Raw genomic sequence first — 72,089 nt, forward strand, 5'->3', positions numbered from 1 at the left:
TCCCTGGCTAAAGACTGCCCTAAGTGGAGGAAGTGCATCTGAGAGGGCGTTGAGCGCCTCGCATCTCGTCGCCGAGAGCATGAAGAGGTCAGGCACAGGCAGCGGAAGGAGCGTGCAGCAAACCAGTCCCACCCACCCCTTCCCTCGGCGACTGTCTGCACCACCTATGACAGAGTCTGTGGCTCTCGTATTGGACTATTCAGCCACCAAAGAACTCACTTCAGGAGTGGAAGCAGGTCTTCCTCGATTCCGAGGGACTGCCTATGATGATGATGGTGACACATCCATCACTCAGACAGCCTCCACACCTCCTTACCCATCATAATGTTTTGGTGTCAATATCTGGGTGTCAAATAAACTCACTTATAGATGGAAACCTCTACAAAATCTTACAGCACAAGGAGGCCATTGCTGGCTGATTGGTGAAGTGGTCCAATAAGTCCCAGTTCTCCTACACTTTCTCATAGCCCTGCAAATTTTTCCTATTCAAGTATATATACAATTCCCTATTGCAATCAGTTCCTCCACCCTTTCAGGCAGTGTATTCCATATCATAACAACTCACTGCATAAAACAATTCTCATCTCCCTTCTGGTTCTTTTGGCAATTATCTTAAATCTGTCTGCCCCGGATACCGACCCTCCTGCCACTAGAAACAGTTTCTCCTATTTACTCTATTGAAACCCTTCATAATTTTGAACACCTCTATTAGGTCTCCCCTTAACCATCTCTGCTCTAAGGAGAACATCCCCAGCTTCTCCAGTCTCCCATGTAACTGAAGTCCCTTATTCCTGGTCCCGTTCAAGTAAGTCTCGTCTGCACCCTCTCTAAGGCCTTGACATCCTTGCTAAAGTGTGTTGCCCAGAATTGAACACAATACTCCAGCTGAGGCCTAATTGATGTTTTATAACTCTAGCTCCTTCTTCACTCCAAACCATTCTGTCAACTCGTACGGTCTTCAGAGACTCTTGATTTAAAGGGACGATGTACTGTACATCTCGTTTTATGCACGCATGTGAGGGGGTGTGTATGGAACCACAACCTGAATGGCTTCCATTTCTTTACCTGCTCCATCACAGCACATTACCAACACAAGGACCAGCACAGAGGCACCCATTCAGGAGGAAGGAGCTGGTGAGTTAGAAGGGCTGCAACTGGACTAAACACAAGGGAGAATGCAGACCTGTTCCTTCATAGAAGGGGGAGCCATGAGTGCCTGGGCTCAAGAGCCTCCAAATCAAATCTTAAGGACCAGTCTTCAAAAGAGCTCTGATTTTAATTTTTTTCTCTGGATGGGGGCATCATTGGCAAGACCACCTTCATGGTCTATCCCTAATTGCACTAAGGGCATTAAGATTCAACTATGTAGCATGGTTAGCCAGACTAGGTAAGGACAGCAGGTTCCCTTCCTTAGAGAACATTGGTGAATTTTGCTAACAATCCAACACATTCATGGTCACTGTACCGCATGCCAGCCCACAAATTTAATAAATTCATTATCCCAATTTACCATGGTGGGATTTGAACCCGCAACCACTGAATTGCTAATCCAGCACCGTAACCATTAGGCTTAATCACCCATTGGGACCACTGACCACATGTGGAAGCAATATGGACAGTTACTATTGCTAAGGTTGATATGATGGAGAAGTAGGAGGAGTCCATATCTGCAGGAGACTGACATCCCAGGAGATCTCTGTGGCATCAAGACTCCAGGAACAGCTTCTAAGGATACTAGTGGCTCCTGGAGTGGCACTTACCTGTGCTTCAATAGCGGCCATGAGGGTGAGCCTGAACATCACACTTTCACTGGGCTTGCAAGACCTGGTTAGATTTATCTAGTCAGTACTGTGCCTAGCTCCAGGGCGCTGCAGGTGTGGGTGCAGATGTCACTGTCTCCCCAGAGACTGGCAGCGAACCATGTTCCATTAGGGTCTGTCCAATCCCTCCACATGAGGGAGATTCAGAACCCCGTGTTAATGCAAGCGATGGGCTGTAGGAGCTGATCCCTGAGATAGCTGCTTCCTTGAGATGGAAGTCAACTCAGCTAAGGCTCCAGGTGACCTCAGCCAGGTACAACTCAACCTCAGCCCATTCCGAGAGCATCTCATAGGAGTCTGATTCTGAGTCTGTCTGTCTGAATGACACAGGGATGTTAGATTCTGGGTCAATCTGATTCTGGGAATGTCTGCCCCCAGGACTGTCTGAGTGACTCTGGGTCTGTCTGGCTCCAGGTCTACCTGAGTGACTCCGGGATTCCTGCTTCCCATGGCTGAGGTAAGTTCGACACATGGAACCAACAAAACTGCATTTCAGTCTAAGGTGGGGGGCTGGGTTCAGTCTCCATTTAAAAACTGCATCATGATCCCAGCAGGACGGGGCTTCCAGGAACTGAAACATAAACCCAATTTCTATCTCAGTATCTCAGGGGCAGCATTAAGTGCTGCCAAGTTTCTTTGAACGTGTTGAGAAACGTGTTGGTAATTTGGACAACAAATCAACGGGGCCCCCAAGGGAGGCAGTGCCAAGATTTGCATGTGAGCTCTGATGGAGCAAGCCCAAGCTGCAGTCCAGTATTGAGCAAATGCACTATGTCCTCCCTTAGGCATACTCTGACTGTCACATCTGATCGGGTCGGTTTGAAACACAATGTTCTGTGAAGCGTATGTAGGGCAGCTCCAGGCCTGCGGCCTGTACTTATATAAAAGCAAACCTTTCAGAAAGCCTGTAATCAACTCTTATATAACTCGCATTTTAGTATCGTTGGCAGTTGTCCAGACAGCTGCTCACAAGCTCTTGTAAATATTAGGCCCTGAGAACCAGTCAAATTAAATAGCTGAACACAACGCTGACTATGAGGGTGTGTGTCACGGCAGAATTTACAACATTCCTGATCCCAGAATCAATGTTCCGATTTGTGATGCTCATTCTTCAATGTAACTTTGTGACAATCCTGGCACCAAAAAGTCTGATTTTCTGTTTATTTTTATACCTCAGACTTGGATGGCCTGGAATGGGCGACAGAGCGAGTCAGGTGAAGAGGTTTGTTAGGTGACAATGAACTGCCTGAATTACCTCTTTTTGTTCCAATATTCAAGTCACCAGCCAACTTCAATTCAGCACTAAAGGCATTTTTATTCAGGTGTGAGAGAACCACGATGAAGAGCCCATTTGCCTCACCAGGTACTGATGGTGGTAGGGAGCAAATGGCCTTTGCTTCACAACTCAAGAGCAAATATTGTCCTCCTCTTTGTCCATAATCCCCATCCGCCAGTAGGGTAGCCAGTGCGGTGGTAAACCCTATCCACCAGTAGGGGGCACCAGTGTGGTGGTAACCCCCAATCTGACAGTAGGGGGCGCCAGTATGTTGGTAACCCCCCCTCCACCAGTAGGGGCACTAGTGTGTTGGTAACCCCTCATCTGCCAGTAGGGGGCACTAGTGTGTTGGTAACACCCCCAATCTGCCAGTAAGGGGCACCAGTGTGTTGGTTAACCCACCCCCCCCCCCCAACTTGCCAGCAGGGGGCACCAGTGTATTGGTAACCACACCCCTGCTCACTAGTGCTACCCACTGGCAGAGGTCCAACACTACAGCAGCCACAACCTGTGCTTAAGTTTCCAGTCATGGACACTGTCTCTGTTACACCAGCTCCTCACAGCGTCACTATTAACCATATACATAATATACATATTGCTTTGTTGGTGGATGTGTTACAGGCTCTTAGTGTAAACTGCCTGCAGGCCTTTCCCAAGTGTGAGGCAAACGAGCACAAATTGCAAACTGTGACATAAACAGGCACTACAATTCATGGGGTCATTTAACAGGATATTTTATTCTGACCGTTTTAACCAGTTCAATCTGTCTGATAACTAGTATTGCCAACTCTGGTTGGAAGTATTCCTGGAGGCTTCAGTATATGACCTTCCACCTCCAACCACCCCACCCGACCAAACAGCCTGTTTCCCCCATCTCCAATATTTTTATAACTAATAATCAAAAATGTTCAGAGAAAATGAAAAGGCACTTTTTTTAATGCCCCTGTGATTTTTCTCCTGGAGTTGCTCACGGCAGTGCCCTGCAGATTAACCCTTAATTCCTGGAGACTCCAGGACAATCCTGGAGGGTTGGCAACCCCGCTGATAACATCTTAATCTTTAAATTCTGAACCATTCCTAAATATTGCAAAATGTGCAAAGCCAGGATACGGCACTTAGAGGGGCATCCAAACTACAAACCCCTGATCCCAGCAGTCCGGCCCCTGATCCCAGCAGTCCGGCCCCTGATCCCAGCAGTCTGGCCCCTGATCCCAGCAGTCCGGCCCCTGATCCCAGCAGTCCGGCCCCTGATCCCAGCAGTCCGGTCCCTGATCCCAGCAGTCTGGCCCCTGATCCCAGCAGTCCGGCCTCTGATCCCAGCAGTCTGGCCCCTGATCCCAGCAGTCCGGCCCCTGATCCCAGCAGTCCGGCCCCTGATCCCAACAGTCCGGCCCCTGATCCCAGCAGTCTGGTCCCTGATCCCAGCAGTCCGGTGGGGTACACAGGTGCACAGGCCTTCATGTTTCGATTGATGGGGTACACAGATCAGCAGGGCCTCATGTTATGATTGATGCTCAGCAGTTCCTGAGTGTGCAATGATCACAATTGCTGTCAATAAAGATCTTCCATGTGTAAAATTGCTGCTTAATCAGTGACACCTTGTACTGGTTCTCTCCCAGTGGGAATAGTGATACATGAACAGATCATAACAAAGATTCTCACTGTCCCATTGAGCCCATTCACGAAGGAGTGGGAGCAGCATCTGTATCATTCGTTCATTTTACCAACTACTCCTCTTAGCATGGCTTGTCTATTCAGATGAAATGCAGAGGGAACCACTTTATGTGCTGGGAGTCGTGTGCCCATCTGTCCATTAGCCACTGTTCCGCAGTTTGTTCCTCTCCTTCAGTGCCCCTGTTCCAAGGGTTGCTGTGGTTTCAGCTGGTTGATGGAGAGTCTCCTTTCTCAGTCATCCTCCTGGTGCTGTAGGAGGACAGACCAATACCCACTACAGCAAGGAGCAGTGCAGAGAGGTTAATGAGTCGGTCAGTACCGTGGACCACGGCCTCACCCGCAAACTGCATCTGTACAAATCAGAAAACCATCAATAAATGAGACTGCCTGTAATTCCCCGTTAATCCTTCGCGCCTTTCATTCCCCACTCCCCAATCCTTTGGCAACAATTCCCATTTCCAATGATGTTATGGTTGGTGCCTCTCCATCTCTCCCCTGCCCCAAACCTCCCTCAGTATTCTGAACTGCTGACCATTTCAACTTTCAGTTCCATCAACTTCTTTTTTTTTTAAACAGTTTCTTTTTGAATATTTCCCTCCAGTCGTGTTTCTCTCGCCCCCCTCCTCAGGTGCTCCGACTGTCCCATCATCTACCGCTGTAATACTGAAGAGAGATTCTTAAGCCTCTGTCATTATTTTCCTCTATAGTATAGAGAGGCTCCTTTATCCTTCTTTGACTGTCCTGTTTATTTCCCTTTCTGTTGATTACCAGATTTTCATATTCCCTAACCTCCCTATCTCCCAATTTATTTCCTTCTCTATTTTCTTCAGTATTATTTCCCCTTTTGACCATATGCCTCTTGTTTAAGACTCTTTGTTCTATTTATCCATGAATCCCAGCTTTTGGCAAAGCTTCGATGCCCATAGGAATATATTTATCCTGTAACATCTCTGTCCCATATTTAAATATCTCCTATCTTTTGTCCACTGTTTGACTTACCATCTTTTCCTGGCCTGGATCCCCTGTCCTCCCACTAAATGATCTCATTACCTCAGTCAGCAGGATATTGGTGTTGCTATTGATGACACCTTCCATCATTTCGCTGATGGTTGAGTGGAGGCTGAAAGGGTGGTAATTTGCCAGGTGAGATTTATCCTGGGCAATCTCCACATTGTCAGGTAGATGCCCGTGTCAGAACCGTACAGGAACAGCTTGGCTCGGGGAGTGACTAGCTCAGGTACAGCACAACCAACAAGCCTTTTTCCTGTCCAGCCGCAGAGTGCTGTGAATTGGCTGTGATACGTCCTTACTACACAGTATAAATGCACACGAGGCCTATGCTTGAGAGGTCAGTCTGTGACCTGTCCTTTATTCCTCAGCACTCAAGTGATGAAGGTGGGTGGAGTTTCCCCTTTTATACCTGAAGGTCCAGGTTAGGAGTGTCTCCCACCTAGTGGTCAGTGTTCTCACAGTGTACAACTTAGGTCAGATTATACATGGGTTACAATGCTGGTTGAATACATGACATCACCTCCCCCCCAAAGTCTAATTGGGATCACAGGTTGAGTTTCTCTGGTGGTTTACGCTCTCTTGTAGAGCGCCTGAGTTGGGGCTCTGGTTGATGGGCGCTGGCCTGAGTGTCTGCTGTTTGCGGTGCCTCAGGCCTGTCCGGACTGCCCACAGTGACTGGGCTCTCCTCCCTTTGGTTCCGGTGTTCGGTCACCTGTGGTGGAGTGAACTCTACATCATGTTCTTCCTCTGCTTCTTCTATGGGGTTGCTGAACCTCCTTTTTGTTTGATCCACGTGTTTTCGGCAGATTTGTCTATTGGTAAGTTTAACCACCAGAATCCTATTTCCCTCTTTGGCAATCACAGTGCCTGCAAGCCATTTGGGCCCTGCAGCGTAGTTGAGGACAAAAACAGGATCATTTATATCAATACATTGCGCCCTCGCATTCCTGTCATGGTAGTCATATTGTGGCTGGCGCCTGCTCTCGACAATTTCCTTCATGGTGGGGTATATAAGGGATAGCCAGGTTTTGAGCGTCCTTTTCATTAGCAGCTCTGCGGGTGGAACCCCTGTGAGCGAGTGTGGTCGGGATCTATAGACCAACAGGAGGCGTGATAAGCGCCTTTGTAGGGAATCCCCTTGGATTCTGAGCGTCCCCTGTTTGATTATCTGCACTGCTCGTTCTGCCTGGCCGTTTGAGGCCGGCTTGAACGGTGCCGTTCTGACATGGTTAATTCCATTGACTGACATGAAGTCCTGGAATTTAGTGCTTGTGAAACACGGGCCATTGTCGCTGACCAAAACGTCCGTTAGACCGTGGGCAGCGAACATTGCCCGTAGACTTTCTACCGTGGCAGAGGATGTGCTTGAATTTAAAATGTCACACTCGATCTACTACAACCAAAAACATTTTTCCCATGAAAGGACCTGCGTAGTCCACATGGATGCGTGACCAAGGCTTGGCGGGCCATGGCCAGGGGCTAAGGGGGGCTTCCCTGGGCGCATTGTCCAGCTGGGCACACGTGTTGCACCTGCGAACACTAAGTTCCAGATCTGCATCTATCCCTGGCCACCAAATGTGTGACCTGGCAATTGCCTTCATCGTGACAATGCCCGGGTGCCCATTGTGGAGTTCTCTGATGAGCACCTCTCTGCCCATCTGGGGCATGACTACGCGGTTTCCCCACAGTAGGCAATCGGCCTGAATCGAGAGTTCATCCCTGCGCCTGTGAAATGGTTTAAATTCCTCAGGGCATGCCCTTTACGTGGCTGCCCAGTCCCCATTCAGGACACATTTCTTGACTAGAGACAATAGCGGGTCTCTATTTGTCCAGACTTTAATCTGACGGGCTGTCACGGGTGAGCCTTCACTTCTGAAAGCTTCAACAGCCATGACCATCTCAGCAGCATGCTCGGTAGCCCCTTCAGTGGTGGCTAGTGGGAGCCTGCTGAGTGCATCGGCGCAGTTTTCGGTGCCCGGTCTGTGCCGAATTGTATAGTCACAGGCGGCTAACGTGAGTGCCCACCTCTGTATGCAGGCCGATGCGTTTGCATTTATGGCCTTGTTGTCGGCCAAAAGGGACGTTAGGGGTTTGTGATCTGTCTCCAGCTCAAATTTCCTGCCAAACAGGTACTGGTGCATTTTCGTTACAACATATACACATGCGAGCGCCTCCTTTTCTACCATCCCGTAACCCCTTTCTGCCTGGGACAGACTCCTGGAGGCATAAGCTACCGGCTGTAACTGACCCTTGATATTGACATGCTGCAACACACACCTGACACCATAGGACGACGCATCGCACGTTAACACAAGTTTCTTACATGGGTCGTATAGTGTTAACAGAATGTTGGAACATAACAAAATGCGTGCTCTATTAAAAGCCCTTTCTTGGCTATCCCCCCAGACCCATTCGCGACCTTTGCGTAGGAGCACGTGTAGCGGCTCTAGCAGTGTGCTCAATTTGGGAAGAAAGTTACCAAAATAGTTCAGGAGCCCCAGGAACGAACGCAGCTCCGTCGTGTTACGGGGTCTGGGTGCTCTCTGGATCGCTTCCGTTTTGGACACAGTAGGGCTGATCCCGTCTGCTGCTACCCTCATCCCCAGGAATTCTACCTCTGGAGCTAGGAAGACGCACTTCGCCTTTTTCAGTCGCAGACCTACCCGGTCCAGTCTGAGTAGCACCTCCTCCAGGTTGTGGAGGTGTTCTTCAGTATCGTAACCCGTGATGAGGATGTCGTCCTGAAAAACCACCGTCCCTGGAATCAACTTGAGGAGGCTTTCCATATTTCGCTGGAAGATCGCAGCGGCGGAGCGAATCTCGAGTGGACATCTGTTGTACTCAAACAACCCCTTGTGTGTCGTGATGGTGGTCAGCTTCTTCGACTCACTCACCAGCTCCTGGGTCATGTAAGCTGAGATCAGGTCCAATTTTGAAAGAAGTTTGCCACCGGATAGCGTCGCAAAGAGGTCCTCCGCTCTCGGTAGCGGGTACTGGTCTTGGAGTGACACCCGATTGATGGTGGCCTTGTAATCGCTACATATCCTGACCAACCCATCCGCCTTGAGCACCGGCACGATCGGGCTCGCCCAGTCACTGAATTCGACTGGCGAGATGATGCCTTCCCTCAGCAGGCGGTCCAATTCGCCTTCTATCTTTTCCCGCATCATGTACGTCACCGCTCTGGCCTTGTGGTGTACTGGCCTGGTGTCCGGGTTTATGTGAATCACTACCTTGGCCCCCATGAAAGTGCCGATGCCGGGTTGAAATAATGAGTCAAATTTGTCCAGGATCTGTGAGCATGATACTCGCTCCACAGAGGAAATTGCATTGACATCGCCCCATTTCCAGTTCATGACAGCAAGCCAACTCCTCCCAGTTGTGCGGGACCGTCCCATGGGACAATCCAGAGTGGTAACCTGTTCTCCGAATCTTTGTGGGTCACGACTACCGTGGCGCTGCCTAGCACCGGAATGATCTGCTTTATGTAAGTCCGTAGCTGTGCATCAATCGCCGATAATTCTGGCCTCCTGGCCTTGGACGCCCACAACTTTTCGAACTGTTTGATACCCATCAGGGACTGGCTGGCCCCCGTGTCTAGCTCCATTGATACTGGGATGCCATTGAGGAGCACTTTCATCATTATCGGTGGCGTCCTGGTGTATGAACTGTATACATGCTCCATATGAACTCACTGAACTTCAGCTTCCAGCAATTTCACCCAGTGTTCATTTCTGCAATTTCTGCAGGTATTTTGCTCATCTCTGCAAACTCCGGCTGAGTGTGTGCCTCCACGCCTCCAACATGAGCTGTTGTTGGAAACAAAAGGTCCTTTGCCAGTCGATCGTCCCTGACTGCCCCTGTGACTGTCCTTGAATGCGCCATTAACAGGTGTTGATGGCCCCATTACTGGCCGCATTGTCCCTTGCAATGGCGTGAATCGCCGTTCAGCTTGCCATTGTCTCTGTCGAACTTCCCCTCTGGGTTCAACTACATGTTGGGGCATGCCTGATTGCCCTTGTCTGCCTGGAGAACTGTGTGCTGCTTTAACAATGTTGAATCTCTGTCCCAACCATTCTTTAACACAGTACCTCTGGTCTGTTCTGCTAGTGGCCATGCTCGCGTGGTTTAAATCCCAGTTTCTCGTCGCCATTGATACGTCCTTACTATACAGTATAAATGCACACGAGGCCTATGCTTGAGAGAAGGTCAGTCTGTGACCTGTCCTTTATTCCTTAGCATTCAAGTGATGAAGGTGGGTGGAGCTTCCCCTTTTGTATCTGAAGGTCCAGGTTAGGAGTGTCTCCCACCTAGTGGTCATTATTCTCACAGTGTACAACTTCGGTCAGATTATACATGGGTTACAATGCTGGTTAAATACATGACAGGCTGGACACTGGTTTCTATGATGATGGGAGCCTTGGGAAGAAGCCAAGTAGAACCGTGCACTCGGCCTTGTCTTTTGCACTCACGTGCTGGGATCCACCATGGTTACTGGCGGGGATCTTCATGGCACCTCATGCTCCTGTTATTTCCCTGGTTGTTCTTCAACATTCTTGACTGTAGGATTTGGTTCTGGGGCCATTTCGATCTGCCTCTAGCCCGCTGCTCAGCTACAGATAGGTACCTGGTGCTGTTCCTGGCACAGCCTTCTACACGCCACACAACCAGGACTACATTTCAACATTTTCCTGCATACCACAGTGACTACAATAAGTATATCATTGGATGTGAGGCCCATTGGGACGTCCTGAGGTCGTGAAGGATCTTCGCCTGACTTGATAGTGATTGAGGATTGCAGGAAGGTCCGGCTCACAGGAGTCTGGAGATTTGACTCTGGGCACCACGATTTGCTTGTGTTTTTCCCAGGAGCTTTGGTGGGAATGATACCAAACACTGAGTATAGCACCATAAGGGTTAAAAGAACAAACCACATGAACCAGAAACAGTGATGCATTTGGATGTTGGTTTTAATATTTAAATCTGGCTCTTATATAACAGCCGCTGATTCTAATCCATTGTGAGTGGGGATCAGTGAAGCAAAAGGACGAAAACATCCAGCTTTTGCTTCAGGGCGGGTCAAAGAGTCTTGAAAAGAATTTCACTTCTCTCCCTCCGTCAGTGTTTCCCCCCCCCCCCCAATCAGTGCCGCTTCCCCTCCCCCTCCCTCCATCAGTGCCACCCCCCAGTCAGATTTACTAACATTCCATGGATGGTTCTTATTTCCTCTCCGTTTGTCCCTGCTCCACTGGGCCCTGGCTAGGGATAGTGCCATGGGAACCAGAAACCTGGCAGTACCTCATTTAAGGGGCCAATCTTCAAGTGAGTGCAGTGACTGTTGGCACTTTAGCCAAGCTTTTTCTGTGAACTCCCCTTGTAACCTGGAGAGGAAGGATCAGGGTGCTCCTGAGCCATTTAAGGAATGAGGAAAAGTCATGGTATGGGAATAAGTGGAGAGCTTTTCAGCAAACTGTTTCAGCCATGATGGGCTAAATGGTCTCCTTTTGCCATTCAATTCCTGGTCTGGAATTGGCAGATCGCAACTGGGGCAATAGTTAGGTTGCTAATATTAGCCTCAGCACCCCTACGTTGGGGGAGGGGAGGGGTGGGGGGGCGGTTCTGTTCAGTCAGTCCCTGATGGAAAGTGTGTGTCTTGGTATCAGGTGAGGACAGGATCAGGATCAGCTGTGATGCCCTTCCTGGTGGAATGGCTTGCTAACACTCACTGTCAATGTAGGATGAGCACTTGCATGAGGTGCTGGACAGACTGTGCTGTCATGCAACTACAGTCCAGCTTCTTCAGGAATGGCGGGAGTGGGTGGCGGGTAAAAGGAGGGAAGGAGAGAGGGAAAGAAAGTGAAGGTGTGAGGAAGGTGAGAGAGAGGAAAGAAGAAAGAAGCGAAGGAGAAAAAGAGTTCGGAGAGAGAAGGAGCGAGAGTGCGATAAGAACATATGAAATAGGAGCAGGAGTAGGCCATTTGGCCCCTCGAGCCTGTTCCGCCATTTAATACGATCATGGCTGATCCGATCATGGACTCTGGTCCACTTCCCTGCCCGCTCTCCATAATCTCTTATCCTCTTATCATTTAAGAAACTGTCTATTTCTGTCTTAAATGTATTCAATGTCCCAGCTTCCACAGCTCTCTGAGGCAGCGAATTCCACAGATCCACAACCCTCAGAGAAGAAATTTCTCCTCATCCCAGTTTTAAATGGGCGGTACCCTTATTCTAAGATTATGCCCTCTAGTTCTAGTCTCCCCACTGGAAGCATCCTCTCTGCATCCATCTGGTCAAGCCCTCTCATAATCTTATATGTTTCGATAAGATCACCTCTCATTCTTCTGAATTCCAATGAGTGGAGGCCCAACTTACTCAACCTTTCCTCAATGGGGAACAGGGAAATGGCAGAGACTTTGAACAAATATTTTGTATCCGTCTTCACGGTAGAAGACACGAAAAACATCCCAATAATGGATAATGAAACAGACTGGAAAACTGCAAATGTAACGCCCCTATTTAAAAAAGGAGGCAGACAGAAAGCAGGAAATTTAGCCCGACTAGCCTAACATGCTGGAGTTCTTTGAGGATGTAACAAGCAGGAACCAGTGGATGTGGTGCATTTGGATTTCCAGAAGGCATTCGATAAGGTACCACATAAAAGGTTACTGCACAAGATAAAAGCTCACGGGGTTGGGGGTAATATATTAGCATGGATAGAGGATTGGCTAACTAACAGAAAACAGAAGTCGGGATAAATGGGTCATTTTCCAGTTGGCAAACAGTAACTAGTGGGGTGCCACAGGGATCGGTGCTGGAGCCTCAACTATTTACAATCTATATTAATGACTTGGATGAAGGGACCGAGTGTAATGTAGCCAAGTTTGCTGATTATACAAAGATGGGTGGGAGAGCAAATTCTGAGGAGGACATAGAAAATCTGCAAAGGGATATAGACAGACTAAGTGAGTGGGCAAATATTTGGCAGATGGAGTACAATGTGGGAAAATGTGAGGTTATCCATTTTGGCAGAAAAAATAGAAAAGTAAATTATAATTTAAATGGAGAAAAATTGCAAAGTGCTGCAGTACAGACGGACCTGGGGGTCATTTTGCATGAAACACAAAAAGTTAGTATGCAGGTACAGCAAGTAATCAGGAAGGCAAATGGAATGTTGGCCTTTATTGCAAGGTGTATAGAGTATAAAAGCAGAGAAGTCCTGCTACATCTGTACAGGATATTGGTGAGGCCACACCTAGAGTATTGTGTACAGTTTTGGTCTCCGTATTTAAGGAAGGATATACTTGCTTTGGATGCTGTTCAGAGAAGGTTCACTAGGTTGATTCCGGAGATGAGGGGGTTGACTTATGAAGATAAGTTGAGTAGGTTGGGCCTATACTCACTGGAGTTCAAAAGAATGAGAGGTGATCTTATCGACAAAGTGGGTACAGAGAGGATATTTCCACTCATAGGGAAGACTAGAACTAGGGGGCATAGTCTCAGAATAAGGGGCCACCCATTTAAAACTGAGATGAGAGGAATTTCTTCTCTCAGTGGGTTGTAAATCTGTGGAATTCTCTGCCCAGAGAGCTGTGGAGGCTGGGTCATTGAATATATTTAAGGTGGAGATAGACAGATTTTTGAGCGATAAGGGAATAAAGGATTATGGGGAGCGGGCAGGGATGTGGAGCTGAGTCCATGATCAGATCAGCCATGATCTTATGAAATGGTGGAGCAGGCTCGAGGGGTCAAATGGCCTACTCCTGCTCCTATTTCTTATGTTCTTATGTATGTAGTACTCCAGGTGTAGTCTTACCAAAGCACTGTGCAGTTGGAGCAGGACTTCCCTACTTTTATACTCCATCCCCTTTGCAATAAAGGCCAGCATTCCATTTGTCTTCCTGATTACTTGCTATATCTGCATGCTAACGTTTTGCATTTCATGTACAAGGACCCCCAGGTCTCTGCAGGTACTGCAGCATTTTGTAATCGCTCCCCATTTAAATAATAATTTGCTTTTTTATTTTTCCTACCAAAGTGGATAACCTCACATTTTCCCACATTATAGTTCATCTGCCAAATTTTTGCCCACTCACTTCGCCTATCTATAATCCTTGTACATGAAATGCAAAACGTTAGCATGCAGATATAGCAAGTAATCAGGAAGACAAATGGAATGCTGGCCTTTATTGCAAAGGGGATGGAGTATAAAAGTAGGGAGTCCTGCTCCAACTGCACAGTGCTTTGGTAAGACTACACCTGGAGTACTACATACATAAGAACATAAGAAATAGGAGCAGGAGTAGGCCATTTGACCCCTCGAGCCTGCTCCACCATTTCATAAGATCATGGCTGATCTGATCATGGACTCAGCTCCACTTCCCTGCCCGCTCCCCATAATCCTTTATTCCCTTATCGCTCAAAAATCTGTCTATCTCCACCTTAAATATATTCTTTGTGTCATCCTCACAACTTGCTTTCCCGCCTATCTTTGTATCATCAGTAAATTTGGCTACGTTACAATCGGTCCCTTCATCCAATTCATTAATATAAAATGTAAATAGTTGCAGTTCCAGCACTGATCCCTGTGGCACCCCATTAGTTACAGTTTGCCAACCTGAAAATGACTCATTTATCCTGACTCTCTGTTTTCTGTTAGTTAGCCAATCCTCTGTCCACACTAATATATTACCTCCAACCCCGTGAACTTTTATCTTGTGCAGTAACTTTTGTGTGGCACCTTATCGAATGCTTTCTGGAAATCCAAATATACAACATCAACTGGTTCTCCTTTATCCACTCTGCTCATTACATCCTCAAAGAACTCCAGAAGATTTGTCAAACATGATTTCCCTTTCCTAAAACCATACTGACTTTGCTTGACTGCATTATGCTTTTCTAAATCTCCTGCTACTACTTCCTTAATGATGGACTCCAGCATTTTCCCAACTACAGATGTTAAGCTAATTGGTCTATAGCTTACTGCTTTCTGTCTCCCTCCTTTCTTAGAGGCGTTACATTTGCGGTTTTCCAGTCTGCTGGGACCTCTCCAGAATCCAGGGAATTTTGGTAGATTACAACCAATGCATCCACTATCTCTGCAGCCACTTCTTTTAAGACCCTAGGGTGCAGGCCATCAGGTCCAGGGGACTTGTCCACCTTTATCCCATTAGTTTGCCTAGTACTTTATCTCTAGTGGTCGTGATTGTTTTAAGTTCCCCCTGCCCCCGCATTAACTCCTTGATTATCAATGATTGGGATGTTTTTAGTGTCCTCTACCATGAAGAGAGATGCAAAATATTTGTTCAAAGTCTCTGCCATTTCCCTCTTTAATTCTCCAGTCCCATCCTCTAAGGACCAACGTTTACTTTAGCAACTCGTTTCCTTTTTATATACCTGTAGAAGCTCTTACTGTCTATTTTCATATTTCTTGTTAGTTTACTCTCATATGCTATCTTCTCTGTCTTTATCATTTTCTTAGGCATCCTTTGCTGGTTTCTAAAAATTTCCCAATCCTCTGGCCTTCCACTGTCCTTCGCAACATTGTATGCCTTTGTTTTCAATTTGATACCTTCCTTTACTTCCTTAGTTAGCCAGGGATGGTTCTCCCTTCTCTTGGCATCTTTATTTCTCATTGGAATAAATCTTTGTTGAGATTGAAATATCTCCTTAAATGTTTGCCACTTCGTTTCTACAGTCTTACCCTGTAATATATTTTCCCAGTCCACTTTAACCAACTCTGCCTTCATGCCTTTGCAATTACCTTTATTTAAGTTCAGGACACTAGTTTGAGACCTAGCTTTCTCAACCTCAAACTGAATTTGAAATTCTCATGTTATGATCACTCTTCCCAAGAGGATCCTTCACAAGATCATTAATTAATCCAGACTCGTTACACATTACCAGATCTAAAATAGTCTGCTCCCTGGTTGGTTCCACAACGTATTGTTCCAAGAAACCATCCCTCATACACTCTATGAACTCTTCCTCAAGGTTACCTTTGCCAATTTGATTTGTCCAATCAATATGAAGATTAAAATCGCCCATGATTATTGCTGTACCTTTATTACAAGCCTCCATATTTCTTGATTTATATTCTGTGCCACAGAGTGGCCACTGTTTGGGGGCCTGTGGACCACTCCCAGCGGTGACTTCTTTCCCTTATTATTTCTTATCTCCACCCAAACTGATTCTACATCTTGATCTTCTGAGCCAATATAATTTCTTACTACTGCACTGATCTCATCCTTTATTAACAGAGCTACCCCACTTCCTTTTCCTTTCTGCCTATCCTTACAAAATGGCAAATACCCCAGAATATTTAGTTCCCAGCCTTGGTCACCTTGCAAGGGAAGGGAAGAGAGCAGCGAGAAAGAAAGATGGAAAGAGATAGGGAGAGAGGAGCAAGATAGAGAGATCGGGCGAGGTGAAAAAGGAAGTGAAAGAGAGAGAGTGAGAGTAGGAGGAGAAAGAGGAGCAAGAGATTGACATACACACTGCCTGCTCTATCACCCTGAAATATCTGCAGGCTCCATGTTGGATAAAGAAGGTTTTATAGATACACATATTTAATAAAATGTAATGCTAGGTCACTGACTGACTAAAGTCCCAGTAAACAATCTCCTGATTGTGAGAATGGATTTGAAGATTAGTCGCAGGAATTTCCATCCAATCTCCAGTTTAAGGATTGAAATGGAGGAAAAATGGAATTCTTATCCCCGAGAAACCTCATCAGCAAATCAGTTTGTATGAATGAAACTGTTAATATCACTGCTTATTACTGACTGCGTGTTAATATCACTGCGTGTTACTGACTACATATTACATATAATTACATACAAGTTACAATACAGAAACAGGTTATTTGGCCCAACTGGTCTATGCTGGTGTTTATGTTCCACACGAGCCACCTCCCACCTTACTTCATCTCATCCTATCAGCATATCCTTCTAATCCTTTCTCCCTCAGGTGTTTATCTACCTTCGCCTTAAATGCATCAATGCTATTCCTTGTGATATCAAGTTCCATATTTGAAACACTCTCTGTGTAAGACATTTCTCCTGAATTCCTTATTGGATTTATTAGTGACTATCATATATTTATGGCCCGTAGTTTTGGTCTCCTCCACAAGTGGAAACATCTTCTCTATGTCTACCCTATCTATTAGATCACCCCTCAGCCTTCTCTTTTTCAGAGAAAAAAGCCCCAGCCTGTTCAATCTTTCTTGATAATTATAGCCTTTCAGTTCTGGTATCATCCATGTAAATAGTTTTTGCACTATTCTCCAGTGCCTCTATATCTTTTTTGTAATATAGAAACCAGAACGGTTCACAGTGCTCCAAGTATGGTCTAACTAAGGTTTTATACAAGTTTAACATAACTTCTCTGCTTTTCAATTCTATCCCTCTAGAAATGAACCCCAATGTTTCATTTGCTTTTTTTTTATGGTCGTTAGCCAGTGTTGCTATTTTTAATGATTTGTGAATCTGTACCCCTAGATCCCTTTGCTCCTCTATCCCATTTAGACTCTTAATTTCCAAGGAGTATGTGACCTCCTTATTCTTCCTACCACTTCACACTTATCACTATATTGAAATTCATGCTCATTCTGCAACTTTATTAATATCTTCCTGTATATTTTCACAGTCTTCCTCTGTATTAACTATACCCCCAAATTTAGTATCATCTGCAAAGTTTGAAATTGTACTTCCGATTCCCAGTACAAATCTTGAACGTAAATGGTGAACAACAGTGGTCCCAGCACCGATCCCCGTGGAACATCACTTCCCACCTTTTGCCACTCTGAGTAACTACCCCTAACCCCTACCCTCTGTTTTCTTTTTGTAGCCAGCTTGCTATCCATTCTGCTACCTGTCCCCTGACTCCACATGCTTTGACCTTAGTCATGAGTCTACTATGCAGTACCTTATCGAAGACTTTTTGAAAATCTGAATATGTTACATCTTCTACAGTACCCTCATCTATTCTTTGTTACTTCACTGCATGTTACGCTGTTAATGTCACTGAGTGAATGTCACCACATGTTACTGAGCGAGTGTCACAGCATGTTACTGTGTCACTGTCACTGGGTGAATGTCACTGCGTGTTACTGAGCGAATATCACTGCTTGTTAATGTGTCACTGTCACCGCGTGTTACTGTGTCACTGTCACTGCGTGTTACTGTGTCACTGTCACCGCGTGTTACTGAGCGAATATCACCGCTTGTTAATGTGTCACTGTCACCACGTTTTACTGTGTCATTGTCACTGCGTGTTACTGTGTCACTGTCACTGCATGTTACTGTGTCACTGTCACCGCGTGTTACTGGGCGACTGTCACCGCGTGTTACTATGTCACTGTCACTGCGTGTTACTGTGTCACTTCACTGCGTGTTACTGAGAGACTGTCACCGGGTGTTACTGTGACACTGTCACTGTGTGTTACTGTGTCACTGTCACCGCGTGTTACTGTGTCACTGTCACCGTGTGTTACTGTGTCACTGTCACCGCGTGTTACTGTGTCACTGTCACTGTGTGTTACTGTGTCACTGTCACTGCGTGTTACTGAGCGACTGTCACCGCGTGTTACTGTGTCACTGTCACTGCGTATTAATGTGTCACTGTCACCGCGTGTTACTGTGTCACTGTCACTGTGTGTTACTGAGCGACTGTCACCGCGTGTTACTGTGTCACTGTCATTGCGTGTTACTGTGTCACTGTCACTGCGTGTTACTGAGCGACTGTCACCGCGTGTTACTGTGTCACTGTCACTGCATGTTACTGTGTCACTGTCACCGCATGTTACTGGGCGACTGTCACCGCGTGTTACTATGTCACTGTCACTGCGTGTTACTGTGTCACTTCACTGCGTGTTACTGAGAGACTGTCACCGGGTGTTACTGTGACACTGTCACTGTGTGTTACTGTGTCACTGTCACCGCGTGTTACTGTGTCACTGTCACCGTGTGTTACTGTGTCACTGTCACCGCGTGTTACTGTGTCACTGTCACTGTGTGTTACTGTGTCACTGTCACTGCGTGTTACTGAGCGACTGTCACCGCGTGTTACTGTGTCACTGTCACTGCGTATTAATGTGTCACTGTCACCGCGTGTTACTGTGTCACTGTCACTGTGTGTTACTGAGCGACTGTCACCGCGTGTTACTGTGTCACTGTCATTGCGTGTTACTGTGTCACTGTCACTGCGTGTTACTGAGCGACTGTCACCGCGTGTTACTGTGTCACTGTCACTGTGTGTTACTGTGTCACTGTCACTGCGTGTTACTGAGCGACTGTCACCGCGTGTTACTGTGTCACTGTCACCGTGTGTTACTGTGTCACTGTCACCGTGTGTTACTGTGTCACTGTCACTGCGTGTTACTGAGCGACTGTCACCGCGTGTTACTGTGTCACTATCACTGTGTGTTACTGTGTCACTGTCACCGCGTGTTACTGTGTCACTGTCACTGCGTGTTACTGTGTCACTGTCACTGCGTGTTACTGTGTCACTGTCACTGCGTGTTACTGTGTCACTATCACTGTGTGTTACTGTGTCACTGTCACTGCGTGTTACTGAGCGACTGTCACCGCGTGTTACTGTGTCATTGTCACTGTGTGTTACTGTGTCACTGTCACTGCGTGTTACTGAGCGACTGTCACCATGTGTTACTGTGTCACTGTCACCGCGTGTTACTGTGTCACTGTCACTGCGTGTTACTGAGCGACTGTCACCGTGTGTTACTGTGTCACTGTCACCGCGTGTTACTGTGTCACTGTCACTGCGTGTTACTGAGCGACTGTCACCGCGTGTTACTGTGTCATTGTCACTGTGTGTTACTGAGCGACTGTCACCGCGTGTTACTGAGCGACTGTCACCGCGTGTTACTGTGTCACTGTCACTGTGTGTTACTGTGTCACTGTCACTGCGTGTTACTGAGCGACTGTCACCGCGTGTTACTGTGTCACTGTCACTGTGTGTTACTGAGCGACTGTCACCGCGTGTTACTGTGTCACTGTCACTGCGTGTTACTGAGCGACTGTCACCGCGTGTTACTGTGTCACTGTCACTGTGTGTTACTGTGTCACTGTCACTGCGTGTTACTGAGCGACTGTCACCGCGTGTTACTGTGTCACTGTCACTGTGTGTTACTGAGCGACTGTCACCGCGTGTTAATGTGTCACTGTCACCGCGTGTTACTGTGTCACTGTCATTGCGTGTTACTGTGTCACTGTCACTGCGTGTTACTGTGTCACTGTCACTGCGTGTTACTGAGCGACTGTCACCGCGTGTTACTGTGTCACTGTCACTGGGTGAATATCACTGCGTGTTACTGAGCGAATATCACTGCTTGTTAATGTGTCACTGTCACCGCGTGTTACTGTGTCACTGTCACTGCATGTTACTGTGTCACTGTCACTGCGTGTTACTGTGTCACTGTCACTGCGTGTTACTGAGCGAGTGTCACAGCATGTTACTGTGTCACTGTCACTGGGTGAATGTCACTGCGTGTTACTGAGCGAATATCACTGCTTGTTAATGTGTCACTGTCACCGCGTGTTACTGTGTCACTGTCACTGCGTGTTACTGTGTCACTGTCACTGCGTGTTACTGAGCGAGTGTCACAGCATGTTACTGTGTCACTGTCACTGGGTGAATGTCACTGCGTGTTACTGAGCGAATATCACCGCATGTTACTGTGTCACTGTCACCGCGTGTTACTGTGTCACTGTCACTGCGTGTTACTGTGTCACTGTCACTGCGTGTTACTGAGCGAGTGTCACAGCATGTTACTGTGTCACTGTCACTGGGTGAATGTCACTGCGTGTTACTGAGCGAATATCACTGCTTGTTAATGTGTCACTGTCACCGCGTGTTACTGTGTCACTGTCACTGCATGTTACTGTGTCACTGTCACCGCGTGTTACTGAGCGAATATCACCGCTTGTTAATGTGTCACTGTCACCGCGTGTTACTGAGCGACTGTCGCCGCGTGTTACTGTGTCACTGTCACTGGGTGAATATCACTGCGTGTTACTGAGCGAATATCACTGCTTGTTAATGTGTCACTGTCACCGCGTGTTACTGTGTCACTGTCACTGCGTGTTACTGTGTCACTGTCACCGCGTGTTACTGAGCGAATATCACTGCTTGTTAATGTGTCACTGTCACCGCGTGTTACTGTGTCATTGTCACTGCGTGTTACTGTGTCACTGTCACTGCGTGTTACTGAGCGACTGTCACCGTGTGTTACTGTGTCACTGTCACCGCGTGTTACTGTGTCACTGTCACCACGTGTTACTGAGCGACTGTCACCGCGTGTTACTGAGTGACTGTCACCGCGTGTTACTGTGTCACTGTCACCATGTGTCACGGAGTGAATGTCACTGGGTGAATGTCACCGCGTGTTACTGCGTCATTGTCAATGCATGTTACGGCGTGACTGTCACTGGGTGAATGTCACTGTGTGTCACTGAGTGACTGTCTATGTGTTACTGCGTCACTGTCACTGCATACTATCCTGCATCCTCCCCTGCACATTCCCCACTCCAGTTAAGGAAGTTCTCCTCACCTGTAATAGTCGGAAGTAATTTGGAGTTAATTTATTCAGCCGAATGATCATGTCTGAGATTGGATATGGATGGTACTTGATCCAAATGAGAGCAGCGTGCAATTCCAAATGTTTCCAGTCTGAGGAGAGACAGACTCCACGTTATTGGCAGCACAGTCCAATCCCGACGAGACGACCAGCCCAGCCTGATGAGTGGAGTCTAGCGCAGCCTCCGGTCTGACTGGATGATTATGGTGACTGGCCGTACACAGCTTTTTATACCGAGCCTCTTGCACTCAGTGATGTCACTGAGCTATTGAGGCATCTGTCAAAGCGCATTAGCGTTGTGTGTTCAGGATCAGGCAGTTGCTTCACCAAGTCCCAGACTCAGAGACGTCAGCTCACTCTGTGATCACTGCACTGACAGGGTCCCGAGGATCCTGCCCTGGGCTGAAACAAACAACACAGCTTCAACAATGTCCACAACCTTAGCATCCTCTGCCAGACAACTCAAGGCTTTTAGGTGGCTTATCTGTTTGACCCTCCCTCTCCCACACAGGAACTGATGCTGGATATACCAGCTCACACCCCTGCTCCACACTCCTCGCTCCTGTTACCATCTCTCACCCCGCCCCCACCCTTTAGCAGCTCTCAACCCAGCCCCTCGCCCCGTTACCAGCATTCACCCCTACCCCTCAATCCTGTTACCAGCACTCACCCCCACCCTGTTCCCAGCATTCACCCCCACCCTGTTCCCAGCATTCACCCCCAACCCCACCCTGTTCCCAGCATTCACCCCCACCTCTCGATCCTGTTACCAGCACTCACCCCTCACCCCTTTACCAGCACTCACCCCCACCCTCACCACTCACCTGTTACTAGCGCTCACCCCCACCCCTCGCGAGGGACGGGGGTGAGTGCTGGTAGCCTTGAGGATGAGTTCATGGAGTTTATTCGGGACGGTTTGTTGGAACAATACATTGTTGAACTAACCAGGGAACAGGCTATTTTAGATCTGGTAATGCAACAGGATTAATGAATGATCTCATAGTAAAGGATCCTCTAGGGAAGAGTGATCATAACATGTTAGAATTTCACATTCAGTTTGAGGATAAGAAACTTGGATCTGAAACTAGTGTCTTAAATTTAAATAAAGGCAATTACAAAGGTATGAAGACAGAGTTGGTTAAAGTGGACGGAAAAAAAATATTAAAAGGTAAAATGGTAGATAAGCAGTGGCAGACATTTAAGGAGCTATTTCATAACTCTCAACAAAGATATATTCCAGCAAGAAAGAAAGACTCTATGAGAAGGATGAACCATCCATGGCTAACTAAAGAAGTTAAGGATGGTATCAAATTGAAAGAAAAGGCATTCAATGTTGTGAAGATTAGTGGTAGGCCAGAAAATTGGGCAATGTTTAGAAACCAGCAAAGGATGACTAAAAAAAGAGGGAGAAAATAGATTATGAGAGTAAACTAGCAAGAAATACAAAAACAGACAGTAAGAGCTTCTACAAGTATATAAAAAGGAAGAGAGTGGCTAAAGTAAATGTTGGTTCCTTAGAGGATGAGACTGGGGAACTAATAATGGGAAACAAGGAAATGGCAGAGACTTTGAACAAATATTTTGCATCTGTCTTCACAGTAGAAGACATTAAAAGCATCCCAATAATAGTAGAAAATCAGGGGGCAAAAGGGAGGGAGGAACTTAAAACAATCACTATCATTACAGAAAAAGTACTAGGCTAGCTAATGGGACTAAAGGCTGACCAGTCCCCTGGACCTGATGGCCTGCATCCTAGGGTCTTAAAAGAAGGTGCTGCAGAGATAGTGGATGCATTGGTTGCAATCTTCCAAAATTTCCTAGATTCTGGAAAGGTCCCAGCGGATTGGAAAACCGTAAATGTAACACCCTTATTCAAGAAAGGAGGCCGACAGAAAACAGGAAACTATAGGACAGTTAGCCTAACATCTGTCATTGAGAAAATGATGGAATACATTATTAAGGAAGCAGTAGCAGAACATTTGGAAAATCATAATACAATCAAACAGAGTCAGCATGGTTTTATGAAAGGGAAATCATGTTTGACAAATTTATTAGAGTTATTTGAGGATGTAACGAACAGGATGGATCAAGTGGAACCAGTAGATGTAGTGTATTTGGATTTCCAAAAGGCATTTGATAAGTTGCTACATAAAAGCTTCCTGCACAAGATAAAAGCTCACTGTTATTAGCTTGGATAGAGGATTTGCTAACGGACAGAAAATGGAGAGATGGGACAAATGAGTAATTTTCAGGCTGCCAAACTGTAACTAGTGGAGTGTCACAGGCCTCAACTATTTACAATCTATATTAATGACTTTGATGAAGGGACTGAGTGTACTGTAGCCAAATTTGCTGACAATACAAAGATAGGTAGGAAAGCAAGTTGTGAGGAGGACACAAAGAGTCTGCAATGGGATGTAGATAGGTTAAGTGAGTGGGCAAAAATTTGGCAGATGGAGTATAATTTGGGAAAATTTGAGGTTATCCACTTTGGTAGGAAGAATAATAAAGCAGAATATTATTTAAATGAAGAGAGACTACAAAATGCTGCTGTACAGAAGGATCTGGGTGTCCTCGTATATGAAAGTTAGCATACAGGTACAGCAAGTAATTAGGAAGGCAAATTGTTGGCTTTCATTGCAAGGGGGATGGAGTATAAAAGAAAGCAGGCCTTGCTACAAATGGTGAGACCACACCGAGGGTACTTATGATGAAAGAGTTGTCTTATGAGGAAAGGTTGAGCAGGTTAGGCTTATACTCATTGGAGTTTAGAAGAATAAGAGGCGATCTTATTGAAATATGTAAGATTCTGAGGGGGCTGGACAGGGTAGATGCAGAGAGGATGTTTCCCCTCGTGGGGAAATCTAAAACTAGGGGGTATAATTTCAGAATAGGGGGTCGCCCATTTAAGATGGAGACGATGAGGAATTTCTTCTCTCAGAGGATCATGAATCTTTGGAATTCTCTACCCCAGACAGCTGAGGAGGCTGAGTCATTGAATATATTCAAGGCAGAAATAGACAGATTGTTGAAATCCAGGGGAGTAAAGGGTTATGGGGAGCAGGCAGGAAAGTGGAGTTGAGGCCAAGATCAGATCAGCCATGATCTTATTGAATGGCGGAGCAGGCTCGAGGGGCCAAATGGATTACTCCTATTTCTTATGTTCTTATGTTATCAGCACTCACCCCGCCCCTCACTCCTCAGTTACCGGCACACACCGTATAACCACAGCAGTGAGTTGATTGTATCAGTGATAGTCCAGATAGCGTCAGATTAAAGCAAATGAAATTGATCTTTGCGTTCAGCTCATTCTGTTCCACCCACTCAGTGTTCCTGAACCCTGGTGATGTCCTCAGTGAAACACATTCAGGATGTGGCGACAATGATGCGGTTAAGATGGAGAAATATCTTGTGTGGTGTGTGTCCTCGGGGTGCCGGGGGGGGGGGGGGGTATACCTCTCATCTTTGCGGACCCCCCCAGCAAGGGCGTGGCAGGCAACACCATTCCAGAAACGCTGCCAAAGCAATTCTGACCCAGCCCCTGGGAGCTGCCAGGGCATCAGTGACTGTGGGAAGCTCTGCCTCACCGGCCCCCTCAGTAACTCACCATCTTCCCACACAGGGGCGTCACTGAGACATTACAACAATTCTCCTTCAGCCCCTCCTTCTGGTCACCAGCCCACGTTTGAGAGAATGAGCTGCTCCCACTCAGGTCTCAATGACTGCAGTTTCTCCCCCTCCGGACGGGCTGCCTCTCCCTGGGGATCTGGTCCCTGGGTGCTACGCTGCCCAGGCAGTGCGTGTTGCTGGACATTCATCAATGAGACTCACCTGTGCACCTCATGATGCCCACATACACCAGCAGGAGTCACCGCAGACACTGGGCACCCTTTCAATTCACCCAGAGGTGGCTGAGGCCAAGTGTTATGCCCCAGGTTGAGGATCGCTCCCTCAGCACAAATTGGATTGGGACTTGGGCTTTCCTGCATTGTGTTGTATAACGCATTGTCACCCCATTGACTCACTGTCTGGTCCCTCAACACCTCCCCCACTGACTGCAAACACAGCACGTGGGAAACTGCAGATGTGAAGCTGTCCCTCGCACTCTTAGGAGCAGGAAGAGGCCATTCAGTTCCTCACACGTCAGGCCAAGTCATAGGGCCCTTTATAAAAACAAATGCCGGAGAATTTAGGAAATAACAAGGAGTCTCCTGGGCTACTCTGCCACTCATTTAACACCAAGCCTGTCCAGAACAAGTATTCCAGGTCCAACAACTCTCTACATAAATATATTTCTCTACCCTCTCCTTCTGTAACTTTCATGATGCTCTCAAATGGTCGCCCTCTAGTTACTGACTCACTCACCAATGGAAATAATTTTTTCCTATTTACCTCAACAAAAACATCAACATTTTGAACATTGTGATGTGGGAATGTATGCTGTGAGATCTCAGCATACATTCCCACATCACAACACTGGCTGCTCCTCAAATGCCTCATTGACTGAAACACTTTGGGCATTCTGTGAAAGGTACTATACAAAGGCACATTCCTGTTTCTTCTCAAACTTCGTTGTTCTAATGAAAAGAGCCCAAATTTATCTCGTCTCTCCTCCTGATTAAAGCCTTTCCTCATCCCTGGGATCATTTTAGTGAATCTCCTCTGCACCCTCTCCATGGCTTTGACATCCTTCCTAAAGTAAGGCTTCCAAACTGGACATGGTTTTCCAGCACCAGCCTGATCAATGATTGTTACAGATTTAAACTTGCCACTTTGGTTTTATGCTCCGTGTCGCTATTTATAAAATCTAGAATCCCATATTTCTTTTTAACAGCTTTAGTTGTCCTCTCACATTTAAAAATTCACGTTCCTGACCCCTAAAGTCTCTTTTGCCCACTTCTTTTAAAGAAATAAAACCCTGGAAAGAGAAGTGGAGCCGGAACCCTGGAATTATTGAAGAAACAGGAGGAGGCGTATGTTGGGATTCACTGGATGGGTGAATTAAGATGGGCCGAATGTTGTGATCCGAGAGTATGGAATCCCCAGTCAACCCCCAATCTGCCTGTCCAGGTGATGGAAAAGATCCCATGAGTAGGGAGATTTCCCTGTGTGTGGCCTCCCTCAAGCAACACCACCGAACTGATCGTCCATCTCACTAACGTGTGTTGGATGTTCTCTGTACAAAATAGCAGCTGTGTCCACCGACACAAGTGACTGCACCCCAACCAATGAATTGTATGTGAAGTGCTCTCAGATGTTTTGACATCGAATTATCAATAAGAGATAAATCAGAAATAAATAGTTTCAATGTTATTCAGTTGACAAAACAGTGACATAACTAGGGAGTGGGCACTCGGACTTTGTGCCTGTGACCACCCTCGCACACCGCATTCCAGTCTCCAGATTCATTCGGGCCATTGCCTTCGGTCCCTGCCACAAACACCAGTCCTCACCACGGCCACCGTCTGAGGCTGAACCAGACTATTTGCAAATGTGTTGTCCTATTTTATCCTGAGCTGCGTTTCCAACCCCCATATCCATGCAATCATTAAAATCGCCTACTTCCACCTCCATAACGTCACATGTCTTCGCCCCAGCCCATCTGCTGCTGAAATCCTCATCCATGCCTATTCTAATATTCTCCTGGCCAGCTTACCACCTTCCACCCTCCATAAATTTGAGCTCATCCAAAACTCTGCTACCCGTATCCTAACTCGCACCAAGTCCCACTCACCCATCACCCCTGTGCTCGCTGGCCTACATTGGCACCTGGTTAATCGTGTTTAAATACTTTCATGGCCTCGCCCCTCCCTATCTCTGTAACCTCTCCTAGCCGTACAATCCCTGCCTTCAGTCCTAAGCTCTCTAAATCCCTTCTAAACCATTCCTTAAACCCACCATTCATTCCAATAGCTCCTTTTAGTCTTGGTATCAATTTCATAAGAACACAGTTAGGAGCAGGAGTTGGCCATACAGCCCCTCGAGCCTGCTCTGCCATTCAATAAGATCACAGCGAATCTTTGACCTCAACTCCAGCTTTCCTGCCCGATCCCCGTATCTCTTGATTCCCCGAGAGTCCAAAAATCTAGCGATCTCAGTCTTGAATATACTGAATGACTCAGCATCCAAAGCACTTTGGGGTCAAGAAATCCAAAGATTCACAATCCTCTGATTGAAGAAATTCTTCCTAATTTCTGTCTTGAAAAGCCAACCCCTTATCCTGTGATCCCTAGCTCTAGACTCTCCAGCCAGGGGAAACAACCTCTCAGCATCTATCCTGTCAATCCCACTCAGAATCTTATATATTTCAATGAGATCACCTCTCATTTGTCTAAACTCCAGAGAGTATAGGCCCAGTCTACTGAATCTTTCCTCATAGGGCAAACCTCTCATCCCAGAATCACTCTAGTAAACCTTTGTTGCACTGCCTCTAAGGCAAGTATATCCTTCCTTAGATAAGGAGACCAAAACTGCACAGTACTCCAGATGAGCTCTCACCAAAGCCCTGTACAATTGTAGCAAGAATTCCTTACTCCAACCCCCTTGCAATAAAGGCCAACATGCTATTTGTCTTCCTAATGGCTTGCTATACCTGTACGCTAACTCTCTGTGCTTCCTGTACGAGGATTCCTTAATCTCTCTGAACACCAACATTTAATAGTTTCTCAGCATTTAAAAAATATTCTGTTTTCCTATTCTTCCTACCAAAGTGAATGACCTCACATTTCCTTGTGTTACACTCCATCTGCCACCTTATTGCCCACTCACTTAACCTGTCTCTATCACTATGCAGACTCTTTGCATCCTCCTCACAGCTTACTGTCCCACCTAACTTTGTATCATCAGCAAACTTGGATACATTACACTCGGTCCCTTCATCTAAGTCATCAATATAGATTGTAAATAGCTGGGGCCCAAGCGCTGATCCTTGCGGCACCCCACCAGTTACAACCTGCCAACCTGAAAATAATCTGTTTATCCCTACTCTCTGTTTTCTGTCCATTAACCAATCCTGTATCCATGCTAATACATTACCCGCAAATCCATGAGCCTTTATCTTGAGTAACAACCTTCTATGTGACACCTTATCGAATGCCTTTTGGAAATCCAAATATGCTACATCCACTGGTTCCCCTTTATCTACCCTGCTAGTTACATTCTCAAAAAACTCTAATAAATTTGTCAAACACAATTTTCCTTTCATAAAACCATGTTGTCTCTGCCTAATCAATTTATTTGATTACGACTCTAATTAAGCATCTTAGGACGTTTTTCTACATTAAATGCGCTACATAAATGCAAGTTGTTGTTGTTGTTGCTTTACGAGCAGCAGCATCACAAGCTACAGTTCCAGTGCTGGGTTTGTGAAGCTGCTAATCACGGTTTGAATTCTCCCCTCACTGTCTGGGCCCTTAATCCTGAGTTTAATCATCGGCTGTCAATTGGACATGATCCTCTCGTCTCACTGCACCCAAAGCCCCTTATTCCAGACATGGAACTAAAAGCAGCTGAGAGCAGAGAAAACATCATAAACCCCTCCCCACCCACACTGCGCCTTAACCCCTCCCCGCCCACACTGGGCCTTAACTCCTCCCCACCCACACTGCGCCTTAACTTCTCCCCACCCACACTGGGCCTTAACTCCTCTCCACCCACACTGGGCCTTAACCCCTCTCCACCCACACTGGGCCTTAACTCCTCCCCACCCACACTGGGCCTTAACTCCTCCCCACCCACACTGGGCCTTAACTCCTCTCCACCCACACTGGGCCTTAACTCCTCCCCACCCACACTGGGCCTTAACTCCTCTCCACCCACACTGGGCCTTAACTCCTCCCCACCCACACTGGGCCTTAACTCCTCCCCACCCACACTGGGCCTTAACTCCTCTCCACCCACACTGGGCCTTAACGCCTCTCCACCCACACTGGGCCTTAACCCCTCCCCACCCACACTGGGCCTTAACCTCTCACCACCCACACTGGGCTTTAACTCCTCCCCACCCACACTGGGTCTTAACCCCTCCCCACCCACACTGCGCCTTAACTCCTACCCACCCACACTGCGCCTTAACTCCTCCCCACCCACACTGCGCCTTAACCCCTCTCCACCCACACTGGGCCTTAACCCCTCCCCACCCACACTGCACCTTAATCCCTCTCCACCCACACTGCGCCTTAACCCCTCTCCACCCACACTGGGTCTTAACCCCTCCCCACCCACACTGCACCTTAATCCCTCTCCACCCACACTGCGCCTTAACCCCTCTCCACCCACACTGGGTCTTAACTCCTCCCCACCCACACTGCGCCTTAACCCCTCTCCACCCACACTGCGCCTTAACCCCTCTCCACCCACACTGGGTCTTAACCCCTCCCCACCCACACTGCACCTTAATCCCTCTCCACCCACACTGCGCCTTAACCCCTCTCCACCCACACTGGGTCTTAACCCCTCCCCACCCACACTGGGCCTTAATCCCTCTCCACCCACACTGGGCCTTAACCCCTCTCCACCCACACTGGGCCTTAACCCCTCCCCACCCACACTGCACCTTAACCCCTCTCCACCCACACTGGGTCTTAACCCCTCCCCACCCACACTGGGCCTTAACCCCTCTCCACCCACACTGGGCCTTAACTCCTCCCCACCCACACTGGGCCTTAACTCCTCTCCACCCACACTGGGCCTTAACGCCTCTCCACCCACACTGGGCCTTAACCCCTCCCCACCCACACTGGGCCTTAACCTCTCACCACCCACACTGGGCTTTAACTCCTCCCCACCCACACTGGGCCTTAACCCCTCCCCACCCACACTGCGCCTTAACTCCTACCCACCCACACTGCGCCTTAATCCCTCCCCACCCACACTGCGCCTTAACCCCTCTCCACCCACACTGGGTCTTAACCCCTCCCCACCCACACTGCACCTTAATCCCTCTCCACCCACACTGCGCCTTAACCCCTCTCCACCCACACTGGGTCTTAACTCCTCCCCACCCACACTGCGCCTTAACCCCTCTCCACCCACATTGCGCCTTAACCCCTCTCCACCCACACTGGGTCTTAACCCCTCCCCACCCACACTGCACCTTAATCCCTCTCCACCCACACTGCGCCTTAACCCCTCTCCACCCACACTGGGTCTTAACCCCTCCCCACCCACACTGGGCCTTAATCCCTCTCCACCCACACTGGGCCTTAACCCCTCTCCACCCACACTGGGCCTTAACCCCTCCCCACCCACACTGCACCTTAACCCCTCTCCACCCACACTGGGTCTTAACCCCTCCCCACCCACACTGGCCTTAACCCCTCTCCACCCACACTGGGCCTTAACTCCTCCCCACCCACACTGGGCCTTAACCCCTCTCCACCCACACTGGGCCTTAACCCCTCTCCACCCACACTGAGCCTTAACTCCTCCCCACCCACACTGGGCCTTAACTCCTCCCATCCACACTACGCCTTAACGCCTCCCATCCACACTACGCCTTAACTCCTCCCATCCACACTACGCCTTAACTCCTCTCCACCCACACTGGGTCTTAACCCCTTTCCACTCACACTGGGCCTTAACCCCTCTCCACCCACACTGCACCTTAACCCCTCTCCACCCACACTGCGCCTTAACCCCTCCCCACCCACACTGGGTCTTAACCCCTCTCCACCCACACTGCGCCGTAACCCCTCCCCACCCATGCAAGATCTTCCCACTGTGTTTACACACAAGCTCCGCCTCTCAATAATCTGACCAGTTCGGGGATATTTCTTTTCACTGTGCTTTCCCCCAAAAAATATTGAGCTCACTCTGTATATTACAGAGTGCATAGTGTAGTGTGTATATTACCGACTGCATAGTATAAAGTGCACACTACACAGGACAGAGTGTATATTATGCAGTTTAGAGTGCACATTTTAGTGTGCATTTTAGAGTGCATATTATGCAAGTCCGTATGTATAGGACTGAACATTAGCGTATTATAGTGCGCATATTACAGTGTATAATATATCGTGTATATTACACAGGTGAGACTGTATTAGTGTTTATTACAGGCTGAATGTAAGTTCCCAAAGTTTTAGTTTCAAGTTTCCCTTTAGAAATGTTCTAATTTCCCTGTCTGTCAGAATCCCGATTCGCTCCCAGTTTCCCAGCTGGGATTTATGTTCCCTTCGCAGACTACAGTCCCGCGGAGCTGCTCCAACTTCCGGCAGTAACACGGCCCGCAAAACTTCACAAAACACCAGCAAAAGAAAGGCAGAAACTTACTGAGCGGATCACAGAACGAGGCGGTAAAGGGCCAAATAGTGGGGCTGGGACACAGGCGCTGCCGGGACACGGATCACATCACAGCGAGGCGGTGACTGGCATCTGAAGGCAAAGTCCCAGAATGGCTCTAAACCCGCCCAGTCCCAGACCCAACCCACCGGCTGTGGCTCTAAAACCGCCCCAGTCCCAATCCACCAGGTGCAGCTCTAACCCCAGGGGCATTACCGTCGCATTGTAGCCACAACGTTGCTTAGACTGATTATATCTGCAATTCTGTAGTTTTGCGGCTCCCTGTGGATGGGCAATGGCAGACATTTAGAGACCGCATGGATGAACTACAACAATTGTACATTCCTGTCTGGCGTAAAAATAAAAAAGGGAAGGTGGCTCAACCGTGGCTATCAAGGGAAATCAGGGATAGCATTAAAGCCAAGGAAGTGGCATACAAATTGGCCAGAAATAGCAGAGAACCCGGGGACTGGGAGAAATTTAGAACTCAGCAGAGGAGGACAAAGGGTTTGATTAGGGCAGGGAAAATGGAGTACGAGAAGAAGCTTGCAGGGAACATTAAGACGGATTGCAAAAGTTTCTATAGATATGTAAAGAGAAAAAGGTTAGTAAAGACAAACGTAAGTCCCCTGCAGTCAGAATCAGGGGAAGTCATAACGGGGAACAAAGAAATGGCGGACCAATTGAACAAGTACTTTGGTTCGGTATTCACTGAGGAGGACACAAACAACCTTCCGGATATAAAAGGGGTCGGAGGGTCTAGTAAGGAGGAGGAACTGAGGGAAATCCTTATTAGTCGGGAAATTGTGTTGGGGAAATTGATGGGATTGAAGGCCGATAAATCCCCAGGGCCTGATCCCAGAGTACTTAAGGAGGTGGCCTTGGAAATAGTGGATGCATTGACAGTCATTTTCCAACATTCCATTGACTCTGGATCAGTTCCTATCGAGTGGAGGGTAGCCAATGTAACCCCACTTTTTAAAAAAGGAGGGAGAGAGAAAACAGGGAATTACAGACCGGTCAGCCTGACATCGGTAGTGGGTAAAATGATGGAATCAATTATTAAGGATGTCATCGCAGTGTATTTGGAAAGAGGTAATATGATAGGTCCAAGTCAGCATGGATTTGTGAAAGGGAAATCATGCTTGACAAATCTTCTGGAATTTTTTGAGGATGTTTCCAGTAGAGTGGACAAGGGAGAACCAGTCGATGTGGTATATTTGGACTTTCAGAAGACTTTCGACAAGGTCCCACACAAGAGATTAATGTGCAAAGTTAAAGCACATGGGATTGGGGGTAGTGTGCTGACATGGATTGAGAACTGGTTGTCAGACAGGAAGCAAAGAGTAGGAGTAAATGGGGACTTTTCAGAATGGCAGGCAGTGACTAGTGGGGTACCGCAAGGTTCTGTGCTGGGGCCCCAGCTGTTTACACTGTACATTAATGATTTAGACGAGGGGATTAAATGTAGTATCTCCAAATTTGCGGATGACACTAAGTTGGGTGGCAGTGTGAGCCGCAAGGAGGATTCTATGAGGCTGCAGAGCGACTTGGATAGGTTAGGTGAGTGGGCAAATGCATGGCAGATGAAGTATAATGTGGATAAATGTGAGGTTATCCACTTTGGTGGTAAAAACAGAGACAGACTATTATCTGAATGGTGACAGATTAGGAAAAGGAGAGGTGCAACGAGACCTGGGTGTCATGGTACATCAGTCATTGAAGGTTGGCATGCAGGTACAGCAGGCGGTTAAGAAAGCAAATGGCATGTTGGCCTTCATAGCGAGGGGATTTGAGTACAAGGGCAGGGAGGTGTTGCTACAATTGTACAGGGCCTTGGTGAGGCCACACCTGGAGTATTGTGTACAGTTTTGGTCTCCTAACCTGAGGAAGGACATTCTTGCTATTGAGGGAGTGCAGCGAAGGTTCACCAGACTGATTCCCGGGATGGCGGGACTGACCTATCAAGAAAGACTGGATCAACTGGGCTTGTATTCACTGGAGTTCAGAAGAATGAGAGGGGACCTCATAGAAACGTTTAAAATTCTGACGGGGTTAGACAGGTTAGATGCAGGAAGAATGTTCCCAATGTTGGGGAAGTCCAGAACCAGGGGACACAGTCTAAGGATAAGGGGGAAGCCATTTAGGACTGAGATGAGGAGGAATTTCTTCACCCAGAGAGTGGTGAACCTGTGGAATTCTCTACCACAGAAAGTTGTTGAGGCCAATTCACTAAATATATTCAAAAAGGAGTTAGATGAAGTCCTTACTACTAGGGGAATCAAGGGGTATGGTGAGAAAGCAGGAATGGGGTACTGAAGTTGCATGTTCAGCCATGAACTCATTGAATGGCGGTGCAGGCTAGAAGGGCCGAATGGCCTACTCCTGCACCTATTTTCTATGTTTCTATGTTTCTATGTTCTTCTTCAGTTTGGACACAATTCATCATCATCATCATCATCATCATCAGAGGCAGTCCCTCAGAATCGAGGAAGACTTGCTTCCACTCCTGAAGTGAGTTCTTAGGTGGCTGTACAGTCCAATAAAAGAACCACAGTCTCTGTCACAGGTGGGACAGATAGTCGTTGAGGGAAGGGGTGGGTGGGACTGGTTTGCCACACACTCTTTCCGCTGCCTGTGCTTGATTTCTGCGTGCTTTCGGCGATGAGACTCAAAGAGCTCAGCGCCCTCCCGGATGCACTTCCTCCACTTAGGGTGGTCTTTGGCCAGGGACTCCCAGGTGTCAATGGCGATGTTGCACTTTATCAGGGAGGCTTTGAGGGTGTCCTTGTAACGGTTCCGCTGCCCACCTTTGGCTCGTTTGCCGTGAAGGAGTTCCGAGTAGAGCGCTTGCTTTGGGAGTCTCATGTCTGACATGCAAACTATGTGGTCTGCTCAGTGGAGCTGATCAAGTGTGGTCAGTGCTTCAATGCTGGGGATGTTGGCCTGGTCGAGGATGCTAATGTTGGTGCGTCTGTCTTCCCAGGGGATTTGTAGGATCTTGCAGAGACATCGTTGGTGGTATTTCTCCAGCAACTTGAGGTGTCTACAGTACATGGTTATTGTTTCTGAGCCATACAGGAGGGCAGTTGCTCCACGACAGACACAATTAGTGGCTCAGTCAACAACACAGACTGGAGACGAACCCTGGCAGCTTGTGGTCCGTCTGACTGTTACCCGGGTGTAAGTTTACCCACTGGGCCAGTGTCAGAGGGTGATCATCTATATCAATCACAGAAACAGATACTGATCTCACTTTACTCCTGAAATTCTCATCCTTGGTTACAAATCCCTCCATGGCCTCACCCCTCCCTATCTCCTCCAGCCCCACAACCCTCAGAGATATCTGCGGCCCTCTAATTCTAACCTCTTGAGCATTCCTGATTTTAATCACTCAACCATTGGTGGCTCTACCTTCAGCCACCAAGGCCCTAAGCTCTGGACTTCCCTCCCTAAATCTATCCACCTCTCTATCCTCCTTCAAGACGCTCCATAAAACCGATCTCTTTGACCAAGCATCTGCCCAGTTTCTCCTTATGTGGCTCCGTGTCAAATTTTGTTTCACAATGCTCCTGTGTAGCGCCTTGGGACATTTTACTACATTAAAGTTGCAATATAAATACATCTTATCACTGGATAGGAAACCAATTCCTCGTGAAGAAAGTTGGTGAAGCTTCACAAACTATGCTCCGTTTTGTCATTTTGGCGGGGAGTGGGGGGTGCTCATTTCACTGTTTGGGGCCTCGTCTACATTTTTTTTTAAGTAAAAACAAATGTTCCTTTCAGATTGGTGGCTGCCCAGACTGCTGCAGTACATCCAACGCCTGGAGCTGTAAATTCAGATGTGGAACAGCAGGAAGGATCATGGAATCACCCTCACCGCCTGTGACTGGCTGGATCTGGCACTTGGTTTCAGTGCTCAGCCACATGGTTGAATTCTAATCTCAAAAGGAAGCAAATCATGTCAACCATTTCACTGCCTGAAGTTTGAAGGAGAATTATTTTTTTATGTAAAATATTGACAATTTTTTCCTGTTTGTTTCCCAAACACTCAAAATATGTCGCCTCATCTGGCACTTTAACCAAAAACTTTTTTCCTTTTCAGGTGTCAAGGATCTTAAATTTCAACGACTCTTGGACACCAACACTTCTCCGGAATCTTCTTCCTCCACACTCCCCTCTGATCCCATCCCTTCTTCCAAACTCAACCCCTGCCATGTTTACACTATCCCCTCTGACCTTCCCCTCTCTGACCCCGAATGATCAGTCCTCAGCAAAGGCCTGAGCTTCATCCCCTTACGCCCCCACCTCAATGAATTTCGAGCTCGGCACGATGCTGAGCTCTTTTTCCACTGTCTTTGCCTCCGTGCCCACTTCTTCGGAGTCTTCCGCCTGCACAGCTGACCCTTTCTCCCGTTTTCAGAATTCTAGTTCTACCTGGACCCCTTCCTCTGGCGTCTTACCCTCTCTAGACCTCTTCATTGCAAACTGCCGATGGGACATCAGCCATCTCAATTTCTCTGCTCCCCTCACTCACTCCAACCTACCTCCCTCTGAACTTGCAGCACCACTCACTCAGATCCAACCCCAACCTTGTCATCAAACCTGCTGACAAGCGCGGCGCTGTTGTTGTTTGGTGAACTGACCTCTACCTTGCAGAGGCTGATCGCCAACTCTCTGACACCTCCTCCGACCTCCCCCTGGACCATGACCCCACCGCTGAACATCAAGCCATCATTTTCCAGACCGTCACTGAACTCATCTCCTATAGCGATCTTCCCTCCACAGCCACCAACCACATAGCTCCCCAACCCCACACATCTTGCTTCTACCTCCTTCCCAAGATCCACAAACAGGACTGACCCGGTAGACCCATCGTTTCAGCCTGTTCTTGCCCCACAGAACTTATTTCTTCCTATCTTGACTCTTTTTTTCTCCCCTTGTCCACTCTCTTCCCACCTATATCCGCGACTCCTCTGATACCCTCCGTCACTTTAACAGTTTCCGGTTTCCCGGCCCTAACCGTCTCCTTTTCACCATGGACGTCCAATCCCTCTACACTTTCATTCCCCACCAGGATGGCCTGAGGGCACTCCACTTCTTCCTCGAGCAGAGGCCCAACCAGTCCCCATCCTCCACCACCGTCCTCCGCCTGGCTGAACTTGTTCTCACATTGAATAACTTCTCCTTTAACTCCACTCATTTCCTCCAAATTAAAAGTGTGGTTGTGGGAACCCGCAAGGGTCCTAGCTATGTCTGCCTTTTCGTGGGACATGTGGAACATTCTTTTTTCCAGTCCTACTCGGGTCTCCTCCCTCACCTCTTTTTCCGGTACAGTTATGACTGTATCGGTGCCGTTTTCTGCTCTTGCCCTGAACTTGTAAATGTTATTCACTTTGCATCTAATATCCACCCTTCCCTCACCTTCACATGGTTCATCACTGACTCTTCCCTTCCCTTCCTCAACTTGTCCGTCTCCATCTCTGGGGATAGGCTTTTGACCAGTATCACTATAAGCCCATTGACTCCCACAGCTGCCTGGACGACACTTCCTCCCACCTCGCATTCTGTAAGGACTACATTCCATTCTCCCAGTTTCTCCATCTCCATTGCATCTGCTCTGACGATGCCACCTTTCACACTAGCACCTCTGACATGTCTTCCTTTTTCCTCAACAGAGAAATACCCTCCACCGTGGTTAACATGGCCCTCGACCATGTCCATTCTATTTCCCGCACCTCTACTCTCACCCCTTCCCCTTCCTCTCAGAACCATGACAGGGGTCCCCTTGTCCTCACCTTTAACCCCACCAGCCTCGACATTCAACGGATCATCCTCCACCATGATCCCACCACCAATCACATCTTCCCCTCCTCTTTCAGGATTCTGAAGGGACTGCTCCCTCCGCGACACCCTGGTCCGCAGTCACCCCCAGCACTCCCTCCCCATGGCACCTTTCCGTGCAAGCTCAGGAGATGCAATACCTACCCTTTTACCTCCTCCCTTCCCACTATCCAGGGCCCGAAATACTCTTTCCAGGTGAAACAACCATTTACTTGTACTTCTTTCAATTTAGTATACTGCATTCACTGCTCACAATGTGGTCTCCTCTACATTGGGGAGACCAAGTGTAGATTGGGTGACCGCTTTGAGGAGCACCTCCGTTCAGTCCGCAAGTGTGACCCTGAACTTCCGGTCGCCTGCCACTTTAATTCTTCACTCCGACCTCTCCGTCCTTGGTCTCCTACATTGTTCCAACGAAGCTCAAGGAACAGCACCTCATGCGTTTAAGCACTTTATAGCCTTCTGGACTCAGTATCGAGTTCAACAATTTCAGATTGTAGCTGCTGCCAATCTTTGCCCCCCCCTGCAAGAGCCCGTTTCTTTTTTTCCCTCCTTGTCTCTAATGGCAGCTGGTCATTATCCCGCCATTCACACCCTATCTTGACTAATGTGTTTCTAACTCCTGGCATTACCATTTGAATTTGGGCCATCATCCGTTTTGTCTCTCAAATCTTTCCTGCCTTCCACCCTGTCACAGACCTTCCCTTTTGGTCCTTTCTTCCCCTCCCCCTTTCAGTGCTTGTTAAGAATCTGTTCTTTCCGAACACTTTCCCGTTTTGTCGAAGGGTTATCGACCCGAAACAAACTCTGCTTTCTCTCCACAGATGCTGCCTGACCCGCTGAGATTTCCAGCATTTTCTGTTTTTATTCCAGAATCCGCAGTATTTTGCTTTTGCACTCAAAATATGACATGATTCCAATTCTGGAGTTAAAATTTCATCATAAAATGTTATGCTCTTCTCTTCACCCAGAATCAATAACAGTAATTGAGGCTCAGAGGGAGCTGTGGACTGTGATAAAATCATAGGGAGCGGGGTTCAAGCATTACTAGAGTTGGAGCAAGGAGAATTAGTAATTGAACATCAGAGGGAGCAGGGGATGAACAATATTCTACAGCAAAAGGAAATGGGGGACATTCCATTCCATAAAGGGGAACCAGTGGTGTAGTATATCTGATTTTCCAAACGGCATTTGATAAGGTGCCACATAAAAGGTTGTTATATACAAGATAAGGGCACAGGAGGTTGGGGGTAATGTGTTAGCATGGATAGAAAATTGGTTAACAGACAGAAAATAAAGTGGGGTAAAAAAATAGGTCATTTTTCAGTTGGCAGGCTGTGACTAGTGGGGTGCTGCAAGGATCAGTACTTGGGCCTCAGCTATTTACAATCTACATCAATGACTTAGATGGGACAAAATGCAATTTATCCAAGCTTGCTGACGATACAAAGCTAGGTTGAAAAGTAAGCCTTGAGGACGCAAAGAGATATAGGTTAAATGGGCAATAAGATGGCAGATGGGAGTATAATGTGAGGAAATGTAAGGTTATTTACCTTGGTATGAAGAGAAAAGCATTTTTTTTTTAAATGGTGAGAAACTATCAAATGTTGGTGTTCAGTGGGATAGAGTTGGCATTGCAGGTTCAGCAAGCAATTAGGAAGGCAAATTGCACATTGGCATTTAATATAAGAGGGTTGGAAACAACACGGAATACTGTGCAGCTTTGGTTCCCCAAAGTTCTATTCTTGATGACATAATCCAAAAATACGTGTCAGTTTTCACATGTACGCTGATGACACCCAGATCTACCTCACCACCACTTCTCTTGGCCCCTCCATGGTCTCTAAATTGTTAAGACTGCTTGTCTGACATCCAGTACTGGATGAGCAGAAATTGTCTTTGGTCCTTGTCAAAAACTGCCACCGACTCCATCCGTCTCCCTAGCACGTCTGAAGCTGAACCAGATTGTTCGCAATCTAGGCGTCATATTTACCCTGAAATTAGTTTCCAGCCACACATCCGCGGCATAACAAAAATTTCCCTTTCGTAACAATTGCCCATTTCCGTCCATCTGCTGCTGAAACCCTCATCCATACCTTTGTTACCTCTAGACTTGATTATAGTCAATGTATTCACTGAGGCACATGAAAGCATGGGCCTCACGCTTAACATCCGTAAGACAAAGGTCCTTCACCAGCCTGTCATCGCCACACAGCACTGCCCTCCAATCATCAGGATCCACGGCGCGGCCCTGGACAACGTGGATCATTTCCCATATCTCGGGAGCCTCTTATCAACAAAGGCAGACATTGATGCTGAGATTCAGCATCGCCTGCCGTGCATCAGTGCAGCCGCCTGCGGAAAAGTGTTTGAAGACCAGGGCCTCAAATTTACCACCAAACTCATGGTGTACAGGGCTGTAGTAATGCCCGCCCTCTTGTATATCATCAACGATGTCGCCGCAAGATCCTGCAAATCTCCTGGGAGGACAGGCGCACCAACATCAGTGTCCTCGACCAGGCTAACATCCCCAGTATTGAAGCATTGACCACACTCGATCAGCTTTGCTGGGCAGGCCATATAGTACACATGCCAGATACAAGACTCCCTAAGCAAATGCTTTATGCGGAGTTCCTTCATGGTAAATGAGCCAAAGGAGGACAGCGGAAACGTTATAAGGACACCCTCAAAGCCTCCCTGGTAAAGTGCGACATCACCACTGACACCTTGGAGACCCTGGCCGCAGACTGCCCGAGGTGGAGAAAGTCCATCCAGGAGGGAGTTGAACTCTTTGAAGCTCGACGCAAGGAGCATGAAGAGGCCAGGCACAGGCAGTGGCAGGAGCGTGCGGCAAACCAGCCCTACAAACCCCGATCAATGTCTGTCCCACCTGTAACAGGGTCTGTGGCTCTCATATCGGACTGTTCAGCCATCAAAGAACTCACTTTGGGAGTGGAAGCAAGTCCTCCTCGATTCCGAGGGACTGCCTATGATGATGATGACCTCTAGACTTGATTACTCCAACCCACTCCTGACTGGCCTTCCACATTCTACCCTATGTAAACTTGAGGTCATCCAAAACTCAGCAGCCCATGTCCTAACTCACACCAGGTCCCACTCACCCATCACCCGTGCTTGCTGACCTACAATGGCTCCCGGTTAAGTAACGCTTCAATTTCATGTTCATCCTAGTTTACAAATCCCTCCATGGCCTCACCTCTCCCTATCTCTAATCTCCTTCAGCCTCACAACTGGCCAAGATGTCTATGCTCCTCAAATTCTGCCCTCTTGAACATCCCCGATTATAACTGCTCAACCATCAGTGGCTATGCCTTCAGCTGCCTGGGCCCCAAGCTCTCGAACTCCCTCCCTAAACCTCTCTATCCTCTTTTAAGACACTCCTTAAAACCCACCTCTTTAACCAAGCTTTTGGTCATCTGCTGCAAAGTGCTGCAGTACAGCAGAACCTGTGGGTACTTGTGCATGAAACACAAAAGGTTAGTATGCAGGTACAGCAAGGGATCAGGAAGGCCAATGGAATCTTGGCCTTTATTGCAAAGGGGATGGAGTATAAAAGCAGGGAAGTCTTGCTAAAGTTATACAGGGTAGTGGCGAGGCTACACATGGAATACTGCGTTGTTTGTGTTTCCGTATTTATGAAAGGATATACTTGCTTTGGAGGCAGTTCAGTGAAGGTTCACTAGGTTGATTCCAGAGATGAGGGTGTTGACTTATGAGGAAAGGTTAAGTAGGTTAGGCCTCTACTCATTGGAATTCAGAAGAATGAGAAGTGATCTTATCAAAATGTATATTATGAGGAGGCTTGAGAAGGTGGATGCAGAGAGAATGTTTTCACTGATAGGGAAGACAAGAACTAGAGGGAATATAATAAGGGACCACCCATTTAAAACTGAGATGAGGAGGAATTTTTTTCTGAGAGTTGTAAATCTGGGGAATTTGCTGCCTCAGAGAGCTGAGACCGAATAAATTTATGAGAGATAGACAGTTTCTTAACCGATAAGGGAATAAGGGGTTATGGGGAGCAGGCAGGGAAGTGGACCTGAGTCCATGATTGTATTAAATAGCAGAGCACGTTCCAGGGGCCATATGGCCTATTCCTGCTCCTATTTCTTCTTTGGCTCAGTGTCAAATTTAATTGTTTTGTCTTAGAACACTCCTGAAGCACCTTGGAACGTTGTACGTTAATGGCGCTATTTTAATACAAGTTGCTATTGGCAAAGGATATACTTGCCTTGAAGGTGGTGCAACAAAGGTTCACTAGATTGATTCCTGGGATGAGAGGATTGTCTTATGAGAGATTGAACCTATACTCTGGAGTTTCAATGAATGAGAGGTGATCTCATTTGAAACAAGATTCTGAGCAGGATGGACAGGATAGATGCAGAGATTGTTGTCCTGACTGGAGAGTCTACAACTAGGGGCTATAGTCTCAGAATAAGGGGCCAGCCTTTTAAGACTGAGATGAGGAGGAATTTCTTCAGAGGGTTCTGAATCTTTGGAATTCTCTGCAGATGCTCAGTCTTAAGAGGTGTGGAAATCTTCTTGAATGGTGGAGCAGGCTTTAGAGGCTACATAGCTTACTCCTGCTCCTAATTCTTAGCGTTATAATTTCTATGCTGTTTTATTTAAATTTAATATTTAAATTATGTTCATTTTTCAGGTCTGATCAATGTAACTGTTCTCTATGTAGATGCCAATTAACCAGGCAGGATAGAACAATTATTTCTCCATGTAACAGTGGAAAAGATTTTTTTTTTTAAATAAAGTTTTGGTGCCACCTGGTGTTATACTGGGAACAGGCAGTGCACAGATCACACTCCCAGCACTGGGAGCTCAAAGGATTTGGCAAAGAGCTGTGACCTATGAGGTGGGTGGAATCAGCAGGTTACAGATGTCAGTGCAACACTTCACTCACCATGCAGGGTGTAACACTTCCCTCACCATGCAGCTTTTCCTAACCCTGCAGGTTGTGACAGTGTGACTCCCTCACCACTCTTTGGGGTGTTTTAATACATTAACAGTGCTATATAAATGCAAGTAATTGTTGGCTGGGTTACTTGACAGCAGTGGCAAGAGTTAAAACCATCACTAGCCCAGGCTACTTCAACAGCCTGTATGTTCAGCTGCAGGAACACTGAACTTGACAGGAGGGGGAAGGAATAGGGAAACAAAAAAAGTGATACTTAAAATTAATTCTAGGACCAGAAGGACATAAAGCCATCGGACGGTGGATTGCACGCAAGAGCAAGATTAGATTACCCTCACTGTGTGACCTTACTCCCATTGAACATGCTACAGAGACTGTGTCTAGACTGAGACACCAAGAACAGCCAATGTTAGTGGAGCTGTGACCAAGCACCTTCAGGTGTGGAGAGAGACACAACCCCATTCCCAAGCAGGACAGTATCCAACTTTATTTAGGTAGCAAATTTTAAATTCCATGGGGTACTCAGCAAAATATGATTAGATTTTTTGGAATCCATTTGAGCCAAAACAAATTCTAAAGAATATTTTCACTTTAAAACAGCAATTTAAAAAAAAGTTACATTTTTCATTGTCAAATTGCCAAGCAAGACTGATGATTCCACGTGGAGAGCAGGAAACGCCACCGACATTACAAATGCTTCATCCGACAGCACAGGTAAAAAATGGTCAAAATTAGGGGGAAATAGGGAGGGAGCATAAAGGAGTTTAATCGAGCATTTTCAACATGTATCATGTCAGTATACAAAGTCCCCAGAAAATAAAACACACTGCAAGCATCCGCAACATCTGCCCACACAAAAAAAAAAATGTTGCATTTATAAAAATTGATAAAAATATTCCGTTCAACTGTACAAGTTGCAGGAGATTGAGCAACTCTCCAGACCCGGACGAGGCTGTCGCCTATCAGCAACTTCACATCTCATGCCTGCAAAAAAAAAAAAGGAAACCATTTAGATTAGTTCTTAACTAATTACAGAATTTATTCCTTGATGACCTGGCTGGTGTGGCATCAGGACAAGGGAGTTCTATCCCCGGACCAAACCCACAGCTCTCAGATCGTGTTGCAGTACAACTACAAGTGTGCTGGATGCCCTGATACCTCGTCCACATACTGCGAGTGGCCTCACCACTACCCAGCTGAATCCTGTCCACACACACACACACACACTCTCCAGCAAGACTTGCCTAATCACAACCAGAAGCTGGCTGGTTCACCGCTTCTGAATCCAGGGACAAAGGCAGAGTGCAGAATCCCCACCATCACCATTATGGAGAGCTTCTGAGCCAGCAGAGATCAGGAATAAAACCCAGCACATTCTGCTCTGTACAGTACAGCTACTCATTAATGAAACTTGAAAGAACTCAACAGAACAGATGGCAGCACGGGCAAATACTCACTGGCTGATAACGGCAAGGGTGAAGAAACTGGCCGATGCAGCTGAAGTTAGACAAGAGCCTAAAAGCAGTCATTCTGACAAATTGGAAATTAAGATCCAGGCACGGTCTCAGCTCAGACACGCTTCAACCACTCAGCTCTAGGATCTCAAACATGGCTCCACTGACTGACAGAGTGCACAGGGGCTGCAGAGTTTTACCTCTTTATTTTCCCCATTTTGGGCTGGGGCAGTGCCGGGCTCCTGGCTCAAATCACTCGCTTTGCCTTTGGCGACCTTCGGCTTCTTGGTTTTCGCGGCAGATTTCTGAGAGAGAGAAGAACATTACTGTCCAAAAACAGAATGCATTCAACCCAACAGACATTAAATTGTTTAAAGACTGGGGTGGGGGTCAAGGGGCAGAGACTGCAGCCAGGGGACTCCAGGATTGCTCGCTTTCTAATTCACACCGCAACTCTAGTTCAGTTTCAATTATTCCACAAAATTGCTCTATTTTCTGTGAAGTTGTTTTTTCCAGTGCCCTTTCCTAGAGTTGTTCAGGCCCCTCAGCTGGACTCATGGCAATGATTAAAGGACTCAATAGGGTAGATAGAGAGAAACTATTTCCGCTGGTGGAGAATCCAGAACAAGGAGGCATAACCATAAAATTAGAACTAGGCTGCTCAGGGGTGATGTCAGAAAGCACTTCAGAAAAAGGGTATTGGAAATCTGGAACTCTCCCCAAAACACTGCTGAGGGTCAATTCAAAATAGAGATTGATAAATTTTTGTTGGGTAAGGGTACTGACTTTCAAAAGGCGTTTTGTTGGGTATGAACTTTCAAAATGCTTTTGATAAAAGTACCACACATTAGGCTTGTTAGTGAAATTGAAGCTCATGGGATAAAAGAGGCTGTAGCAGCAGGGATACAAAAGTGGCGAAGGGAGAAAGAGAGTGGCAGTGAATGGCTGTTTCTCTCTTCTTCCTCTCCCTCCCCCCGAGTAGAGGGAGGTACATAGTGGAGCTAGTTCCCCAAGATTCAGTACTAGGATCACTGCTGTTTTTGATATCCATTCATGGCTTGGACTTGGGGGTGCAGGGCACAAATTCAAAAATTTGCAACTGTAGTAAACAGCAAAGTAAGTAAGAGACTTCAAAAGGACATAGACACGCTGGTGGAATGAGCGGACATATGCCATAGAATGGTTACAGCACAGGAGGCCATTTGGACCGTCGAGCCCATGCTGGCTCTCTGCAAGAGCACTTCAGCTAGTCCCACCCCCCAGCTCTTTCCCCCACAGCCCTGAATTTTTTTCCCCTTCAGGTACTTATCCAATTCCTTTTGAAAGCTACGATTGAATCTGCCTCAAACACCCTCTCAGGAGTGCATTCCAGATCCTAACCACTCGCTGCATAAAAAAAACTTTCCTCATGTCGCCTTTGGTTCTTCTTTCCTGATTCTCAACCCTTTCGCCAATGGGAACCAGTTTCTCTCGATCTACTCTGTCTAAACCCCTCATGATTAGAACACCTATCAAATCTGCTCTCAACTTTCTCTGCTATAAGGAAAACATCCCTAGCTTCTCCAACCTATGCAAGTGAAGTCCCTCATCCCTGGAAACAATCTTGTAAATCTTTTCTGCACCCTTTGAGGCCTTCACATCCTTCCTAAAGTGCGTTGCCCAGAATTAGACAATACTCTAGTTGAGGTCGGACCAACCTTTTATGAAGGTTCATCTAACTTCCTTGCTTTTGTACCTATGCCTCTATTTATAAAGCCCAAGATCCCATGTGCTTTTTAAACCACTCTCTCAACCTGCCCCATCACCTTCAACAATTTGTGCACATATACCTCCAGGTCTGTTCCTGCAAACCTTTGAGTTTATATTGCCTCTCTTCATACCAAATATCACTTCGCACTTCTCTGCATTAAATTTCATCTGCCATGTGTCTGCCCATTCCACCAGCCTGTCTATGTCCTCTTGAAGTCTATTACTATCCTACTCACTGCTGACTATACTTCCAAGTTTTGTATCATCTGCAAATTTTGAAATTGCACCCTGTACACCCAAGTCCTAGTCATTAATATACATCAAGAAAAGCAGTGGTCCTAATACCGACCTTGGGGAACACCATTGTATACCTTCCTCCAGTCTGAAAAACAATCCTTCACCACTACTCTCCGTTTCCTGTCACTGAACCAATTTTGTATCCATGCTGTCACTGTCTTGTTTATTCCATGGGCTTCAACTTTGCCGACAAGCCTATTATATGGCACTTTATCAAACCCCTTTTGGAAGTCTGTGTACACCACATCGCCTCATCAACCCTCTCCATTATCTCTTCAAAGAACTTAATCAAATTAGTTAGTTAAACACCATTTTTCCTTAACAAATCCATGCTGGCTTTCCTTAATTAATTCACACTTGTCTAAGTGAATGTTAAAATTTTATCCCGGATTATAGTTTCTAAAAGCTTCCCCACTACCAAGTTTAAACTAACTGGCCTGTATTTGCTGGGTTTATTCTTGCATCCTTTTTTGAATAAGGGTGTAACATTTCTAATTCTCCAGGTGAATGGTTGTGGGTCCCAACATCATCGTAGCTATTGTACTGAAGACCGGTGCACCAGAGCTAGCCACTCCCCAAGCCAGGCTATTCCAGTGCAGCTATGACACTACCAAACTATGACGCATTTACAATAATCGGGTCAAATTAACACCCAGTAAAGTGATTAAAGGAGTCATCAGTAGTGCCATTAATCAACACCTGTTCACCAATGCTTAGTGAACCATTTTTGCTCCAGATCTCATCACAGCTATGATCCAGGCATGGACGCAAGAGCTGAATGCTAGAGGAGCGGTGACAGTAACTGCCCTTGACATTAAGGTAAGGAGACACCAAGGGGTCCCAACAAAACTGAGATAAATAGGGTCAACGGGTAAAATCTCCATCGTCTGGAGTCATACTTGATGCAAAGGAACATGGTTGTGGTTGACAAGCCAATCAATCATCGCAGTCCCAGGACAGCACTGCAGTTCCTCAGGAAAGCAGCCTTGGCCCAACGACTTGCCTTCAATCATAAAAGATAAGGAGTGAAGCAGTTGGCTGATGATTACATGATATTCAGCTCCCTGATAAGGCAGCCCATGCCAGCCTACATCAGGATCTGGGCAACATCTAGAATTGGTCTGGCAGATAATATTCAAACCACATGTGTGGCAGGAAATGAGCCAACTGCCTCACCCAAACCTTTAACAAGACCACCCTCCAGAGTCCTCCACTGCTCAACATTCTGGGGGCTCACCACTGCCCAGATGCTTAACCAGACCAACCATATTCACACTATCTTTAAGAGCAAGGCAAAGGCTGGGCACTCTGCAACAAGTGAATTGATTACCTTCTAACCTGTCAAAGCCTCTCTGCGATCTACAAGGCTACTCAGTGTAATGAAACAAGCACACACCCAATAGTTAGAGCAGTGGATAAAGCAACTTGTCACTGGACTCACCACCAGGACAATATTTAGGCTAGCCACCTCTTTAGAGCAACTAGAGGGCTATAAAAATGCAGCTTTGCCAGTATGAGAGTGAAGCCTGACCGTAGCCTCACTCAATCTTCAACGGGATTCACTAGATCGCAATCAGGATGGGGAACCCTGACAGATTTCTCCCCTCCCTCCAGGAGTTTGGAAGGCAATTAATTATAGCACCCCAATTGAGATCAACTAACTTAATACAGACCGGGATCCAACTGGGGACCATTCTGATCTGCATCTATAATCAATATCTGGTTATCCGACTGAAATTAAACAGAGCAGTGTTAACTGAAATTGAGCATTTAGTGACAGGTTTCTAGGATGCGGTGAAAGGCTTACCTTGGCTAGTGCCTTCTTGGTCGGAGCTGCAGGTTGGACAGTCTTCCATGAATCAAAGTTAGAAAGACAGTGAGAAACATCCTTCAATCAATAATTGACTAAACCAAGTAGGTACAAATCATTGGGAAACTATCCCACCCCCTCAGTTATTACTTCCATAAATTAACCAATACAGTATGCTAAATATCATCTGACAGAACCCCAGACCCTTTCTAGTCTTTTTAAGGGTACTCATTATTGACCGATTTCCCTCAATGGGCCCGGGAGAGGATAGAAGCCCCCAGTGAACTTGACGCACACCAGACATGCAGGCAAGCCTTTGAAGGAGATTCACTACACGGTCACGAGTGTGTGTACCATACACCAATGCTCCCTCATTTTCTTTTGGCCCGTGTGGCCCCTATAACGGGCCACGCAGTTTAAAGAGAACATTGCTATACACATGCAAACTTAAAAGCCAGCAGACTTGACTGGAGTATTCCAATGCCTACCTTGACCCGTGGTGATCTCCTTAGCTGTAAAACAAAAAAGACAATTTAGAAATGGGCATGTTGGATTTTAATGGATAACTGTAAAGATTGTAATATACAAGATACTTACTTCAGTATTTGAAGAATCAGGCTAGGAGAGAGCGAGAGAGAGCAGTGTTAGTGTATTACTGCAAGGTTTAAAAGTCATTCCTACAGCAATCACTTGAAAATATAACTGACCATAGATAGACCTCACATCTACAAACCACACCAGCTGAAAATCCAATTCATCTCTAAATGCAAACTTTTTTTTTAAAAAACCAAATCCACAATGGACTGTTTAGTACAACCTCGAAAGTTTACTTCTAAATTTGAAACTTTAGAAGTTTGGGTTATAGTTCAAAGATCTATCTACTCCACCTCCTGATTACAGAATAGTCAGGAGGGAGAGTGTAGGAAACAGATGAGGTTGGCATTCAAAGATTCCATTACAGCACAAGAACAAAGAGGTGATCCAAGAGATGGTGCAATAGATGAATCTATTTGGCTGAAGCCAAGAACAAGAGTGTGAAGTACAAATTGTAAATTTATTGTTGATGTGGTATCTCCGGTGTCATGGACCAATATTTAACCTTCAATGTCACAAACAGATTATCTGGTCATTACCATATTGCTGTTTGTGAGAGCTCGTTGTGCACAAACTGGCTGTCGCGTTTCCTACATTACATTGACTACACCTCAAAAGTACTTCATTTACTTAAGCTCTTTGAAATGTCCAGTGGTCATGAAAGACACTATATAAATGCAAGTTCTTCTAAACTCTTCTCACTCCACCCACTCCCCATCCAGACTAGATAGTTAGTGATGCTACTTGTGACAGGCTGGTGGTTTGATTATTTTAAATATCAGATTGCGCAGGATCAAGAACTCAAGTCAATTAATTTCCTTAATTTAATTCGGATGACTATAAGGGCTTGTTTCATTGTGAAGGTCAAGGCACACAGGATTCAAGACCTTCCTTTATAGATAATTTTTTAACCATTAACTGGAGATGAAGTATTGAACCTCTGTCAGATTTGCAGAATTTAAAGTTACTCCCATGATGGGTAACTAACCCATTACCAAATTTATTTTATACCAACACTTAATATTTATATAGCACCTTTCACAACCTCAGTCAGTCCCAAATGCAATTAAGTACATTTTTGTACTCCAGTGTAGTCACTGTTGTAATGCAGAAAATGAAATAGCCAATTTGCATACAGCAAGATTCCAAACAGCAATGCAATAATGACCAAATAATGCTTTGCTGATGTTCATCGATTGATACATATTGGCCAGAACTTCCCTGCTCTTCTTTGATCAGTGCCATGGGATCTTTTCAGTCCACCCAGAAGGCAGGTTTAACATCTCATCCAAAAAAAATTTGACAGTACTGCACTGGGAGTGTCAGCCTGGATTATGTGCCAAGTCTGGACAGGGGCTTGAACCCACAACCTTGGTTTAGCCAGGTGTGCTACCAATGGAGTTGAGGCTGACACTTGTATTATGTTTTTACTGGTCATGGTGCATCCCATTATTAAATGAAGTTATTTGCTTTAGACTGTGTTGCAATATCCACACTTAAAAGTTAAACCCAGAAGGCAGAATACAATGGCTAGTTACACGACAGAGTGGAACTGAGCCAGATTGGCAAAAGACATTAGGATTCATGCCAAGCTGGAGGTCAGACAAGCAATCTGACAGCAGAGGTGTTGCTAGAGAGGGTGGAGATAGAGCTGGGCATCTTTGGTGTACATGTGAAAGCTAAGCCAATGCCTTTGGATGATACCGCCATGGGGCAGGATGTAATAAGGGAGAGAGATGGGAAAAGATGGATCCTTGGGGGATTTCAGGTGATTATGCAAGAGTGGATAGGCATTATTTAAATTACAATATAGAGTTTTGGCAGGGAAGAGCAGGTTGGAGAATACACTGGATTTTAATGGTCTATAATTCACTGAAATGTGGGCAAAATTAGTAACCTGCCAGCTCTAGATATTAAAAGTAACTATGGAAATTTTCAGCATTACTACACTGTGGGCAGCACTAGATGCTGCATTTAACACTACACCCTATATAGCCAATGTTCTCTAATTTTCCTTTGGGCTGCGCAGCCCATTCAAAATTCCATGCATGCGCGTTTTTCCCAATTTAAAAGCCGGATCAGCAGCTGTGCAGGACCCCATACAATTTAAAGCATGGGCAAAGCAGTGATGGAGTCAATTCTGAACACTATTCAGAGAAACACACCTCTAAATTAAGTGAATCAGCCAACTGGACCCCCAACCACCTGAATATATACATGTTCAGGGAGAGAAAGGACAGCTTGGTACAAAGAGCTGCTACAAAATGGTTGCCCACTTCCTGTCAATTTATTTCACAACTTCCAACTGACGTTGAGTTTCACTTTCTGAAAGCAGCTAGTGGTGTATTTGGGACAATAGCAGTGTCTGCATTCAGTACAAATCAAAATGAAAACCATCCCCACCTGCAAAAATGTGTTACCTGGTTACAATTGTGTTCAGTTCCAATTTCAAATGGTCCCATTTTGTTTTTACAGAAATGCAAGTTTCACCTCCAGCAGGTTTTGTCAGTTGAAGGACTCTGCAATCGCTCATCCCCCTCATATACCACAACATTAGATAATCTCACTACTGCACAAGGCTCCAATTATTAAAATGTTTTAAACAGAGAGCCTGAACTGGAATAGTGGCAAGTTTTATGGGACTACAGTGCATTGAAACAAACTCCAAGTACTTCTGAAAAATAAGTCACTCCTAAACAAGAAACACCTTGTTTAACTTGTTATGAAACACCTGTTCATAATCCCCACTAGTCTTTCACTGAGGCACCTACGAGACAATAGTGAAGAGTTTGACAATCCAGCTCTCAGCTATGGACAGAATAGTTTCCTTGATCAGATCAGGCATCATGCACATTTAAAATTCAACATAACTTAACCCTTTTCTTACCAACCCAGTAGGGGTTAATGACACTAACACAGCATCATCTGCACCATGTGCAGAACAGGAACTTTATATGTTGGATTAATGCCCACTTCTGATCATTCCTTGGGAGTCAGGCTCAACATTACCAGTCATGTTCTAGACATCAAAATGGAAGTAATAATTTAGTGTCACACTAATTGAATCAAGAGCACCCCATCCCATGGGAGACCCACCATATCCAACAATATTGGAGTTACAAAAGTAAAATACTGCAGATGTTGGAATCTGAAATAACAGAAAATGCTGGAAATCTCAGGTCAGGCAGCATCTGAGGAGAGAAACAGAGTTAACATTTCAGGTCGATGACCCTTCATCAGAATCCAATATTGTAGTTACACGCTGGGTAAGTGGGGACAGCAGCAATCAAGATCAGCTCCCACAGGGTGGCACATGGAAATCAGCAAATTTGAAAGCACTTACTGTTTCAGTTCCAGATTAATCTGCAGGTTTGGGTGCCTCTATTAAAAACCTATCAATTACCAAGTAAAACACTCTGGAGTGTAAGTATCAAAATGTTCAACACAAGGAATGAAAACTAATAATCACTTCTAAACACCTTTAAGTTCTATTTGATCCAAACACTACAAAGTGCCAGATATAATTCAGCAAAATGCAAGTTATGATTTTATTCAGTCACAAAGTGGAGCAACACAGATCCATCTATTATGGGTGTTACCCATCCATCGGACACTTATACCGAGGGGGAAAGTACCAGATTAGAGATTCCAACAATCTCAAACAGCGGGGAATAATATTTAAAAAAAACACTTCGTACACAAATGGTGTGGCGGCCGGGGAGGATGCTGGGGTGGGGAGGGGGCTGTGGATCCACGGCCTGTTGAGCTCAGTTTTATTATTAGAGACCAGTAACACTTCACATTTTGAGTATCAACTGTAAATTCAACTAGAGCATTCAGCAACTGGACCCCAAATCCCCATCTCGGGATAATCTGTATCCATACAATCGATTCTGGAAAAAGCAGTAATCGAGATCATTTTCCCCACGCGCTCCCCCACTAAATCGAGGGTCCAGGCCCGGGGGTGTTGGTGGGCGCTGGGCCCGGGCGGGGGGAGGGGCGCTGGGCCCTGGCGGGCAGGGGGAGGGGCGCTGGGCCCGGGCGGGTTCGAAGCCGGAGGGGGCGGGCCCAGGATTTATCGCAGCGACGCCAAGCGCGCACCGATCTCCCGCCTTTTTAGTTGTGCGCGCTGGGCGGGAGCGCGCAGAGCGGAAAATAATCCCCTCCCCCCCCTTCCCCTCGGGGATTGAGGCCGCGCCAAGTTAAATTAATTAAATCCGGCTAGCGTATATACTGGATACCGGGCTCCGGCCGAGGCCTGGAGAGTCCGAGCACAATTCCGCGACACTGGTTAAGGAGGAGCGGCGGCTGCGTCACTCACCTTGCGGGGCATGTTGGCTGGACGGGTGGGGCTGGTTATCGGGCAGCAGTTCTGGGCTATGGGTCTGCTCGGCGCTGCTCCTCTCTCCAACTGCCTGGGGGGCGGGAACCGGTTCTAACCAGATGCTCACTCTAGGCCGCCATTGGTCGGAGCGGTCACGTGGGGTGCCCGCTATCCGGGGGGGGGAGGAGAGAGAGAGAGAGAGAGTGGGGGAAGGGAAAGGGCAAAGAGAAAGAGAATGGGGGGAAAGAGAAAAAGAATGAGGGAAGGGGAGAGGGGGGGGGAAAGGAGGGGGGGAGAGGGGGGAGGATGAGGGGGAGAGGGGGGAGGATGAGGGGGGGAGAAAGGAGGGGGGAGGATGAGAGGGGGAGGGAAGGAGGGGGGTGGAATGGAAGAGGGGGAGGGAAAGAGAACGGAGGAAAGGGGAAAGAGAAAGGGGGCAGAGAAAGGGAGGTGGCAGAAAAGGGGAGAAGCGAAAAAGAATGGGTGAGAGAGAGGGGGAGAGAGAGAAAGCGAGAAGGGGGAGAGAAAGAGAGAATAACGTAAGAACATAAGAAATAGGAACAGGAGTAGGCCATATGGCCCCTCGAGCCTGCTCCGCCATTCAATAAGATCATGGCTGATCTGATCATGGACTCAGCTCCACTTCCCTGCCCACTTCCCATAAGCCCTTATCCCCTTATCATTTAAGAAACTGTCTATTTCTGTCTTAAATTTATTCAATGACCCAGCTTCCACAGCTCTCTGATTTCCACAGATTTACAACCCTCTGAGAGAAGAAATTTCTCCTCATCTCTGTTTTAAATGGGCGGCCCCTTATTCTAAGATCATGCCCTCTAGTTCTCGTCATCCCCATCAGTGGAGACATCCTCTCTGCATCCACCTTGTCAAGCCCCCTCATAATCTTATATGTTTCGATAAGATCACCTCTCATTCTTCTGAATTCCAATGAGTAGAGGCCCAACCTACTCAACCTTTCCTCATAAGTCAACCCCATCATCCCCGGAATCAACCTAGTGAACCTTCTCTGAACTGCCTCCAAAGTAAGTATATCCTTTTGTTAATATAGAAACCAAAACTGCATGCAGTATTCCAGGTGTGGCCTCACCAATACCTTGCATAGTTGTAGCAAGACTTCCCTGCTTTTATACTCCATCCCCTTTGCAATAAAGGCCAAGATTCCATTGGCCTTCCTGATCACTTGCTGTACCTGCATTCTATCCTTTTGTGTTTCATGCATAAGTCCCCCCAGGTCCCGCTGTACTGCAGCACTTTGCAATCTTTCTCCATTTAAGTAATAACTTGATCTTTGATTTTTTCTGCCAAAGTGCATGACCTCCCACTTTCCAACATTGTATCCCATCTGCCAAATGTTTGCCCACTCACATAGCCTATGTCCTTTTGCAGATTTTTTGTGTCCTCCTCACACATTGCTTTTCCTCCCATCTTTGTATCGTCAGCAAACCTGACTACATTACACTCAGTCCCTTCTTCCAAGTCGTTAATATAGATTGTAAATAGTTGGGGTCTACTGGTTCCCATTTATCCACCCTGTTCGTTACATCCTCAAAGAATTCCAGCAAGTTTGTCAAACATGACTTCTGTTATGTATTTAACCCCTTGTGACTTGTATTACACTACCACCGGAGGGCTTACCTGTTGGAGTCCCAAGGAATCCCAGCATCCCTTGGGAGCATGGTATATAAGCAGGCCACCCACGAGGTACCTGCACTCTGGAGTCTTATTAAAGGAGCTAAGGTCACACTTGCTCATTGTACACAGCACTCAGTTTCATCCTTTATTTTAAACATATCAATTGGCTGTGAAGTAACGAACAACCACGCAAAAATGCAAAGAACAGTTGGTATCCTGGAGAAGTTCTCAGAAGGGGACAATTGGGAGGCCTGCGTGGAGAGACTCGACCAATACTTTGTGACCAACGAGCTGGAAGGGGACGAGAATGCTGCCAAACGAAGGGCGATCCTCCTAACTGTCTGTGGGGCAACAACCTATGGCCTCATGAAGAATTTCCTAGCTCCGGCAAAACCAACCACTAAATCCTATGAAGAATTGTGTACGCTGGTCCGGGAGCACTTAAATCCTAAGGAAAGCATTTTGATGGCGAGATATCGGTTCGACACATGTCAACGATTGGAGGGACAGGAAGTGGCGAGCTATGTCGCCGAACTAAAGCGCCTCGCAGGACATTGCGAATTTGAGGGATTCCTAGAACAAATGCTTAAGAGACCTTTTTGTACTGGGCATTGGCCATGAGGTAATCCTTCGCAAACTGTTGACTGTTGAAACTCCAAATCTAAGTAAAGCCATAACGATAGCCCAGGCATTTATGTCCACCAGTGACAATACCAAACAGATTTTGCAGAGTAAAGAAGCTTTGGCCAGTACTGTGCAAAAGGTAACGTTGTTCTCGAGCAGGAATATACATGGCAGAACGTAAATGCCGGATGCTGCTGCCCGACCTCAGATGATCCAGAGTCCGCCATCAATTGTTAATGCGAGGCAGTTAACACCTTGTTGGCACTGTGGAGGTGATCATCAACCCCACCAATGCTGCTTCAAGCACTGTGCGTGCAATGGTTGCAGAACAATGGGACACCTCCAGTGAATGTGCAAGCGAGCTGCAAACCCTGCAAACCACCACTTTACAGAGGAAGATCAATCCACTGTGGATCAGGCTGAATTGGAGACTTGTACCGAGGAGGCAGAAGTGTACAGGGTACACACATTCACCACGAAATGTCCACCAATAATGTTGAAAGTTGAATTGAACGGAATTCCAGTATCTATGGAACTGGACACGGGTGTGAGTCAGTCCATAATGAGTAAAAAGGCCTTCGACAGGCTGTGGGGCAAAAAGACACACAGGCCCAAGCTCAGCCCCATTCACACCAAACTAAGGACTTACACCAAGGAACTAATCCCTGTAATTGGCAGTGCAAAAGTCAAAGTCTCCTATGATGGAGCAGTACACGAGCTCCTGCTGTGGATTGTGCCGGGGATGGCCCCACGTTGTTTGGCAGAAGCTGGCTGGGAAAAATCCGCTGGAACTGGGACGACATCCGAGCGCTTTCGTCCGTCGATGACGCCTCATGTGCCCAGGTTCTGAGCAGATTTCCATAGTTGTTCGAGCCAGGCATTGGAAGCTTCTCGGGGGCGAAAGTGCAGATCCATTTGGTTCCCGGTACACGACCCATCCACCACAAGGCACGGGCGGTACCATATATGATGCGTGAGAAAGTGGAAATTGAGCTGGACAGGCTGCAGCGAGAAGGCATCATCACACCGATGGAATTCAACGAGTGGGCCAGTCCGATTGTCTCGGTACTTAGAGGACGGCACGGTCAGAATTTGTGTGGACTACAAAGTAACGATTAACCGTTTTTCGCTACAGGACCAGTACCCGCTACCCAAGGCAGATGACCTATTTGCGACCCTGGCTGGAGGGAAGACGTTCACCAAGCTGGACCTGACCTCGGCCTACATGACGCAGGAGCTGGAGGAGTCTTCGAAAGGCCTCACCTGCATCAACACGCACAAAAGTCTGTTCATCTATAACAGATACCCATTTGGGATTCGGTCAGCCGCGGCAATCTTCCAACGGAACATGGAGAGACTACTAAAGTCGGTTCCTCGCACCGTGGTTTTCCAGGACAACATACTGGTTACAGGTCGGGACACCATTGAGCACTTGAAGAATCTGGAAGAGGTTCTTAGTCGGTTGGATCGAGTGGGGCTCAGGTTGAAACACTCGAAGTGTGTTTTCCTGGCGCAGGAGGTCGAGTTCTTGGGAAGAAGAATTGCAGCACACGGCATCAGACTCACCGACGCCAAGACGGAGGCCATCAAGAATGCGCCGAGACCACAGAACGTGACGGAGCTGCGGTCGTTCCCGGGACTCCTTCACTATTTCGGTAATTTCCTACCTGGGTTAAGCACCCTGCTAGAACTCCTATATTTGCTTCTGCGCAAGGGAGACGATTGGGTATGGGGGAATTCACAAGAGGCTACCTTTAAGAAAGCCAGAAATCTTTTGTGTTCAAACAAACTGCTTGTCCTGTATGACCCTTGTAAAAGATTAGTGCTAGCTTGCGATGTGTCGTCATACGGGGTCGGGTGTGTGTTACAACAGGCTAACGAATCGGGGATTTTGCAACCGTCACTTATGCGTTCAGGAGTTTGTCCGAGGCTGAAAGGGCCTACAACATGATTGAAAAAGAGGCTCTGGAGTGCGTTCACGGGATAAAGAAAATGCACCAGTACTTATTTGGCCTCAAGTTTGAGCTTTAAACAGAACACAAGCCGCTCATATCGCTGTTCTCTGAGAGCAAAGGGATTAACACCAATGCCTCTGCCCGCATCCAAAGATGGATGGTCACATTGTAACTATGTAATCCGCCACAGACCGGGCACAGAGAACTGCGCAGATGCTCTCAGTCGGCTGCCATTGCCCACCACCGGGGTGAAAATGGCACAGCCTGCAGACTTGCTCATGGTAATGGATGCATTCGAAAATGAAAAGTCCCCCATTACGGCCCACCAGATCAGGACCTGGACCAGCCAGGATCCTTTACTGTCCTTGGTAAAAAAAAACTGTGTCCTCCATGGGAACTGGTGCAGCGTCCCAGCGGAGATGCAGGAGGCAATTAAGCCGTTCCACAGGCGCAAAGACGAAATGTCCCTCCAGGCAGACTGTCTGTTGTGGGGCAATCGCGTGGTCTTGTCCAAGAAAGGCAGAGATACATTCATTTGTGAACTGCACATCACCCACCCAGGCATTGTAATGATGAAAGCCATAGCCAGATCCCATGTGTGGTGGCCCGGCATCGACTCAGATTTAGCGTCATGCGTGCGCCAGTGCAACACTTGCTTTCAGCTGAGCAATGCACCCAGAGAGTCACCACTAAGTTTGTGGTTGTGGCCCTCCAAACTGTGGTCGAGGATCCACGTGGACTATGCGGGTCCATTTCTAGGCAAAATGTTTTTGGTTGTCGTGGACGCTGACTCAAAATGGATTGAATGTGCAATAATGTCTGTAAGCACATCCATGGCCACTATTGAAAGCTTACGAACCATATTGGCCACGCACGGCTGCCTGATGTCCTAGTCAGCGACAATGAGCCGTGTTTCACCAGTGCTGAATTCAAGGAATTCATGACCTGCAATGGGATCAAGCATGTCACATCTGCCCCGTTCAAGCCTGCATCCAACAGCCAGGCAGAACGGGCAGTTCAGAACATCAAACAAAGCCTGAAACGCATGTCGGAAGGCTCCCTGCAGACCTGACTATCCCGTGTGCTGCTCAGCTACCGCACCAGACCCCACTCACTCACCAGAGTTCCCCCAGCCGAGCTGCTCATGTAAAGGGCACTCAAAACAAAGCTCTCTCTTGTCCACCCTGATCTCCATGATCACGTGGAGGGCAAGCGGCATCAACAAAGTGTGTATCATTTATCACGCGATATTGAGGTCAATGATGCTGTGTTTGTACTCAATTATGGACATGGTCCCAAATGGCTCACTGGCACGATCATAGCCAAAGAGAGGAGTAGGGTGTTTCAGGTCAAATTGGCCAATGGACTAACGTGCAGAAAACATTTGGACCAAATCAAATTGCGGTACACCAACAGCTACGAACCACCCAAAGAAGACACCATTAACTTTGACCCTCCAACACACACACAAGTGGCAACTGACATCATGGTTGACCACAAAGCCAAACTCACCATCCCCAGCAGCCCAGCAAGGCCAGCTGCCCAGAAGCCCAGTGAAGAACTGACCAACTCACCCACATCCGCATTTGTACCGAGACGATCGACAAGAGAGCAAAAAGCTCCAATCGTCTTACCTTGTAAATAAGTGTACTATTGATTTCACGGGGGGAGTGATGTTATGTATTTAATCCCTTTTGTAACCTGTATTACACTACCACCAGAGGGCCTACCTTTTGGAGTCCTAAGAGATCCCAGCATCCCTTGGGAGCACGGTATATAAGCAGGCCACCCACGAGGTACCTGGAGTCTTATTAAAGGAGCTAAGGTCACACTTGCTCATTGTACACAGCATTCAATTTCATCCTTTATTTTAAACATATCAACTTCCCCATCATAAATCCATGCTGACTCTGCCTGACCGAATTTTGCTTTTTCCAAATGTCCTGCTACTGCTTCTTTAATAATGGACTCCAACATTTTCCCAGCCACAGATGTTAGGCTAACTGGTTTATAGTTTCCTGCTTTTTGTCTGCCTCCTTTTTTAAATAGGGGTGTTACATTTGCAGTTTTCCAATCTGTTGGGAATTCCCCAAAATCCAGGGAATTTTGGTAAATTACAATCAATGCATCCACTATCCCTGCCGCTACTTCTCTTAAGACCTAGGATGCAAGCCATCAGGTCCAGGGGATTTATCTACCTTTCGTCCCATTATCTTACTGAGTACCACCTCCTTAGTGATTGTGATTGTGTTAAGTTCCTCACCCCACCCCGCCCCCACCCCCCATGGCCCCTTGACTATCCACTGTTGGAATATTATTAGTGTCCTCTACAGTAAAGACTGATACAAAATATTTGTTCAGAGTTTCTGCCATCTCCATATTCCCCATTACTAATCCCCCGGTCTCGTCCTCTAAGGGATCAGCATTTACTTTAGCCACTCTTTTCCTTTTTATATACCTATAGAAACTCTTGCCAGCTGTTTTTATATTTTGTGCTAGTTTACTTTCATAGTCTATCTTCCCTTTCTTAATCATTTTTTAAGTCATTCTTTACTGGCTTTTAAAAGCTTCCCAGTCTTCTGTCCTCCCACTAGTTTTGGCCATCTTGTATGCCTTTGTTTTTAATTGGATACCATCCTTTATTTCTTTAGTTAGCCACGGATGGCTATTTTTTCTCTTACACCCTTTTCTCCTCACAGGAATATATCTTTCTTGAGAGTTGTGAAATATCTCCTTAAATGTACGCCACTGTTCATCAACCGTCCTACACTTTAATCTCTTTTCCCAGTCCACTTTACCCAAATCTGCCCTCATACCTTCATTGTCTCCTTTATTTAAGCTTAGTACGCTGGTTAGAGAACCATCTTTCTCACCCTCCATCTGAATTTGAAATTCAATCATGCTATGATCACTCATTCCAAGGGGATCCTTTACTAGGAGATTGTTTATTAACCCTGTCTCATTACACAGGACCAGATCGAAGGTAGCCTGACCCCTGGTTGGTTCCATCACATACTGCTCAAGCAACCCATCCCTTATGCACTCTATGAACTCCTACTCAAGGCTACCCTGACCAATTTGATTTGTCCAATCAATATGGAGGTTAAAATCACCCATGATTATTGTTGATCCCTTTTTACAAGTCCCCACTATTTCCTGGTTTATACTCCGACCAACAGAGGAAGAGCGAAGGGGGGAGAGAAAGAGAGAAGGGGAAGGAAAGAGAGGAGAGGGGGGGGGAGAGAAAGAGAGAGGGGGGAGGTAAAGAGAGAGGGGCAAGGGAAAGAGAGAGAGGGGCGAGGGAAAGAGCGAGAGGTGGGAGAGAATGAGAGAGAGGGGTAGGGAAAGACTTAAGGGTGAAGAAAAGGGAGAAGAGAAAGAGAAAGGGGCCCATAAAAAGGAAAAGAGAGAGAGGTGGCTGAGAAAGGGAGAAGAGAGTGGAAGGGAAAGAGAGAGAGGAGGGAAGGGAATGAGAGAGGAGAGGGAATGAGAGATGGGGGAGAGAAAGAGAGAGAGGGGGAAGGAAAGAACAAAGGGGGAAGGAGAAGAGGAAGAGAGACGGCAGGGAAAGGGAGAGGAAAAGAGTGAGCAGTGCTGAGGGAAAGAGTGAGAGAGTGTGGAAGGAAAAACAGAAAGGGGAAGGAAAGGAAGGAGTGGGGACAGGGAAAGGGAGGAGAAAGAGAGAGGGGGAGAGAAAGGGAGGGGGAAAGAGAGAAGGGGGGAGAGAAAGAGAGGAGAAGGGAATTGAAAGAAAGGAGACGGCAAAGGAAAGAGAGAGAAAGGGGAAGGAAAGGGAGAAGTGAGAGAGGGGGCAGGCAAAGGGAGAAGAAAAAGAGAGGGGGCAGGGAAAGGGGGAAGAGAGCAATGGGGGGAAAGAGGGAAGGGGAGAGAAAGAGAAGGGGAGAGAAAGAGAGAAGGGGACAAAAAGAGAGGAAAGGGAAAGGGAGGAGAGGGGGAGGGAAAGAGAGAAGGGGAAGGAAAGACAGAAGGGTGAAGGAAAGGGAGAAGAGAAAGAGAGAGGGGGCAAGGAAAGGGAGAAGAGAAAGAGAGGGGACTGAGAAAGGGAAAGAGAGAGGGGGAAGGAAAGAGAGAAGAGAAAGCGCGTGGCAAGGAAAGAGAGAGTGGAAGGGAATGAGGGGGTGGGGAGGGAATGAAAGAGGGGGGAGAGGGAAAGAGTGCGAGAGCGGGAAAGGGAAAACAGAATGGGGAAGGAAAGGAAGGAGAGAGGGGGAGAGACGGCAGGGAAAGGGAGAAGAGAAAGAGAGGGGGGAGAGAGAGAGAAAGAAAAGGGGAAAGAGAGAAAGGGGGAGGGAAAGAAAGGAGACGGCAAGAGAAAGAGAGAAAGGGAGAAGAGAAAAAGAGGGGACACGGAAAGGGGGAAGAGAATGACATGGGGGTAAAAGAAAAGGGGGGAGAGAAAGAGAGCAGGGGGAGGGAGACAGAGGGCAAGGGAAAGAGAGGAGAGAGGGAGGGAAAGAGAGAGGGGGGAAGGAAAGACAGAAGGGTGAAGGAAAGGGAGATTGGGCAGGAAAAGGGAGAAGGGGGAAGGGAAAGGGAGAAGAGAAAGAGAGCGGGGCGCGGAAAGAGAGAGTGGAAGGGAGAGAAAGAGAGGGGGAAAGAGAGAAGAGGGGAGGGAAAGAGAGGAGAAGGGAATGGAAAGAGAGGAGATGACAAGGGAAAGAGAGAGAAAGGGGGAAGGAAATGGAGAAGGGGCAGGCAAAGAGAGAAGAGAAAGAGAGGGGACAGGGAAAAGGGAAGAGGAAGAGAGAAGAGGTGAGAGAAAGAGAGAAAGGGGAGCGAAAGAGGGGAGAGGGGGAGGGAAAGAGAGAGAGGGGGAGGGAAAGAAAATGGAAGAGAGAGATGGGGAAAAGAGAAGGGGTGAGAGAAAGAAAGAAGGGGATAGGGAAAGAGAGAGGGGGGGAGGGAAAGACAGAATGGTGAAAGAAGAAGAGAAAGAAAGAGGGAGCAGGGAAAGGGAGAAGAGAAAAAGAGGGGGCTGAGAAAGGGAGAGAGAGAAGGGGGAGGGAAAGAGAGCGGACGAGGAAAGAGAGGGGGGAGGGGAACGAAAGGGAGAAGGGAAAGCAAGAAGGGGAGGGAGCAGAGAAAAAGATGGGGCAGGGAAAGGGAGAAGAGAGAAGGGGGGAGGGAAAGAGAAAGAGGAGAGAAAGAGAGAATGGAAGGAAAGAGCAAAGTGGGAGGGAAAGGGAGAAGAGAAAGAGAGCGGGGCGAGGGAAAGAGAGAGAGGGGGGAAGGAGAGAGAGAGTGAGGGAAGGAAAGAGCAAAGGGGGAAACAAAGGGAGATGAGAGAGCGGGGGAGGGAAAGAGAGGAGAGGGGAGTAAAGGGAGAAGTGAAAGAGGGGGAGGGAAAGGGTCAAAGAGAGAGGGGGGAGGGAAAGGGAGAGGAGAGAGTGGGGGGGGAAGGGAAATTGAGAAGAGAGAGGGGAGAGGGAAGGGAGAAGAGATATTGTATTGTGTAATGAGACAGGGTTAATTAGCAATCTCATAGTAAAGAATCCCGTGGGGCAGAGTGATTATAATACGATAGAATGTCACAACTCTTTTTGGGGAGTACAAAATAACATTAGGTCGAGTGCCCCCCGATCTGGGGACACTCCAGACACTTATAACAGCCCTCTCTTTTTTTTTTGTATTTTTGTTGGGTTTTTTTTGTGTTTTTTTTTAGGGCATTAAAATTCCACATTTGACAAGTGCCTCCTATAAAAGGGGAGGGGGACACTAAAAACCCGTCAATTAAAACAAATTAAACCCTAAAACATATAAAGTCAAATTAAAATTTGGTTGCCGGGGGTGACAATGCACTCCAGTCCCGCCGGCGCCCACCTCTCACGGAGCGAGCGTACCGGTGGACACCGCGTGCTCCATCTCCAAGGACACCCTGGCGCGGATGTACGCGATAGTATGTCACATTCCTGTTGGGTCCAGGGCAGGCGGAAGTTCCTCCCTGCAGAAACCTCCCATTCCTTGCCGACCTCCAGGCCTCCCGCTGCCGAGTGCGTTACTCCCCCGTGCTCTGCTGATTTTGGAGTCGCCTCCAAACTGTGTTTCTGACCTCTGCCCGCTCACAGCCCTCGTCCGGGCAGGTAAGTGATTTTCTGTTTGATTGGTATGTATCTCTTTTTCTCTTTTATAATTAGATAGGTTTAATTAGAGGGATGGCAGGGCAGCTCAGTCCTGTGGAGTGCATGTCCTGTGGCATGTGGGAAGTCCTGGACGCTTCCCGCAGCCGATACAACCATGTGTGCAGGAGGTGCCTCCAGCTTCAACTACTCGAGCTCCGTGTTTCGGAGCTTGAGCAGCGGCTGGAGTCACTACGGTGCATCCGCGAGGCTGAGAGCTATGTGGATAGCACGTTTCAGGAGGTGGTCACCCCGCAGCTTAAAAGCATGCAGAAAGAGGGGAAGTGGGTGAACACCAGATGGAGTAAGAACACCAGGCAGGTAGTGCAGGAGTCTCCCCCTGAGTCCATCTCACTTTCCGACCGACATTCTCTTTTAAGCACCAGTGAGGGCGATGGTGCCTCTGGGGAGTGCAGCCAGAGCCAAGTCCAAGGCACCACGGGTGGCTCAGCTGCACAGAGAGGAGAGACAAAATATAAAAGAGCTATAGTGGTATAGGATTCAATAGTTAGGAGAATAGAAAGGCGTTTCTGCGGCCGTAGTTGTGACTCCAGGATGGTATGGTGCCTCCCTGGTGCCAGGGTCAAGGATGTCATAGAGCAGACGCAGGGCACTCTGGGGGGAGAGGGTGAACAGATCGAGGTCGTGGTCCATATCAGAACCAATGACATAGGTAGAAAGAGGGAAGGGCTCTTGCAGGCAGAATTTAGGGAGCTAGGAGACAAATTAAAGGGTTGGACCTCAAAGGTAGTACCGGTGCCACGTGCTAATGAGTACAAGAATAGGATAGAGAGGATGAACGCGTGGTTGGAGAGTTGGTGCAGGAGGGAGGGCTTTAAATTCCTGAGGCATTAGGACTGCTTCTGGGGGAGATAGGACCTGTACAAACTGGACGGGTTGCACCTCAACCACGCCAGGACCAATATCCTCGCAGGGAGTTTTGCTAGTGCTGTTGGGGAGAGTTTAAACTAGCCTGGCTGGGGGAAGGGAACCTGGGAACAAATTCAATAGGGAAGGAAGTAAAGCTGAAATTGCTAAGCAAGAATGTAGAAAGTGAATGTGTAAGACAGAGGAAACCAGGGTTAGTAAATAGTAATCAAGGAGGTCTTCCTGTGCTAAATGGTCTATACTTCAATGCAAGGAGTAGAGCGAATAAGGCAGATGAGCTGAGAGTACAGGTAGAGACACTTGGGAGTATGACATAGCCATTATGGAGACATGGCTGAAAGAGGGGCAGATTTGGCAGCACAATATTCCTGGTTACAGCTGTGAGGGGGGATGATATGTTGGAGGGATCATCAAATGAGGCCATATGGGTCGAACTGAAAAATAAAATAGGGGTGATCACACTGCTGGGCGTGTATTATAGACCCCCAAACAGTGGGAGAGAGATGGAAGAGCAAATATGCAGGCAAATTTCTGTGAAGTGCAAAAACCATAGGGCAGTAATAGAAGGGGATTTCAACTATCCTAATATTGATTGGGACAAATATAGTGTGAAGGGTATAGAGGGTGCAGAATTCCTAAAATGCATTTAAGAGAACTTTTTTAGTCAGTTTGTAAAAAGCCCAACATGGGAGGGGGCGGTTCTGTTTCGTTTTGGGGAATGAAGCTGGGCAGGTGGAAGGGGTATCAGTGGGAGAGCACTTGGGTGCCAGTGACCATAATTCAGTCAGATTCAGGATAGTTATGGATAAGGACAAGGATAGACCAGGAATAAAAGTCCCAAATTGGGGAAAAGCTAACTTTGCTAAGTTGAGAAGTGATTTGGCCACAGTGGACTGGAAATAGCTACTTGAAGGTAAATCAGTGTTGGAACAGTGGGGGGTATTCAAGGAGGAGATCCGAAGGGCAAAGGCCAAACATGTGCTGTTAAAGAAAAAGGGTGGGAATAACAATTCTAGAGCCCCCTGGATGTCTAGGGACTTATAGGGGAGGATAAAGAAAAAAAGGAAAGCTTATGTCATATACTGACGGCTAACTACTGTAGAATCTCTGGAGGAATATAGGAAGTTCAGAGATGAAATTAAAAAGGATATTAGGAATGCTAAGAGAGAGCATGAAAAATTCTTGGCAAGTAAAATCAAGGAAAACCCAAAGATGTTCTATAAATATATTAAGAGCCAGAGGATAACTAAAGAAAGGGTAGGGCCTATTAGAGACCATGAGGGTAATATGTGTGTGGAGGCGGAAGATGCGGGTATGCTTCTTAATGAATACTTTGTGTCTTTTTTCACAAAGGAAAGGGGAATAGGCCAATATAGATACTGCTATCGAGGAGGAATGTGAAATTTTGGATGAAATAGAAATAGTGAAAGAGGAGGTATTGGGGAGTTTGGCAGCTTCGAAAGTGGATAAGTCCCCAGGCCCTGATGAAATGCATCCTAGGCTGTTGAGTGAAGCAAGAGAGGAAATAGCAGAGGCTTTGACCATCATTTTCCAGTCCTCTTTGGATTCAGGTATGGTACTTGAGGACTGCTAATGTAGTACCCTTGTTTAAGAAGGGAGAAAGGGATAGGCCAAGTTATTAAAGAAGCAGTAGCAGGACATTTGGAAAAGCATAATTCAGTCAGGAATTTCCTGACTAATAAGGATTTCCTTCAGTTCCTCCTTCTCGCGAGACCCTCGGTTCCCTAGTATTTCCGGAACGTTATTTGTGTCTTCCTTCGTGAAGACAGAACCAAAGTATTTGTTCAATTGGTCTGCCATTTCTTTGATCCCCATTATAAATTCACCTGATTCTGACTGCAAGGGACCTACGTTTGTCTTCACTAATCTTTTTCTCTTCACATATCTATAGAAGGTTTTGCAGTCAGTTTTTATGTTCCCAGCAAGCTTCCTCTCATACTCTATTTTCCCCCTTGTAATTAAACCCTTTGTCCTCCTCTGCTGAATTCTAAATTTCTCCCAGTCCTCAGGTTTGCTGCTTTTTCTGGCCAATTTATATGCCTCTTCCCTGCAGACCCGGCTGTCCCGAGTGCTGCTCAGCTACCGCACCAGACCGCACTCACTCACCGGGGTTCCCCCAGCTGAGCTGTTCATAAAAAGGGTGCTTAAAACAAGGCTCTCTCTTGTCCACCCTGATCTCCATGATCATGTGGAGGGCAGGCAGCATCAACAAAGTGTGTACCATGACCGCCAAACCGATCAATGATCCCGTGTTTGTGCTCAATTATGGACATGGTCCCAAATGGCTCGCTGGGACGGTCACAGCCAAAGAGGGGAGTAGGGTGTTTCAGGTCAAATTGGCCAATGGTCAAACACACAGAAAACATTTGGACCAAATCAAATTGCGGTTCACCAACAGCTTCAAACAACCCGAAGAAGACACCACCAACATTGACCCTCCAACACACACACAAGTAGCAACTGACATCATGGTTGACCACGAAGCCGAACTCATCATCCCCAGCAGCCCGGCAAGGCCGGATGCCCAACAGCCCAGTGAAGAACTAACCAACTCACCCACACCCGCATTTGTACTGAGACGATCGACAAGGGAGTGTAAATCCCCAGATCGTCTCACCTTGTAAATAAGTGTACTGTTGACTTCACGAGGGAGTGATGTTATGTAACCAGCATGACATCAGCGGGCCCACCGGTTGGAGTCCCAAGGGATCCCCGCATTCCTTGGGAGCACAGTATATAAGCAGGCCACCCACGAGGTACCTGCACTCTGGAGTCTTATTAAAGGAGCTAAGGTCACACTTGCTCATTGTGCACAGTACTCAGTTTCATCCTTTATTATGAGTGTACCAAGAATCACTTTCTTTGTCCTACCTATGTCGTTGGTACCTACGTGGACCATGACAACTGGATCTTTCATCTCCCACTCCAAGTTCCTCTCCAACCCAGAGGAGATGTCCTTAATCCTTGCACCAGGTAGGCAACACAGCCTTCGAGACTCACGCTCTCGGCTGCAGAGAACAGTATCTATCCTATCAAGGCTGAGATAGATAGATTTTTGGAGTCTAGGGGAATCAAGGGATATGGAGATCGGGCGGGAAAGTGGAGTTGAGGTCGATGATCAACCATGATCTTATTGAATGGCGGAGCAGGCTTGAGGGGCTGTATGGCCTACTCCTGCTCCTATTTCTTATGTTCTTGAGGGGGAGGGGAGGAGAGAGGGGGGAGGGAAGGGAAAAGAGAGGGGAGGGAGAAGGGAGAAGAGAAGGGGAGGGAGAAGGGGGGAAGGGAGAAGGGGGAGGGAAGGGAGAAGAGGGAGGGAAGAGAGGGGGGGAGGGAGAAGGGAGAAGAGAGGGGGGGAGGGAGAAGGGAGAAGGGGGGAAGGAAGAAGAGGGGATGGGGAGGGAAGAGAGAGGGGGAGGCAGATGAGAAGAGGAGGCGAAGGGGGAGGGAAGGGTGAAGAGAGGGGGAGGGAGGGAGAAGAGTTGGGGAGGAGATAGAATGAAGGGAGGGAAGAAAGGGGGAAGAGATGGAAGGAAGGGGAAAAAAGGGAAGGAAGAGAGAAGAGAGGGGAAGGAAAAGAGGGTGAGGGAAGAGAGAAGCGAGGGGGGATGGAAGGGAGATGGTTGGAGGGGAGGCGGGGGCAGGGAAGGGAGAAGGGGCAGAGGGAAGGGGACGAGAGGGGGAAGGGAGAAGAGAGGGAAGAGTGGAGGGAAGGGAGAAGAATGGAGGGAAGATGGTGTCATGTATGTAAAACCTCACCACTGTGTAAGACTTGCCACCAGAGGGCACACCTGTGGGAGACCTAAGGATCAACTGTGCACCCTGGGCAACGAGCTGGAAAAGGAAAAAACCGCGGTCAAGCGCAGGGCGATTCTCCTCACCGTTTGCGGGTCCACAATATATTGCCTCATCAAAAATCTGCTAGCACCGACGAAACCAACGGAGAAGACATATGAAGAGCTGTACACGCTGGTTCGGGAACACCTCAAGCCGAAGGAGAGCATCTTGATGGCCAGGTATCGCTTTTATACGCACCATCGCTCCGAGGGCCAGGACGTGGCGAGCTATGTCACCGACCTAAGGCGCCTTGCGGGACCGTGCGTATTTGCTGTATTTTGGGGGAAGTGTTGCGGGACTTTTTTGTGCTTGGAATCAGCCACGAGGTCATTCTTCGCAAACTGCCGATTCCCTAGATCTGAGCAAGGCCATCACGATAGCGCAGGCTTTTATGTCCATGAACGGTAACACTAAACAGATATCATTGCAGCATTGGAACTCATCGGCAAGTACTGTGCATAAAATAATGCCTTCAGCAGGTAGAACTGTACATGGCAGGGCCTACCTGCCCGCAGAGGCCAGACCTCGGGTGACTCAGAGCCCACCGAAGGGCGTGAATGCGAATCCATTAGCACCATGTTGGCGCTGCGGGGGTAATCATCGAGCCCATCAATGTCGATTCAAGCATTAAGTGTGCAAGGGCTGTTGAACAATGGGGCACCTCCAGCGAATGTGCAAATGTGCTGCGACTCACCACGTGGCAGAGTCGGCAGAAAATGACCGATCCGGCGCGGACCACGCTGAGCGAGCAAGAGAGGCAACTCAACCTGAGGATGAAGAGGAAGTGTATGGGGTACACACCTTCACCACCAAAAGCCCTCCAATAATGTTAAAAGTTAAAATTAACGGTACTCCAGTCTCCATGGAATGGGACACGGGGGCGAGTCAATCAATTATGAGCCAGAGGGCATTCGAGAGGCTGTGGGGCGACAGAGCACAATGACCCAAGCTGATCCCGATTCAGGCAAAGCTGCGCACCTACATCAAGGAACTGATATTGGTAGTGCGGACAGAAGAGTATCCCATGAGGGAGCAGTGCATGATCTACCCCTGTGGATTGTTTCAGGTGATGGGCCAACGCTGCTTGGTAGAAGGTGAATGGGGAAGCTTCGATGGAACTGGGAAGACCTCTGTGTACCTTCTCTGGCGAACAACGTCTCCCTTTCTCAAAGGCTGAGCAAGCCCCCATCTTCAGCTGAACCAGGCATCGAAGTGCAGATCCATTTGCAGATCTCCGAGGCACAGGCCGCTCCTCACGAGCACAAGGAGGTAAAGATCAACCAAGCAGCGGTACAGGCGCGGTACCTGTTATGCTCATAATAAAGTAATGCAACTGAGTACTGTAGACAATGAGTAAGTTTGACCTTAGCTCCTTTATTTAAACTCCAGAGTGCCAGTACAGCATGGGAGACCTGCTTATATACAGTGCTCCAAGTATGCTCTGTCCTTCCCGACGTCGGTGGGTATAGAATCTGTGTCGGGCCATGTGTACGCTGCTCGCCGGTTTGAGGTGCTCACTGATTAGTTTGCTGAGCTCTTCAAAGGTTTTGTCCGCCGGCTTCTCGGGTGCTAGCAGGTCTTTCATGAGTTCGTAAGTCTTAGGTCCACAGCTGGTCAGCAGATGAGCCCTTCGCTTGTCGGCCGCTGCGTCTCCCAGCCAGTCCTTCGTGAAAAAACTCTGCTGGAGCCTCTCAATGAAATCATCCCAGTCCTCACCAACACAGTACCGTTCATCTGTGCTGCCGGTGGCCATTCTCGTGGGTCGTTGATTCCTGTTTCTCGTCGCCAATGTAAAGTCCTTACACAATACCACAAATCCACACGAGGCACATTCTATGGACAAGGTCATTCCATGACCTGAACCTTTATTCACAGGGTCAAGAAGTGATGACCCTGCATGGGACCTCCCTTTATATACCTGGATGACCAGGTGAGAAGTGTCTCCCACAAGTTCACCCCTGTGGTCAAGGTGTGCATTTCTTACATATATACAGTATTGCAGTGTTGTTACATAAAGGTTACATACATGACAGAAGGGAGAAGAGGGGGCAGGGAAGGGGGAAGGACAAAGAGAAGGGGAATGGAAGGAAGAGAGAGGAGAGGGAAAGGGAAGAAAGGGCGAGGGAAGTGGAAGGGGTAAGGAGACGAGAGGGGAAGGAGAAGGGAAAGGGGGGGAGGGAATGAGAGGGAAGGTGAAGGGGGGAAGGGGACTAGAGGGGAAGGGGAAGGGAGGGGGAGGGAATGGGAAGAGAGTGGGAAGGGGAGGGGGGTGTGAGCAAGAGGGTAGGGGAGGGAGAGGATAGAGGGGAGGGGTGGGATAGAGGGGCGGTGGGGAGAGAGAGAGGGTGGGAGGGGACAGGAAGAGAGGGAGGGGTGAGGGAAAGCGGGGAGGGGGAGAGTGCAAGCTGAGGGAGCAGAGAGCGGTAGGAAGGGAAAGAGAGAGAGAGAGAGGGTTGGGAGAGGGCAGAGAGAGAGGGGAAGAGGAGAGCGTGAGCTGAGGGGGGGTCAGAGAGAGAGGGGAGGGAGGGGGCTGAGAGAGAGAGGTGAGCAAGTGGGGAGGGGTGGGGGAGAGTGAAGTGGAAGGGGGAGAGGAAGGGGAGGAGGGAAGAGAGGGATAGGGAGGGAAGATAGGGGGAGAGAGGTAAGGAGGGAGGGTGGGTGAAGTGGTGTAGGAAGGTGGGAGGCAGGAAGGGAGAGAGAGAGAAGGGCAGAGCACAGAGAAGGGAAGGCGGGGCGGGCGGGCGGTGGAGAGCATGGGAGTTCTCCCCAGTATCCAGGCCTGCATTTATCCCTCAACCAACATCACTAAAACAGATTGTCTGGTTATTTATCTCATTGTTATTTGTGGGACGTTGCTGTGCACAAATTGGCTGCCATGTTTCCATACATTATGACACAGCTACACTTCAAAAGTACTTCATTGGCTGTAAAGCACTTTGAGACGTCCTGAGATGGTGAAAGGCGCTATATAAATGCTGGTTCTTTATTTCCTTGCCCGAGGCCATGCCTCCTCTTCAAACGACGGGATATCTTCATTATAGCAAACTTGGGTCAACTTGAGCACTATCTGTACAGAGACCCACAGGCAAAGGGCACCCCTTAGAGCCAACATTTGGAGGTGTGCAGCCACACCCTACAACAAGAGAGGTGTCAACATGGTTTAAATTCCCCAACAGGTTTGTGCAGGAGATTTACTGCTACATTATTCATTGAATAACTGCACATAGAATGAATGATACTCAGGAATAGGTTACAGGCTGGAATCTAATTGGTGATCTTTCAACAGTCTCCACCCTCTATGGGCCGCCTCTGTAACACTGATCTTTCACAAGCCTATTTCTGCCTGTCCCTTTGTATCAACTCCTCTCCTGCAATGGCTTCTCCTCTCATCCCAAAGGCTCACCACCATTGTGCCCCAAGCTTGGCCCCTTCAATTTGCCATTTACATGCAGCCTCTCAACGATATTAGCCCTAATTTTGGGTTTGACTCCTCGCACATGTGAATGGAGCCCTGCTTTCCTCTCCACACCCCCAGATTCTGCTGCTGTGATGTGCTGAAGTCATGGTCGAACCAGCACTTCCTCATTGGTAAGACAAAAGTCAACTGTCCTGTTCTCACTCGGAACCCTCACCTCTGATTCCATTCCCATCCTTCCCTACTCAGTCCAGCTGAAGCCCAACAGTGACCTCATGTCCTGCGTGCCCCTCCTCTGAGTTAGAACTGAGAATTCCCAGTCACAACCGGCAGTGGGGCTCGCCCCCAAATTGACCAGCAGCAAGAACTTGCGTCCATGGACTGTGAGGTTGGAGGATGGGGGGAGAGTGGTCCATGGACCGAGGGGAGTAGGCGGAGTGGCCCATGGACCGAGGGGAGTAGGCGGAGCAGTCCATGGACCAAGGGGAGTAGGCGGAGCGGCCCATGGACCGAGGGGAGTAGGCGGAGCGGTCCATGGACCGAGGGGAGTAGGCGGAGTGGTCCATGGACCGAGGGGAGTAGGCGGAGCGGTCCATGGACCGAGGGGAGTAGGTGGAGTGGTCCATGGACCGAGGGGAGTAGGCGGAGTGGTCCATGGACCGAGGGGAGTAGGCGGAGTGGTCCATGGACCGAGGGGAGTAGGCGGAGTGGCCCATGGGCGTGGGGGGATGGAGAGAGATTGTTTCATGGACTGGCAGAGTTGGGAGAAGGTGAGTGGTCCATGGACGGGGAAGCGAGTGGTCCACGGACTAACGCCTGCTTCAGGACCCCACTCAGTAGGCGTCTGCAGCTCTGTGTAAATGAGGCCCAAGACCAAATATCGGGTGG

General features: G+C 47.6%; 2 long non-coding RNA genes across 2 annotated transcripts; both read right to left on the reverse strand.

Moving 5' to 3' along the window:
- Positions 1-3,814: 3,814 nt before the first annotated feature.
- LOC139279801 (uncharacterized) lies at positions 3,815-31,723 on the reverse strand. The gene is made up of 3 exons (XR_011596529.1): positions 31,646-31,723; positions 21,347-21,465; positions 3,815-5,120 (listed from the first exon to the last, which is right to left on the reverse strand). It is a non-coding gene; the product is annotated as an uncharacterized lncRNA (long non-coding RNA).
- An 11,184-nt stretch (positions 31,724-42,907) lies between these two features.
- LOC139279800 (uncharacterized) lies at positions 42,908-52,780 on the reverse strand. The gene is made up of 6 exons (XR_011596528.1): positions 52,672-52,780; positions 48,354-48,374; positions 48,245-48,268; positions 47,754-47,795; positions 44,101-44,205; positions 42,908-43,430 (listed from the first exon to the last, which is right to left on the reverse strand). It is a non-coding gene; the product is annotated as an uncharacterized lncRNA (long non-coding RNA).
- Between the last annotated feature and the right edge of the window lie 19,309 nt (positions 52,781-72,089).

This window comes from Pristiophorus japonicus, chromosome 14 (genome assembly GCF_044704955.1).
Source record: "Pristiophorus japonicus isolate sPriJap1 chromosome 14, sPriJap1.hap1, whole genome shotgun sequence".
Taxonomy (NCBI): Eukaryota; Metazoa; Chordata; class Chondrichthyes; family Pristiophoridae; genus Pristiophorus; species Pristiophorus japonicus.